Here is a 69,892-nt window from a genome sequence, read left to right on the forward strand (position 1 = left end):
GTTTGATTTTTATATATCCTTTCCCTTGCCCCATAACAAAGTAACTAGACTTAATGTCTTATGCAGAGTAAATCATCATTAAATCGTTACTAATATTTTTGCCCAAATCAAGAAAATGATAAACATTTCTTGAGCAAGCGTACCTAGCTTCACACTATGCTAACAGTGGTAGTGGAATAGCAGACAAAGTATTGTAGGTGAGAAATCCTGCCTTTAAAGAGTTAAACTTTAGGCTGAGCACATAGAAATGAAAGAAAGCTAACACTTCTAGGCTTTATAGTGGGAAAAACTTAGTGAGGTTAAATACATTCCCAAGGGCACGTAGCTGGAGAATGATGGGACCTGCAGGCCAGCCCTGTCTAAACATAAAAGCACTTAGCTACTGAAGGCAGCAGGGAAGGACTTCAGTGCCATTCATCAAGCTCCAGGCTCCAGCAAAAAGGTTTCTGAAAAATTAGTGTCAGAGCCTGAACTAGAATCTGGGCCTCTAACATTGAGCTCAAATTATTGTAAGGTCTGGAAATTATTTCCTCGCCCCCTCTCCAAAAAGAATGAAAGGTCAAAGATGTCTGAATAATAGGCCAGGGTCACTTTTCCTTGTTGCAAGCTAACTCTTTCTCAAACCTTAATGTGGTAACAGGTGTTCAATCTCTCATTCTTTCCAGCTGGCCCTTTTTAATGATCTGTGTAAGTCAACAGTTCAACTCTCTTCAGAATTATGAAGGAGGGCTGGGGGAGGCTTCTTCAGACCCTTCAGGAAGTTGGCAGTTTTCAATCAACTCTCCCTTTTTTGATTAGCCAGGGTTTTAACATGGTTTTTGCTTGTTGGTAATCCTATGACACCCCAATTTGAAGCTTCTTGGGCACCCCATGGCAACAAGGAAATTAGAACCAGAAATAACTTAAGGCCCAAGACTTGGTTTCATTAAGAAAGTCTCCCTGCACTATTTGCACTTTGTAGTAGACCTTTTCATCAATTTGCCAAACCTGCTCACACCTCCACCTTAGTGAAAGGAAGCAGACAGGCAGAGAGAAGCCGAGATATAAGATCACATGCCTGGTAGCAGCATGGGGCAGAAGGGCTGCCCTTATTCCTGGTGGCTCTCCAGTTCCTGGGGCCTGTGCCAGGGGTTTCTATTGCCTCACCTATATCAGTTCCCAGAGATCCCTGTGTATCCTTCTAACAAACACACCTTGTAGATTCGGGATCGGTTTAATGGCCCTGAACAAAGACACCCTTGCTGGCTCCTTCTCCATTTGTAACTGACCCATTGAAAGTACTGTGAGTTAGTTGACATCTTTGCCATGCCTCTCTAGTTTTAGGAGGTCACATACCTGTTTAAGGAAATAGTTATCTTGTTTGGCTTACCTTGCTTATTTGTATTTGTCTTACCTCAACAGAATATAACAGTAAGCCAAAGAGTAAACTGCAGATATTTGTGCTAGGAAAAGATATTCTTCACTTACAAATCTGAATTCTCGGGCCCTCCCTTGTGGCATAACAGGTTAAAGCACAGAACTATGAAGCTACCACCACCATTGCTTCATGAGTTTGATCCCAGCTAGGGAGGTGACCCACATGACATAGCAGACCTCTCCTGTCCTGCCCACTGCTCCCCTCAGCAGTGTATTTCAGTATATCTGCCTGTTTCTGGTGAATCCTCTCACTCCCTGTACCACTGGCCCGTACCCCAGTTGTGTATGCATAAATACATAAATCTTTAAAAAAAATAAATCTGAATTACCTTGGCCACAAAGTGAAGTCCAAATAGCTAAAAAATGTTACTTGTGGCCCTCCCTGGTGGTGCAGCGGGTTAAAGCACTGCACTAAGAAGCTGAAACCACTTCCGCATGAGTTCGCCTGCCCTGGAGGTGACCACATGGCGTGGCAGACCTTTCCTGACCCGCCCGCTGCTCTCCTCAGCAGTGTACTTCGTAGATCTGCCTGTTCTGCTCCCCACTCTGTCTCTGGTGAAGTCTTTCGCCACCCCTGAATCTCTGGCCTGCACCCCAGTTCTGTATGCACAAATAAATAAATCTTTAAAAAAAAGTTACTTGTTTCTTTTATTTATATATCACTATACTCTGTTACCTTAACACTTTAAAATATGAGCTGGGAAAATCTTACATACTAATTTGGCTAATTTTACAAGTCAGGAAACTGAGTCTCAGGTTAAATGTCCTATTCAGCTACTTGTCTAGAATAAGATATTTTAGTCCAGAATCACCACCCCTAGTCTTGACATCAGTGGAAAATACAGAGTTCCGCCTTTCTTCTTTTGGTAGGAATTTAATTGCCTTGGGTCAGGACCCCCATTTCTATATAAGTCCTAACAGACAGCCTAGGGTCCCTTCATTGCAACAACCCATCCCATATACAATGGGATATTGGAAGTATTGATTAAGCCTTTCCCACTGTTCCTGACTTTGTTTTATGTTGCAGAGATAATGCTCTATTGAGATATATAAGTTCTCACTCTATAGAGTGTTCCTCTAACCTCTAACCTCTCACCACCCCCATATTGTACAGAAGAGGCCTCCGGGATCCCCACAGGGAGGAAAAACTTAAAAGGGGACTGGAATCTGGAAAGAAAGGTTGCCTTTGGGGAAATGTCACTTTTAAAGAGAGGCTGTTCTTCCTGTAGGAACCAGCTAGTCCTGTCCTGGAGCTCTGGAAGTGGGGCCCAGGAGAACAGTCTTGTAGCTTATATTGGTGGTTTTCTGTACTGGTCTTGTAATCTGTGGTGATACTCTTATAACCTATGATGGACTCCCATCCCAATCTCTTTTTGAATGTCTGCTCAGCCTCAAGCTCTGATCCATTCTTGTAGAATCTGAGCCCTAAGAAGAGAGTGGATGAAGGTGAAAAAAGGAAGAATGAAGGGCATTACCCTCAAGTTATCCTTTCCCTAAAGGCACATTAAACGACAGTGTCTGTACCCATATTTTCCAAAGGAGCAGAGGAGGGAGGTCAAAGTCAGCTGCACATTGCTAAACACCACTACAGTGAAGGGCATAGAGATGCTTGCCCCCGATATGGGGTCCCACCTGGTAGAGGAAATGGGAGTTTTGTGAGGACCTACTAATGCCTGGGGGAGATGCCTGAGTCAGAATAACGACTCATTGGGTCTCCTTATTTCTACTACTTGTCCAACCATTGGAAAAGGTGCCAGATTCAGGAGAGAAACTTACCAGAGCAGTCTCATTCAGAGGTGTCCTCATGGGGACTTTCTTCTCTTTACTCCACAACCCAAGTCAAGAGTTCTGAGAAAATAGGGAATGGCAGATGGTTCTCCCACTGCACTCCTGACACCAGCAAGCCAGCATCCCTGGAGAAGCCTGAGCTGCAGGGCAGGGTTGAGAGGAAGAAGCTTGGCATTGAACACGGGATGGATGCTTTTAAAATAAATGAGTTTCAAGCACCTGGTGAGCCTCCTTGAATAACAATAAGAGATGGGAAAGTACAGAATTGAACTGTGATGTTCTTATCTGGCTGAGTGCCTATATGGTGTGCTCATGTCAAGTATTTTATATGCTACAGCAGTTATAGTGGGCTACAGATTGGTCAGCAAGGGGAAAAAATGCCTTCATACCCAGTATAGACCTCTGATGTGTGTCATTTATTTAGCCAAGGATCCAGAAGTTTGAGAAGCAGATAGCTTCATAGGGCAGAGCAGATGTGGTTTATATCAGACTTCATCCTGACCTCCAGGGCCCCTGAACTTCTGAAGACAGGATCCATTCCAAAGTTCTCAGAGGCTCACTGCTTGCTTTGCCATTGTCTTTCTGTCTGTGGGATCACGTTAGTGTTTTAAAAAAGCTTGCACTTACATGCACATGCTTATATTTAAGGGAATGTTTACAAATATTGAATTGTCCTGGTTCTTGAAGTAAATTTGCTGATAGCCAAGTCACATTCTCATCTGATGGGGAATAAATACACTGTGATTTTGTGATTTATGATAGGACTTACATATTTGGTTTTGTCCCAGTTCTTGGTACAGAGCTCCTAAAATCCTTGGAACTGCCTAAATAATAGGAGAAATAAAGGAGTCTTGATATTCTTAACAACTCCCTTACAACCACACCTGAGCATATGTTAATGAGATGACTTTTAGAAAACACAGAAGGATCAGGGCTGGTTGTCAGGGGGACTGAGCGTGATCAGAAACTCTGCTAAGCATTCTAGTAGGCCCCTGATGGAGATCTTATTTGATTTTTGCAGTACACTTTGACATAGATGCTATGGTTAAGTCTATTTTTTAGTTACTAGCCAGAAGCCTGGGGTAGCTTACTACTACAGCAATAATGAATTACTAGTAGAAATCCAGAAAAGAGAAGTCAGGGAAAGTATCGTGTGGACATGGGGCCCACCTATTAGTGACATTACAGGGGAGCAGGTGGGCAGAATGAGTTGTCCTTGGATGTTAGCCGGCTGCTCCTTTCATCCACTGTGGTACAGTAAGTCTGCATTTAGCACTGTTGAGTAGGTTTTATAAACTGCCATAAAGCTGTTAATTCATAGGACGTAGAAGAAAATCATGTGTACTGTTTATAGTTTGACTGGTCATAAAAATATCACCGAACTTCTAAATAAAGCCCCAGAACATTTCTAACATTAAACAATAATTTGTAGTCATTCACTCATTCATTTATTCATTTTCCAACCTGTTTATTCCAGTTCAGGGTTGAGGTGGCTCAGGGCACAAACTGGAACAAACCCTGGGCAGGACATGGCTGCCCATGGCTCACACAAGCACACACATGCACACACACTCAGTCTGGGACAATTAAGACACACCTCTGAACCTAACTGTTTGGGCTATGGAAGGAAACCGGAATACCTGGAGAAAACAACCCACCTGGACTTGGGGAGATCATGCCCTCTCTGGGAATCTTCTTTTCCTTATGGCCATCCTAACCAAGTACAGTTGGACAAGATGACTCATGAGCAATGGGTCCACAACTAACCACAGGGTTAGAGCCTCTTAAAGGGCCCAAGACTGTGCAATTTCTATCAGTGAGGCTTATTGCCACTCACCAATTTCCCATCCTGAGGCTGCCATTGGGCATTTATATAGAACGTTAGTTTGAAGAAACACACTAATCCTATGGAATCATTAGATCTGGGATCACTAGAATATCTGAAGGGGTTAGGTTGGGATCTTTCTACCCTGGACAAAGCAATGATTCATCTTTTCCACAACTAACACCTGCTTCCTCTGGGGAGAGTTTTGCCTTCTCTGTTTGCAGTAGTTTTTCTGTACCCCCTCCCTTGTGTTATAGAATGACTGATTTACTGACATGAACTTCCTACATAACTGCATCAGATTAATGGAACATTTTGCTATGAAGGCAGCAAATACTAGGTGATACTAGGCATCTAACTATGAAACTCATGTGTCATACTATGTACCAATTGACTGAAAGATGTCAACTTGAAAGAAAGATGGAATGTTCAATTAAAGATTCAGCCTTTGCGTCATCTCAGGAAACATAACTTGCAGAAATAGGGCACAATTCTCTAACATGCAGTATATGCATCAAACCCCCATTACTAGAATACGTGATTCTAGGAACCAATGAGCTAGAATTCAGATTGACCCTTCTCATCATAATTCCCAAGGACCCACTTGTAAAATTTATGCTACTTATTCCTAGAATCCTACAATTACATCATGATGGACTAGAATTCTTTTTTTTTTCTTCGATGGGTGGTAGGGAAGGATATTTTCATATGAGAATTCAATAAATGTCCCATTGAACCTGAAATCATTAGCATCCAATCATTTTGACTTTAAGCTAATTAGCCAAAAGACAGAGACAGGAATTACCATATTAATTCATTTCTCTGATAATCATGAGGACCTGTGGTTGCTGTTATAAAGCCAGAGCAGGGAGGACTATGCTTGGATCAGAGGTATTTCTTGGTGCTTCCATGCTCAGTGATATGTATAAGGGCAATTATGGGACTCGTGATTCAACAAGGATATAGCTACTAAGAATTCCAGTTCCTTAGAGATAAAGGTCTGGATCACCCCGCCAGGCATGTGGTCTGTATTGCTGACATACAGTCAAGGGTGAGTGACACACAGAAAGGATAGTGAGGTGTGAAACAGCCATCAGTCATCACCTGGGGCCAGTTGCAGCAAGCAGAGACTGTTACTTGCTCCACTTAATCCCCCTGAATCCAGTATTTAATTGGCCAGGAGCCTGGTCACCACCTGTCAGGGTCTTTGATGGACTGGATTTAACACACCACAAATGGTGTAAAGGGTGGACTGTACTGGTCCACACTTGATCCTTGCCTTCATCCTGTTAGCCTACCTTTTACTCAGTCATTGTAGCAGCAACCTACAAGTAGAAATATTGAAACCACTATCTGCCACTGTATTTGTTTCCTGTGCCTGCCTTAGCAAACTACTATACACTTAGTGGCTAAAAACAATAGTTTTACAGTTTTACAGTTCTAGACCCAAGAAATTTTAACTAAGCATTACAGGTCTAACTCAAGTTCCTGGAAAGACTATACTCCCTTTGGAGACTCCAGGGGAAAATCTTTTTCCTTTTCTTTTGCAGCTTCAGAGCCATGTTCCTTCCATTCTTTGGCTCATGGCTCCTTCCTCCATCTCCAAAACAAGCATATAGAATCTTCTCCCTGTGATTCTTCATTATTCACAGGGCTTTCTTTTTCAATGTGTAGTGAAGTCTCTCTGTCATAAGGACGCTGTGATTGCATTAAGGCTCCCCCTGACAAGAGGATGCTCACTCCATCTCAAGATCCTTAACTTAATAATATCTCTAAAGTCTCATTTTGCCATGTAAAGTAAAATGCAAAGGTTTCAGAGACTGGGCACTGGTAGGCAGCTATGCTCACCACAATTCCATCAACACGAGATCACGACCTGGGTGCCTACAGGTATCTACTTAGACATGCTGGTGCCTGCACAAATCTGGAAATGTGAGGGAGATAACACCCCATGTAACAACTCTTTATCTGTGAGGACTGAGAGCTAGTGACAATTCCTCTGCGACAATTCTGAAGCCTATTCTACATTGCTCATCAGAGTATCTCCAGCAGGGCTGGGGTCTGGTTAACTGGCATGGTACCCAATCAGTTAATGTGACCAATTTTATGACTTTAAGTGCCAGGACTACTCCCTCAAACACCAAACTCCTATTACTACACTACCTTCTTCTTCTTCTTCTTCTTTTTTTTTTTTTTAAAAAATTTATTTATTTATTCGTACAGAACTGGGGTACAGACCAGAGATGTGGAGGGTGAGAGGATTCACCAGAGACAGAGTGGGGAGCAGAACAGGCAGATCGACAAAGTACACTGCTGAGGGGAGCAGTGGGCGGGTCAGGAGAGGTCTGCCACGCCATGTGGTCACCTCCTGGGCCGGCGGGAATCGAACTCATGTGGAAGTGGCTTTAGCTTCTCAGTGCTGTGCCTCAACCCACTGCGCCATCAGAGAGGGCCCCTACACTACCTTCTTAACATGTTCCTGGTGGCTAATGGAAATTTCAGGCTCAAGATGTCAAAAAGACCTGATACCTGCTCCACCAAAACATGTTTCTCCTAGAGTTTTTCTATTTCAGTACAAGGAAGCTCCATTCCCCCAGTTACTCAGAGAAAAACCTTGATTCTTTTCCGTCAGAAAAACTTTGGTTGGTTCTCACTTCCAATAGTTACCCATTCTCTCACTGTTCATCAATCTACTTCTACCAGGCTATAATCAGCCCATTGCCACAGCCATCTAACTGGTCTCTCTGCTTCACCCTTGCCCCTTGTGACTGCTCCTCACTACAGATAGTGGCCAGTAAACCTTTTAAAATTACATCAAAAGTCTCTTCTCTTCTACTCAGTGCATCAGTGCTTTCTCATCTCATTCAAACTAATTCTGAGGACTGCCTGTGACTGACAGGGCCTGTGCGCTCAGGCCTCATTACCCCTCTACCTGTCTCCTGCTGCTGCAGCTGCATTACCTTGTTGCTGTTCCTTAACCTCACCCAGCATGCTCTTGCCTCGGGACTTTTCACACATACTTCTCTCTGCTGGGAGTGCACTTTCTGCACCTACTCCCTGGCCCCCACCTCCTTAGACCTCCACACAGCTGTCTCCCAGCACCCTGAACAACATAGCAACTTCTTCACCCTGCTTTATTTTTCTTTGTAGAAGTTCTCACCATGCAGTCTGCATTTCCCTTATTTTTTATGCTTATTATGTATTTCCTCCCAATGTGGAATTTTATTTTCTCCAAGAGGTGCTCCATGGGAGCAAGGATTGGGTCTTGTTTACTGCCCTATGTCTAGACTAAAACCTGGCACATTTACAAGGTTTGATAGGTGAATTTAGTTATTATTAGGTATTACTCAGTGTTCTTTTAGATACGATTAAGTATTGGTAGGCAACACGCTAGGTAGTATTATACTTAAGTGGACGAGTAAATGCCTTCTTGAGTATCCAAAAATCTCGATGTGGCTGAGTCTTTTTACTCTTAATTGTGATTCCCCCAACATCTTGTGGGAACTTGGCTGTATGGTCAAGGCAGGAACTCCATGTTAAGTGGGAATATTCAGCTCCAGGTTTTCTCAGATCCTGTGAGGCCCAGGTTTCATTGTTAGAGGCTGGAAATGGTACATTTTTGTGGTTATTATGACCGTGTGTCCTTCACTGGAAGTCAGTTAACCTGGCATTTCTCAGAAAACAAACTGACACACTTCTTCCCAGGCTCCTTTTGGAGCAGCTCAGTCCTCTACCAGCAATGGCAGAGGAAGGGTGGAGCTCGGCAGCTGTTTTTAGGCGTCCTTGTTGGATTCATATGCTGAATCATAAGACAACAAGAAATTCTGAAAATCGGGATTTAGTGGAAGTCCAATATAAATTGAGGCCAGTGACATAGTTTAGTGAAGATTTTTGGTTCTATTGATTATTTGCTCTTTAAATTGTTATAATTCAGATGTGTCTAATTTAATTACAATTATCTGAAAATTTACAATTGTGCACATAGCAAATTTGGGAAAGTTGGCTCAGATTACTGACATTGTAGAAATTTTTTTGGTTTTGTTTCTGCAAAAACAGACATGTTGTGCTTGGCTTCATATTGAAAATTATTTTTTGAGAAAGGCCAGATATTGATATTTTGGGCCCCAATGGCTACATGGTGTCTGTCAGAAGTATTCAAGTCTGTCACTAAAGTGCAAAAGTAACTACAGACAACTTGTCAACAAGTGAGTGTGGCATATTCCAATAAAACTTTATTTGTGGACTCTAAAAAATAGATTTCATGTAATTTTCATGTCACAAAAATAGTCTTCTTTTTGATGATTTCTACCACTGAAATGATTAGAACCAATATAGGCTATCCCAAAATAGTTGAACTAGAGCTGGTCCATGGGCTACGGTTTGCCAACCCCTAGTTTAAAAGATCTGGGATATTCTCATTCATAAGTCTGGCAGTTGGTGTTGGCTATTGTCTGGAGATTTCAAACCTTGACCGCCACTGCTATCATATTGTAGCCTTTCAAAACTGTGCACTGTCACCAATGTATTTCCCTTTTTATCACTGGGGAGAAGATGGCACAGTCAGCCTTTTCACGTTGTACAGAACAACAGTGTAGAGGTATGTTCAGTGAAGAGTATGGGTTTAGAAACTGAGAGGCCTGACTTCAAGCTCTGGCTTTGTCATTTGCTAGCTGAGTCAAGGTGGTCCAGTTGCATAATCTGTATGAGCCTCAGGATCCCCAACTGTAAATTGGGGATGACAAATACAAGTCTTATTACTGTACTCGGGAATTAGGTGCTCTCAATGTTAGTTGTCAGTGTTATTCATCAAAAACATATCATTCGGGCCCTCCCTAATGGCGCAGTGGGTTAAAGCACAGCACTAAGAAGCTAAAGCCACTTCCGCATGAGTTCCATTCCCGCCTGCCCCGGAGGTGTCCACATGGTGTGGCAGACCTTTCCTCGCCCACCTGCTGCTCCCCTCAGCAGTGTACTTCATCGATCTGCCTGTTCTGCTCCCCACTCTGTCTCTGGTGAATCCTCTCACCATCTGCATCTCTGGCCTGTACCCCAGTTCTGTATGAATAAATAAATAAATCTTTAAAAAAAAACAAAAAAACATATTACTCATGGAAAGTGCAGTTTATCCATTAAGCAATGGGGGGCAGGGCACTGAGCAGTGAGTGAGTGTTTTTCCCTTGATCACACTGTGCATATCCTACAGCACTTTTAGCCTGGAAATTGTTAGTGTGTTTTATCCTTGTTATCATTTAATGGGTAAAGTTCTCCTTTCTATTACTACTTTGGCTTCTAGGAAGATCACAACCAAATTGGTAGCTTAAGCAATTTGCAGGATTGGAAATCCTGAGTCTTTGATCTTATTTTTCTCTTGTCTTAAATTCATGTTCTACCCTATTTATTTTTTTTCTACCCTATTTATTTTTTTTCACATTCTACCCTATTTATTTTTTTCTTGAGCCTAGTTTTTATTTTCTATTGTAGTAAAAGCTGCTTATAAACTGTAGATCCTTGGTGGGACAATGGCAGGTCTTATGGTATTGTCATTAAGTCATTGAGGAGTTGCAACTCAGAGTACAAGCATGAGGAATTTTTCTTTCTTTCAATAGCTGGGCCAGTGTCCCGATTACACTCCATTAGCTCACTTCTTATGTTCTGACAGCATCTTAGGTATATTCCATAACCTTCTCTTCAAATTTAATCTGGCACAGCATAAAACTTCCATCCCCCATGTGGTTCCTCTTTACTCCTTTACTCTCCCCTCGTTGGGCTCTAGTTCCTTTACCATGTTGGGATGGTGCACTAGTCAGGGTTCTCCAGAGAAACTGAACCAACAGAATATTTTATTTACTGGCTGAGGAAACAATAAGGAAAGGGTTGTAATAGGGCTTCTGTTGGGCTAATTCTAACATCGCTTCCTGGTGGTGATGGTTTTGTCCCTAACTTTTCTAAAGTGTGAATTCTTTTCTTTGTGTTTGAGCTGTAGACTTTAGATACCAAATCTAGGACAAGAAGAAAAGTACCATGCAGTATCTTGTTATTGGTATAAATTAACAAAATTTACTGTATTGGTGATTTCTGAACATTAGGGATGTGAGATAGGAAGATCCTCTGTGTCTTCCTTCTCTTATTTCTATTTCATTTCAATATTATACACAATATTGTGTAATACATTGGTCACCAGGTCTAACCTTACTTTGGTTAGGTACATTTAGTTCAATTCAATTAAAATCAGTTCACTTCAGTCACTCAGGTCAATTCTACTTTGGTGGGAATCAACTCAATTCAAATGCTGAGAAGTTTCAGAATTCTGAGGTAGGGCCCAGAATGGTCTCCATGACATTTGAGATGAACTGAATAGAGCTGGGAGGGAGGACAGGCTCCCATCTGGGGCATTTATTGTCACAGGGCTCACAGCCAATTCTTTCTCTGTAGCTGGACTCTTAGGTGGCAAGTTGCATCTTGACGCAGGTATTTTAAAAATCAGACTGCAAGGTAAGCAGACCTGGGTTTAAAATCTGAGGTGTCTTTCTCTCTAACTGTAACTTTGAACAGATTGCTTTAATGCATTGAGCTCAGTCTTTTAAAATCTGTAAGTTAGGAAAAATAATATGTCTATATTAAAGGGTCACCGTGAGTTTAAATGAGCTAATTAAAAGTGATCCCAGGGCTTGGCATATGGCAAGTGCTCAATAAATGGTAATTAATAAATTGAGTTGAGGGGAAAATCCTGTTAACAGTTTTGAATTTGTCCCGGACGGCAAGTTTCACACCCTATATAGGTTTCACAGACTGAAACCTTTCTACTCAATTCAAGAGACATGAATTTAAGGGAATGACTATCCTGCTTTTCTGATTTAGACTCCCCTAAACCAAATCACAGAAAAGAAACAGAAAAACATCCATGCCCTTGACATTCTGCCCGGAATCCCATCCCCACTGTCCTCTGCTACTGCTCATCCACAGCTGAAGTTGGTACTGTCCCTTTTGAAGATTTTCTGCAGGAAACAGAAGAATTGAGTAAAAATGAATTCCCTAAAAAGTCATGAAGAAATACATGAACAAAGCTCTTTAGTAGTAATAATAATAATAATAAATTAAAAAAGTCATTTCCCTTGGGCTGGTTGAAAGCTTTTCAGCCTTTTGCTTTGGGAGTGCCTTGAAACACTACCTCTCAGGTGGGTTAACTCTCAGGCAAACAAAGTTTTATTCTTTATTATTTACTCTGAGGAGCAAGTAATTGCAGTGTTCTAGAAAGTTCCTGGGTTTAACCAACCCCGCAAGAAATGAGAGGAATTCTCAACATTTCAGAACTCTGATGTGGTAATTTCTTCAAACATTCTTTTAAAAAGAGGGTGGGTTTAAAAAACAAAAGATCTTTCAATAGTTTCATTGTTATACCTGAGCGCCTCTTAACCAGTGGGTTTACTCCATTATCTGCATGATTTTAAAGATGGTTTCCTCCCAAGTAGGGCACAGCTATGTGCTCTTGATGGAAACATGAATGCCAATTGCTGTGGAGTGGAAAATTGACTGAATTGTAATAAGTGGCCTTTGCTAAGGAGAGCTATTATAAACAGGAGACTGGCTTACTCCCTGTCTCCTCCTGATCTTAAGGGGCTGGGTAGAAGGTGGTTCCCTAGAGTGGGGGCCCTGAGTCTCCTGGGCACTGTGTAGGGTGCAAGCATTGCCAGCTACAGTGATCTCAACACTGGCTGAAGCCTGTTACCATATTTGGGCATTCTGAATGCTCACTCCATCCTTAGAAAATGCATCACAGCAGCGAGGGAAGCAGCCACAGTCAGAGCAAAGGCAGAAGTGAAGAAGCGAAGGAGACAGAGGGGAAAAGAGAAAGGCAGGCAGTGAGTGACCAGGAGAAATACACTGAGCCCTGGGGAGAGACATGTAAAAACAGAACCTACCTACTGGCAGACACACAGGAAATGAAACAGGCAGAGAGTTGAATCAGAGAAAGAGAAAAGAGAATGTGGGGAGTGGAGAAGAGAGAAAGAGGCCCAACATTAATAAATTTCTACTTATCACCTTATCTACATGTGTGTGTTTAACTCACACACACCAAAACCCTTGCTGATTAGTGACCTCGTGGAGTCTCCATTTACAATCCCCCAGAGTTTGAAGGTATTTCTTTGCTTTAGATGTAGATATAATATGCCAGTGAACTCAACTACATCAACTCTCCCATGTAGAGGAATGCTGTTGTAGTGCTCCTAACAGAGGATCAGAAAGATAAAGCCCTTTCCTCTTGGAAAGTTACCCAATGTTTCTAACCAACTGTTTAACTTGTCAGAATTAACTCTAGATCAGCACTTACCAGTTTTAGGTTTTCCTTTAATATAACTCTAATTTCATTCCTTGCAAAGATCTCATCTGGGAGCCTGCTTCCCAGGCCACAGAAAGCCTAGCCTCCCTCCTATCCCCTCCCAGCTCCCGCCCTGCTGGTGAAAAAGAGGTTTATTAAAGGATGGACATTCCTGAATTTGGCTAGGAATTCCATCCCAGCTGGGAGACAATTGCGTCCTCACTCTCTTGCCTAAAACATCGTAGATTTGAAGTTGAAATGAAGTAACTGCTCTTTATTCTGTCTTTACTTCCATTTGTAGCAGGAATGGGTTCAGTTTTCTGACACAAATTCCTTTCCTGGATTCATGCCCACAGTCCTGGAAGAGTTTAGCTATCAATCCTCTCAAGTTTGATTGATTTGTCATTTTCTGATGCTGGAATGAGTTTGTTAGGGGAAATTTATGAACACATTACCCTAACTGGCAAGAGTATGCAGGGCTTCAGGGTTTCCTGAGGAGACACTCCAAGAATCTTCTGCGGCTTTTTTGTTTTTCCTTAGGATGTGGTGCGATTTTCATGGTCTATTTGTTATAATGCTTCCCTGACGTAAAATTCTCATACAGTGTAAATAACCACTCCCTGAATACTTCAAATCGTTCCAATCTGGAAGTCTGGCTTAAGCTCCCTGCTTTAAATATACTGCAAATAAATGACCAGAAGCAGCAAGTTCCTATCAGGCTTTTTTTTTTTTTTCTATCTGGACCTGTTCTCAGCATGCCTCGGCACTCAACTTTTACTAGATGCTTTGATGCTAGACTAATAATGATGTGAAAAATTAGTCATTGGTAGAATTTCTCTTTGGATAACGTTTTCATCTGCTTTACCCCACATTGTGCTTTTTGCTTGAATTTATTTTTTCCAGTACTAACACTGCCCCTCCCGCACATCTAGGTAACATTTACATTGTGTTCCTTTGTCCACCCTTTTATATTCCACCCTTCAGGGTCATTCCTGTATTTGCCTACTTCTTATAAACAGCACATCACTAGGTTTGTATTGTTTTTACCTCAGATAGGAATACCTGTCTTTTAAAAAAGGTGTTTAACTCATTCATATTTATATCCTTGCCACTTTATTTCGTCTTTATATCCATTCATTTACTGATATGTTCAGCAAATCTTTTCTCTATTTTGCTGTTTCTCACAGAGTGTATAAATTGTATTTGAGTTGTGGTGGTAACCATGGTGATGGTGAATAATAAAAGTGTGCCTTTTGATACCATGCCTTGAAGAAAGAACACTTGTCTTGAAGTTAATGATGTCCAAGCTGGGTCTTGTCTTGAAAGTAATTGTCATCGACTGCCATCAGGGTCGTGCTTAGTTGTGATGGGATCCTCACTGCAATCAAGGTAGTCTGTACTTGAAATCAGCCTTGGGTCTGAATTTGCACCTCCCCCTCCCCCCACTATTGATTATATTTATTAACCTCTGCACCCAGTAATGTACTCATCTGTAAAAATCCCCCTGAATGATTGAGGGGATTCACTGGGGGGCAACATGGGAAAGTACTTCCCACAATTCAATTCTAGGTTTCTTGCAGTATTAACGATGTCTTTATAAAAGTAAAACCATCTCTTTTGGTTTGAGGCTGTTTCCTTTTTGGAATGGGGGTCTGGTTGGTATGCACGGACAGGGGAAGGCATGTGAGCTATGTTATCTGCTCGACATCACAAGAGGAGCCAAGTGGCAGGCCAGGGACTGAAGCACATCCGGAAGGAATATCAGGGTGGGCCCCTGGATTCCACAGTGAAAACTGGAGATAAGGAGGTGCCTGCCAGGGGGGGGCTGCTGCATGGCTCAGCCCCTGCTTCTGAGATGAGAGCTGTGGGGGTAGGTGGCAGCCAGAGCCACCAAATAAGGAAGGACATCAACTTTCCCTCTTCTGTCCAAGTGTAGATGTCAGCAACTCACCCCACACTGTCTCAGTGGCTCCTAAACATAATTTTAAAAGGACCTAGGACAAGCTCCAAGCTCAGTGGTGCAAGCAGGAAGCTTAGGTGTACAGACTAGACCTTCCTTTTATTTTTCCAAAAGATAGCTTTGGAAAGCTATCCTTTTCACTTTTCTTCCTCTTTCTTCTTTTGCCATACATAATTTACCTCGGAAAGAGGTCAATTGTTCTTTGAAAGTGGGAGTTGGTTTAAACATCACAAAGCTCCTGTGCCTCAGCCCCTTCCCCTGCTCAGCCCAACCCAGGGCAGCTGTTCCAAGTTGGTGGTTCTGATGGTCCCTAACCCAAACTGACTCCCCAGGGAGTCTTGGTGGTGTCTCCAGAGGTTACTTCCTTGCCAGACATTCCTTTTCAGTGAGAGGACGTTTTTTCACCCCCTGGTAAACAATCCCCAGACTGCACAAAACGGATAGGGTGCCGGTCCCTCTTCAAGCTGTGCACTTAGTCCTGAGCTGATTCCAACCCCAGAGGCAGAGGCGTCAGTCTGCTCTATAAATTCCTTTGTGAAACCTGAGAGCCAGGCTCTCGGAAGGAGAGCAAAGATCTTGGAGGGGTTACAGTTCCCTCCTCCCTAAAAGATCTGCTTGTGTTGGCAGCAAAAGAGTGTCATTTTTCCAAACAAGCAATTCCCTTTCTTATGTGAATTTAGTTCAGAAAGTACTGCCAGCCTGCTTCTAAGTGGGAGAGGTAAGATCACCTCCTTTGCAGGTCCACACAGGACAGAGATGACATGCCTGGGGGGGGTCCAAGTAAAAGGGTCTGAAGTTCTTTCTCAAGCTCAACTCTAGGAGGGGCACAGCTCTGCTCCCCAGGAGGCCGGGGAGCCCCAGTGCCAAAGTGGAGGCTGGGCTCATGGGCCTTAGGTTTCAATCAGTGTGGTGGTTTAATTGAAAAGACAAAGACAGGCCCTCCCTGGTGGTGCAATGGGTTAGGACGCAGCACTGCCAGCTAGCTGCAGCTGCCTGGGTGCAAGTTCGATCCCCGGCCCAGGTGACCCACATGGTGCGCCGGACCTCTCCTGTCTCACCCGCTGCACCCCTCAGCAGTGTGCTTCGTCACTCTGCCTGTTCTGCTCTCCACTCTGTCTCTGGTGAATCCTCTCACCACCACCCCCCATCTTGGCCTGTACCCCAGTTCCATATGCATAAATCTTTAAAAAGGCAAAGATAGAATAAAAGGGAAGAAAGGAGGGGAAGAATGAATAGGGAAAAGAAAAAATGGTGAATGAAGGGGGAAAAGAAAGAAGACAGCAATGAAGAATAGAAGAGAAGGAAAGAAAGGGGGACAAAAAAAAAAAATGACACTGCCAGCTGAGCAGTCTTGGGCTGTGCGGCACATTCCTCAGCTCCTCACCATCCTCCTTCACTGGCCTCTCCATATTCCTATTTAGCCAATTCAAATTTTCTCAACCCCAGAATTTGGACATAAAGTAGTAACTGACAGACTCTTAAAAAGGCTCATCCTGTTGCCCCCAGGGTACAGGGCGGAGAAAGAAGGCAGCCTGTACCTTACAGCTGGACTGTTGCCTTCACCACTCTCTGTCACAGTGTAAGTGGGGTCTACTGGATGTCAAGACCCCTGAGGTTTAAGAAACGTTTATGTTGGCCCCTGAATTCATGGGGCGGGTGAGCCAGCGTCTGTGCTGGTGGATGCCTTGGGTCGTCAGAAACCTCTCCCCGTCGAGGTCATTTTGTGGTGGAGGGTAGTGAGGAAGCAGGTCACCAGTAAGCCATTCTGGATGAGTGACTCTCCTCTCCTCAACCTTCTGCCCAGCTGGCAGTACCAAAAGCGGATGCAGCAGAGAGCACCGCCCACATGGGCCATCTTCCGGGCATTCCTGTGGCTCCAGGAGACCCAGAAATGCTGACAGGCAGGGCTCTGTGCCCTCAGGCTTCTGTCCCTCCCTCTGACCGACCCCAAACTGGAGTCAGAGGACAGACCAAAACGTCCCTGGCTTCATAAAATCTCTCTATTCTAGGGGTTTGATTTTATGAAGAGGTTTTATATATTTATCTTAAAAGTCTGAAACATACAGAAAAATGGAAAGAACTGGACAGTGAGCACCGATGTACATTTCAGCTGGTTTCCATTTTGATACTTCAGTTGTTCAGTTGTGTGCTCTTTTCCCTTCTCACCTTTCGTCCCCTTTCTTCATACCTCCTCTCCACACAGACGTTTTTTGGCCGAACCATTTGAAAGCAGACTTCATGACACTTCATCCCTGAGAAAGTTACCTCCAAGCTGTTACTACCCATAAGGAAGCTACAACGAAGTTAAAAATAGAGCCTGACACCCAGCATTCAAATTTCTTTAATTGTTCTGTCAGATTGTCCCACAGAAATGGATAAAATAAACATTTGGTGAATGAATAAATTATCTATATCTGATGCTTATATTTTCCCCTTGGTCTTAGGCAACGTCTTTAATAATCCAAATTCTTATTCTGTGATTAAAATGACTTAATTGTTTACTACAGCTACATATATCAAGAATATATATATATACAATGTATATATGTAGGTGCGTCATATACACATATAAGATATATTTTCAAAATGTTCATGTAAATGTAAACTCCAGGAGAATATGCTCAATTCTCAGTGGAAAGTAGCATCAGCTGGAAAGTTTTTGTAGAAATCTGATACCTTGGTCCTAGCTCTTCCTAGGTGCTGAGTTTGGTCACTGTGAAGATGGTGTTTGCTGCATCTCTCTGTTGAAACTGTGCTTTTTGCTTCTTAGCTTTTTTTTTTTTTTAAGATATATTTATTTATGTATTATGTATATAGAACTGGGGTACAGGCCAGAGATGCGGAGGGTGAGAGGATTCACCAGAGACACAGTGGCGAGCAGAACAGGCAGATCTATTGAAATACACTGCTAAGGGGAAGCAGTGGGCAGGTCAGGAGAGGTCTGCCACGCCATGTGGAACTCCTCCAGGGCAGGCAGGGATCGAACTCATGGGGAAGTGGCTTAAGCTTCTTAGTGCTGTGCTTTAACCCACTGCGCCATCAGGGAGGGCTCCAAGCTGGCATTCTTTTTAAAGAGCTTTGCCATTTCCCTTCTTTTCTCTGTGCATTTACTTGTTTACACATTTATTTATTGAACACCATAGAGAATTTAGAGATTGTTTCATTTAAAAATGACCAGTAAGGCCCTCCCTGGTGGCACAGTGGGTTAAAACACAACACTAAGAAGCTAAAGCCACTTCAGCATGAGTTTGATCCCTGCCCCTGAGGTGACCCACATGGCAGAGCTGACCTCTCTTAAGCCACCTGCTGATCCCCTCAGCAGTGTATTTGGTCAGTCTGCCTGTTCTGTTCTCCACTCTGTCACTGGTGAAGCCTCTCACTGCCCCTGCACCTCTGATCTGTACCCCAGTTTTGTAATGCAAAACAAATTTGCCATCGCATTCTTCTTGACATCTCCCATATCCCAATTTGAATAATAAGAACCCTTCACAGCTGCTCCTGTAGGCAAGTTTCCATTAGTCTACAAGTATCTCTCTGTTTTCCGGCACAGGATAGTCTAAGCCCATCTTGCACCATCTTTGTTCCAGGCCTGGGATCAAGTATTTATCCAAGAAATGGGAACCTATACATATTTTTAACAGTAGCCAAGCTACATATAACCTTTGTATAGAAGGAGATAAAACATCGACAATCGACATACATCAGTGAGTATTTACTTTGAAGGGAATGAAGCACTAGATACCAACCAGCAAAAATTTTCTCAATGTCTTTAAGTAGTGGACTGGGCTAGACAACATTGGAGCCTTTTCTCCAATCCAAAGCTTGAAGTTCTGAACAATGCAACAATGCCTAGTCATAAGAAGGATTTTGAGCCAGTGAAGAGTTAATTTCTGTAAGATTTCATGGCAGGGGCTTTATCTTTTAGCATTTCCTTGTCTTGATCTAGGAAACTCATTGTAAAAAATGTTCCATAAATGTGTTTGGTAGCTAAAATGAAGCAAATGAAACAACCAAGATTCTGGTAAGGCATAAGAATCTGTGCTGGAGTGAGACTGTAAGTATAGTAATGTTTACAAAGGAAGGTTAATTTAGCCTTTAAAGTTAAAAGGTCTGACCTGCTTGGCCCTGATCCTTCCTGATGGTCAGGGAATTGAGTCAGTGACCACTGGGTATTTTTACTGGTCTTAAAGTTCTCTTCTTCCCAGAAGACCCATACTTAGGATGCCTTTCAGCATTTTCTCTTTTATTAGGAAGCTCCAAACTACACCAAGAAAATGTTTTTCTCAATACTTCTTACTAAAATCAGAAATTGCAATTTAAAAATAATTCTCTCCTGCTTTAATAAATTGGCTAAAAAGGTTAAATGGATTTTCTTCCTATGTTTGCAGTCAGAGAAGCACTTATCTCTCACCCCAAGTGGATGTCCTATGTAATTGGATGTGAAGTAATTCCAAAGTTGCATCAAAATCTTTTCAGAGCGTTACTATGACAATCAGACTTCTTTTAAAAAACTCACTTCAGTGCAAACTCTCCATCATCCCACTGTCCTTTCAATGAAATTTAATCTCATGAAGTAAGTTTAGCTTTTCAGAAAGTTTAGGGGCAGGAGGGGGGAACATTATGCATTATGCATTCACATTAGCAGATTCTTCCACACACCCTTCTTCTCGAAGATGTGATATATACACCCGTAGTATGGGCTCAGAATATTGATTGTTAAAAGCTCCGCCTTACTAAGACTATGGGAATTAGTGCAGGGGCTCAAAAAGAACTTATTCTTTGCAGGAAATAAGAATTTTAGTATAAATTCATTGACAGCCCTTCCTGACTGTTTACACTATCTTTTCTAAGTAGACTCCAGCAAGGCCAAGGATGTGGGCAGAGATTCTCAGAAGGTGAAGAAAGAGAAAAGAAGCCTTATCAAAACTAAGGGTAGTTTAGGGAAAAACAAAAACAAAAACATTCTAAGTTACCATTGCTTTTACTTGACTTTGGCTTCAAGTTGATCTTGACATTTCTCTAGTCATGTTAACAGAAGGTATGCGATTTTCATTTGTATCAAGTGGGGGCATGCCTTTAAAGTGCTTTAGACACACTGGGCTAGTGAGGGTTTTATGGGCCACTTTCTGTGAGAGGCTTTGGAGATTCAACTCTGCTGTCTGTATGTGATGCTGCAGTCATGAATGTTTATTTCTGTCTTTTGCTTCAGTGGTTTTGAGACCTCAATATAATTTTAGGGTCTCAGCTCTCCTTTAAAGATCTTCTTTGATAAATGAGGATTTGAGATTCTAAAAGAGGGGGACTTGCTCAACTAGACATAGGGCAGAGCCAGGATCAAAAACTGTTTCCTGATTTCTTACCCCATGCTCTTTATACTTCAGAACTTTCTATATGCATAGCTATTGCCTTTCTATTGGCTTCCAACAGAAGGGGATATATGGGTTGCCATTTTCTTTAAATACTTCAGAAAGCTGTGAAAACCTTATGAGGGCAGAAAATTTGTCTTTTGTGAGTATTGGCATATCTCAGCTCTATAAAAATTCCTGAAGTATAGTAAAGCTAAATAAATATCGAATGAGTAAATTGTGTGTGTCTGTGTTCATTAGTCCACATAAAGGGTCTTTAAGGACAATAACTCTCAGTCTAGGATAAGGATGGCTTGACTGCCTACTACAAATTCAAGAATATGTATATGAATATATGTACATATTTACATACATATTTATCTATAGATTTGCTTAAATTCATCCTGTGGTAGTAATCTCAATTTTGGGTAAAAATTAGAATCAACTGGAAAAATTTTTTTAAATGCTGATAACTAGACCTTAGAGCAAAGATTTAGATTTCACTTGCAGTTTCAGATGAACCTGGGCATTAGCACCTGTTACATGCCTCATAGCAGATTCTAGGATGCACCAACCTGGAGAAACACTGAGGTCACATCTGAGGTGCCCTATCTGGGAGATAATGCTTGCTGTGGTTAGCTAAATGTTTGAAAGAACTGCTTAATCCAGAGGAAGTTTCTACTTTAATTAGTGATAACTATCTTTACCTCTAATTAGTGCTAAAGGGTAATTTGGTAATTTGCATTGGAGATGTTACAATCTATTTGTCACTCGAAGGAGGATTCAGAAATATATGCTTGACTAGAAAAGACTTCCATCCTGGGTGTCAGCTAAATATTTAGCTCTACTACATGTCAGGAATTTTCTTTTTTTAATGCTCTTTGAAGACCTAGGCCCTTACTGAGTGCTAAATCTTGTGTTGGGCCACACATGGAACGTCTTGTCATCTGATTAGACTGTCAAAGTAGCTGAAGTCTGTTACTAGAATGTCATTTTATTTGCCCCCCCTCCAAGTGAACCTTTGATGCCAGACACTATCCAAGGGCCTAGAAGGACACTAAGCTCACAGAACAGGCAGCGGTGCTGTGTGCTTGTTGGCCAACAATTGTCCATACATGTGGCAGCATTTGGGTGGAGATACATTATTTACTGTGACCAGGCACCTTCTCTAAGATGTCCTGGGAAAAACTAGTGCCTTTACTCAACTCTCATGTCAGAGGCTACACACACACACACACACACACACACACACACACACACACAAACACACACACAAACTCTTGCCCTGTGTTGCTTACAGCAGAATGTGTGTGCTTCTCTGGTGAGTCCTGGGGGGTAGAAGAGGATTTTGGTATTGTTTTCATCCTTTGAGAAGAGGTAAAGGAGATGTCACAACCCTGCTCAAAATATCCTCAGAACATTTGACTTTTCAAATACAGGTGATTGCATTCCTAGTTGGCAGGGAAGAGGCAATAACCTTGAACCTGATTTGCCTCACTTTTATGACCTCCCTTTGGCATTTTCGAGCGTGTAACTGAGCCATGGTCTGGCACTGAGGATACTTGGATTCCCCAACAGGCAAAGTCAGCCACTTCTCTGAGCCAAGGAAGGTGAGTAGCAGCTGGGTGCGGAAAGGCTATTAAGAGGGATGGCAAAATGAGCAATTTTAAGTGCAACAGTGGAACAAGGTGTCTTCCAAGTCAAAATCTGGCTTTAGTCCTTGGATTCCTTCCTTTTAGTACCATGGTGGGTGTCCTAAGGACAAGGAGTGTTAATAATGATAAACTTTTGTGTGCTATAAATTGCCTTTGATTGTAGCAAAATAAAAGTGACCATCCTAAATGTCTGTATATAGGAGAGCAGTTAAATAAGCATCATACATCCACCCACAGAAATCCATGCTGTTGTTTAAAATAATGAGGTATTTTTGAGCTTAGAAGTAAAAAAAAAATCAAGAATTAAATCAACACTCAGATTGCAATTAAACAACATTCTTTCTGTGCTATTTCAATTTTTAGCAATAATGCATTCCTTACATAGTTAAGAAACTATAATAAAAATTAAAAGTCTGAGTAGAAATACAATATCTTAAAATTTGGAAAGTAGAAATTGTCCTTGGAGCTCAACTATGGTGCAAGAACCAGGTGGTGTCTGGATACATCTTTCAAACCCTGGCGACATCGATAAGTGCTTCAAGTTCTCCTCCTCTGCCTCTCACTTTCTCCAATTGTAAACAGGGTTATAATTCTGGTCCCATTGAAATGCATAAATCCTGAGAGGAGCGAGGAAAGGCTCCTGAGGTTACACTGGCAAAGCTCAAGGACTCTTCCCTCCTCATTCTGGTCATAGCTTGTTGACATTGGGTTGCTAAATGATTGCAGGAATGACTTGGATTGTTATCGTTATAATTCATCTTGGTAAGAAAAGATTATGCTGAGTTTGAGGTTACGGTCGAGCCAAACATACAGCTTTCAGAATTTAACCTCACTAGGTAAACTTTAGTGGGATGGATACTTCTTAAAAACAAGGGACAAAGAACATCCCTCCATTTGGGAGCTTCTAGTCTCAATTTTGATGAATCAGAATGATTTGAAGATATAATTTTGTCTTAGGTGTTGTTAGGGAACTCAGTGTATCTAGAATCTCTTCAAAAAGTGAAGCCTCGTATGCTTTATAATGACAAACTAGGCATGAGAAAAGGACCAGTAGAGAGACCCAGTGCGATTTTCTGGGACTGAAGATACCTGAGGATCTGCCTAGCTCTACCCTTCCTTAAATTCAACCCCACCCATCAACCCATAGTTTTCTGCGAAGTTTTCTTTGACATTTCCCGGAGCCTCCTGTACAGAATCAGCCAGGTGTGAGGGGATCTTACATGACTAGAAGGACGTGGTGAGCCGCCTGCCTACCCTCACTTGCTTCTTCCAGGTGATTTGAACACTGACATGGTTTTTCATTGATTTTGGTTGGGTCCCAGTTGGATCTAGGTATGAACTGCCCTAGATAACCTTCTCCGGGCTTACTGTTTCTCTGCTTTTGTTGGCTGGAAGTGAAACTCTTCAACTTAGCATCCTCTGCAGCAAGTTACTTAATGTTTCTCAGCATCCTCTTGGTAAAATGCAAACCTTGATTTTGCTCAGATTTCAAAAGCTTTAAATTCTTTGTGATTCCATAGTCAAGGAATTTTATAGTCTATAATCCTAATAGTTATTGCCTAACATCCTTTTCTATATGGATCAGGTCTGGAACAAAAAAAGGCATAAGAAATGGTGGAACAGGTTTACATGTTCACTTTCCCTAGGTAAAATATGATAGTAATAGCTGACTGACTCCATCCCCAAAGAAAACACCAGGCAGTTTCCTTTAAGTAAAACTGTTTCTGGGATAGCTCATGAAAAGACCAAAAGAGATACAGGAGTTACTGGGAGCCTCCCTCTATGACTCATTTTGAAATTTCCAGAAAAGAAACACCCACAGGCAGATCTGTTCAAGGGGAGAAGAGAATAATAGTCATACCTGTTGAGGGAAAGGCAGATGCAGAAAGGTCAATGTAACATCCTAACACACAGTTTCCTCCACTAACGTATACTCCCAGCCTCTCACTCTAGCCTCCTTTCTTTAGTGATTAAAAAAAGAAAGAAATCAGATTTTAAATGGATTTGAAGATAGTAACCCCAGTTTCTCCTTGAACGAGAAAGAGACCTAAATATATTCTACATCCATCTCAGAGATGGGAAACCAGAAACAGGAATTCTTCACTTGTCCCCAATACAGAGAACTTTGCCCTCTGGCAATGCTTCTCAAACCTGGATACATCAGAATTATTTGGGTGCTTTGAAAAATACAGATATTAGAACTCACCACAAATTGACTCAAGATCTCTTGGCGGGTGGCCCTGGGACCTGCCTTTTGACAAGCTCTGATAGCTGAGGCTTTTACCCATAGCATTTGAAAAGTTTGACTCTGTGACCTAATGAAGGTCATATGATTGCTAATAACCGGTCTCATATAAAATATCTCTGGATCACTCGAATCCTTTTTGAATAAAAAGTGTTCCAGTAAGTATGCTGTTCTGGAAGACGGTGAGTATGTCATGTGCTAATTATGGCCAATGACACCATAAAATAAAAGTGCATTACTGAATGCTTTCTTATAGTAATGGGAAGGTGGCATGTCATTGAACCTTTTTAGTTCCAGACATCAGCCCAAAGAATTTCAAGCAGATACAGACAAGGGCCATTAGGACCCAGATCCTTCTTTCTCGAACTGTTTACCCCTGGGTATAGGATGTCCTGAAGCAACACTTCCCCCAAGTGAAGTGTTGATAAGCCTTGTTATCAGGAAGATATTATTGGGAGTGTGATTTGCAGGGCATTTATATTTTCTTGATATGGTTAGTCATATGAAAGCTGACAAAGAAGGAAAAAGAGCAGTGTTGTGGTGCAATATCAACAGACAGCTGTCCTCTGGCTTCTCGATAAATAGGATGACTTGCATTGCTGAGCGATGTGGTCACCACCAAAGGAATGGCCCTCTCACATTTCCTCCTGATTCACATATTGAGCTGGGTAACTTGTCATCCCCCACTTCTGCTTCCCAGACACTGAGTCTGGGATGAAAATTCACCTGCCTCTGAGTTGGCCACTGGTGGGGGGCGGGGTGTTACTTGGCTTCCCAGGTTGGAAGATTAGCTCACCAGTCCTAGCTATATAAGCTGGCTGGTGTGGAGGGGTTCAGCAAGGCCAACTTGAGGGACTCATTCCACACGAGAAAAACATACAGACTGACTTCAGGCCGACATGATGGTGCTGAAAGTAGAAGATCTGGTATGTAAGACATTATTTTTACACAGGCAAAACTGGTTCCATCGTGATTCTCACTTGGAAATTGAAATTCTCTTTCTTTCAGGTATAATGCACAGGTACTCTGAAAATGTCATATATGGGGAAGTGTCGGCTTATGTGATTTAATCAGTGAAGCTGGAAAAATGAAGCCGGGGCAGTAATGAATTCGCCAATAGTTCCTGTTTATTATCTTTTCTTTGGTTTTATTATTAAAGTGTGAAATCACATGTAGTTATCAAAATGCCTTCAGGAGAAAGTTCTAGTGCAGGAATTTATGCCTGGAAACTTCATAACTGAAGGTCAAGAGTCCTCAAGAATACCCAAAATGGAATAATTTTAAATAATCAGAGGGAAGACGTCTAGGAAGGATTTTCCTAGCTGAAATGTGTTTAAGCAGAGTGAAAGTAGATGTAACTATGCAACCTAACAAGTCTTGATTTACCCACGAGCACAGGACAGGCACCTGAACTTAACCCAGGTACTCTCAGTTGGGTTAACTTCAGTGTGACAGCCTGAGAATGTGCTGCAGAGATGTGGCTTCCACGTGGGCAGGATGGTTGAGGGCCACCTGCCACAGCCTTTCCCAAGAAGGACCTGGGACGGGCCCCTCTCTTTCTGATCCTGCCATCTTCTTCCCTCCTAGGTCACAGGGAGGAAGAACAGCAGTGGGGATGCCGGGGAGTTCCTTCCTGAAGATTTCAGAGATGGAGAGTATGAAGCTGCTGTTACTTTAGAGAAGCAAGAGGACCTGAAAACACTTCCAACCCACTTTGTGAACCTGGGGGAGCAACAGTGGAAAACTGAGAAACAACGAGAGGCAGAGGTAAGAGGCTTCCGTGGTAATCCAATAGCGGGAAGTTGGGATGGGGTAGGGGACTAAGGAAGAAGAAGAAAGGGGAAACAAAATAAACACAGTCATTCCAAAGCTGTTTTGTTACCACGTTCCAACCCCCCCACCCCCAAAGAGGCATCTCCTATGGGTCAATTTGTTGGAAAAAATTCTCTGGTAGAACAATGACCTTAGAATTTTGAAAGAATGATCAAATGTTATGGGGCCAGCTCTGATTGGAAGACTTGGAAAGACTAATATATGCAGGGAATTTCTGCTGTCATGCACTGTCTAGTAAATCCAAGCAATGGAGACCTCTTTTTCTTAATGACATGGTTTGTAGTCCATGGGTCATTGTTTAACTCTGGCCACCATCTGTGTTGACAAAATCTGTGTTGCCAGGTAAATTTCCATTACTTAGTAACCACAGATAAAACATGCATTAGTTAGCTGTAGCCACAGGACCGACTTTCATTGGCCTTACTTACTGGGCCACTTGAAAGAGATTGGTGTTAATATTTCAGAGCTTAATACTTACTATTGGATTATTGGGGTCACAAAAAATTCTCAAGCATGATAAAAGCATTGTACAGAAATCTCAAGGTTGTTTATGTCAGCAATTACAAAATCATCATTTAGAACTAGTTCCTTGCTCTAATTTTTCAAAACCTGATTCCATAATCCAGTGAAGTGAAAATGAAGACATTCAGCTGAAAAATTACACCCATCCAAATACTTGAATAAAAAATCATTAATTCAGAGTCAAAGACTTATTTTAAAATCTCTCTCTCTTTTTTTTAACTCAAACTGTTCACATCCTTATCACCTGCAGAATTTGGTTAGACCCACCAGAATGCTGGTCAGTAGACTATCATAGCTTGAAATGTGGCTTTCTTTTCTAGCTCAAGAAGAAAAAACTAGAACAAAGATCAAAGCTTGAAAATTTAGAAGACCTTGAATTAATCATTCAACTGAAGAAAAGGAAAAAATACAAGAAAACAAAAGTTCCAGTTGAGAAGAAACCTGAACCGGAAAGCATTGTAAGAGTTGTTGGCTGTGGAGTACTACATGCCTGGTGTGTGTGGTGCTACCCTGGATAAATATTTGCGGAGGGTTTGATTGACTGTTGGAAAGCTTGCAGTAACTCTCACACTATTTGCTTTTCTTTTTGACTTTAGACAGAACCTGTGGATGTGCCTAGGTTTCTGAAGGCTGCCCTGGAGAATAAACTGCCAGTAGTAGAAAAATTCTTGTCAGACAAGAACAATCCAGATGTCTGTGATGAGGTAAAGCCTATACAAAACACTGCAAAATCCAGCTCATTAATTTTGTGTTTCTTATGCTTTACTACAGCCTCGCTAATATGGTGCCAAAAATCAATCCACCTGAAACAATCTCCCCAGCTGCTGCCACATATGCCACTAGCATAGGAGCATGCAGTGGTCCAGAGAGAGAGAGAGCAGAATTAGTGCTGTGCATTGCATTGTTGTTTTTTTCCTAGCTATTTTTACTCTTTAACTTTTTGGATCCTTTGAGATAGACTTTTAACAAGGCAGGACCAACAAGTTTCCTTTGGAGAAATACACTTCGTATCCCCTTTGATTGGCCCCAAACACATCAGAGTTAGACAGGGAAACTGGAGGCTGGAATTCAAGTGCCAGCTCTATCATTACTTGAGTGTTTGATTTCTAGCACCTGATTTGCATTTTTTTTTTTTGAGTTCAGTTTCCTGACTTGTCAATAGAGGGCACCGAATGAAAGAATGCCTAAAATTGTTCCAACTCTAATATTCTATTAGTTGACCATATAAGGCCAACTTACCTGACATCACTAAGGTGTTTTTTTAAATTCTTCCCCCATTAGATGAAATGAGGAATTCTTTCTGAAATTGAACTAAAAATGAGTCTCCCATTTTCTTAAAAGTGAATTGAATTCTTTTTTATATTCAACCTAGCAATAGTCCCAGATGGAAGAAAACTGTCTGTTCTGCATGGCAAACATCATACAATGAAGGCACAAAATATAAGAAAGGGAAATGACAGCATTTAGGTAGTTTTCATCCTTTAAGTTCACTGCCCTCAATGTAGACCCCTGCACCCAGAGAAAAGAACATGCAGCAAGCTCCAATCTCAGCTGCAGGATCACTGTTCTAGTTCTGCAATATTAGTAAATCTGACATTTCTAATTCATGAGGGGCACATAAGTTTCTACCAATTAGGTCATCAGAATCCCCAGTTTCATACCCGTTAAAAGGTTGTATTTCATTTTTTATATTTACATATTTATTTTTTAGATGCATTGCTATGTCTTTCTTAAAAATCTCTCTTCTAACTAACAGTATAAACGGACAGCTCTTCACAGAGCATGCCTGGAAGGAAATTTGGCAATTGTGGAGAAGTTAATGGAAGCTGGAGCCCAGATCGAATTCCGTGATATGGTAAATATATTTTTTTGCTTGGAAATGAGCCACAATAAGTAGGTTATAGGAAGCTTGAGAAAGCCGACAACAAAAAACTGGGATGATTGGTTTGAAAATTGATCTGAGAGAATTAGGCAAAAGCTTATTTTTCCATAGGAAGGAAAGTTAGAAGAAGCCTTCGGGTCATGTGGAAAGTATTTTCCATATGTACTGAGGAGAGGACTATTGCAGGGAACAGAAGCGAAAGCTGCTGAACAGAACTGAATATCCTCATCAGAGAGTAGGGTCATTATCAAGTCAGCAGCATTACTGAGAAGTAATACAGTCGACAGTCGCTTCTCAACATCCCTGCTCTTCCATTATACCAGGCGGTTGACTCGGGCCCCCTTGACTGCCAGCGATGCTGTGGAATTCTCTAGCTGTACACTTTATATGATAGACACCAATTGCCACTGATGAGATTTGGGACTTAACTGCATATTAAATGAATTGCTTCTACAGAAAGTAGCTATTTACACCTCAATAATTCAATGTGACTTCTATAATGCCCAGTCTACAATGCATTTTATGAACTGAAGATTGAACTATCAAAATGCTTTTATTTATTAAAATGCAGCTCAATTTGATTTTATAGAAAGTAGAAAAGGATAATCAAAAATGTCCAAAGGAGTTGGCCAAAATTGAATCCCAAAATAAACACATTGGGAAACAACTAAGTAAACCAAAAATAAAGTTTGTGTGAAAGGACAATAGCTCTCATGTATCTGGGATTTTAAAGGCCAGCTATATACCAAATGGAATTGTGAAGAGGACCTGTGAGTAGGTGCCATATGCAATGTCCACAAGTGATGGGCAGATGCTTTACGTGCACAAATGACCACAGAGAACCAACCACTATGAGATGGGAATGAACAGGGGCTCAGGAAGCGGTGTCAGAACCAGATGAAAATCTTCTGGAAGGGACTATTATTCCACTAGAATTTTAAACTACATTTGTTTGGAATATTGAGTTTATCTGGCATAAGTGACTAAATGTCCCAGGCAGATGTGCGTTTGAATATCTGTTCTGATACTTACTAGCTGTGTTTCCTTGGGCAAGAAACTTGAATTTGTTTTAGCTTTGTTTTCCCCATCTGCAAAATGAACACAATAACAGCTACTCCCTAATGTTGCCGGGAAGATCCACACAACTAAAGCTTATGCACCAGGCTGGTACTAGGAGTTCTCAATAAATTGTAGTTCTTGTTCTTTAAAATAGAGATTTAGTAGATGTACTGTGTCTCTGAATGGTCCACACAGATACACAGTTACAGCCACACATAAAGTTTAGCTGAAACCTTTGACAAGAACCTCTGACTACAATAGTTAACAATAGTTAGGACTGGCAACCTAGTAGAGAAACCCAGTGTTACCACTGGTGCCCTAGCGAACAGTATTCCTGGACCTTGGAAATCAGGGTCTAATTTCTCTGACCACGTTCTCCTTTTCATTAAGTCATGCCCTTTTCCCTTTTGGTTATAGCTTGAATCCACAGCCCTTCACTGGGCAAGCCGTGGAGGAAACCTGGATGTCTTAAAATTGTTGCTGAACAAAGGAGCAAAAATCAACGCAAGAGATAAGGTATTTATCCCTTCACCCTCCTCTCTCTTCCCTCCCCCGGCTCCCCTTTCTCCCTCTCCTCCTTTACTTCCTGCTCCCCTCTCTCCTGTTCCTCTTCTTCTTCCTCTGCTACCACCTACTCTTTCTCCTCACGTCCTCTCTCCACCTCCCACTTGTTTTCCCTCCTACTCCCTTCCTTCTTCTACCTTCTACACACGCTCCTCCTCTTCCTCGTTCTCCGCTACCGCTGCTTTTCCTGCGGTTCTCCTCCCCGCTCCCTCTAGCCCCCCTCTCCATAACTTCCCTTGTCACCTCTTTCCCAGCCTCCTTCTCTCCCCCGCTCTGCCTGCTCCTCTTCACCTACCCCTCCTCTCCAACCTCGGCCTCCTGCATACCCTGCACTCCAGCCCCACCTCATCACCACGGTCAGGGGAAGCTCATGCTGCCCAGAAGCACCACAGTGGCCACTACCTGCCTCACATATATTTTGGGGTCTGGGGCCACTTCTGCACTCAGGCCCATGACTCAGCCCTGTTTCTCAAATTCCCAGCTGCTCAGCACAGCGCTGCACGTGGCAGTGAGGACTGGCCACTACGAGTGTGCAGAGCATCTCATTGCCTGCGAGGCGGACCTCAACGCCAAAGACCGAGTGAGTAGCAGCCACCTTCTTCCTAGGGATCTCCCCGAGTCAGGGACTGTGGGGGAAGGGAGCCGCTTCCCCGTCTCAGTCCTGTGGTCAGCGAGTCGCTCTGCCTTTCTAGGAAGGAGATACCCCGCTGCACGACGCCGTGAGAATGAATCGCTATAAGATGATCAGGCTCCTGATTATCCACGGCGCTGACCTCAACATCAAGAACTGTGTAAGTTGCTGTGCTGCGAACCAGACACTCAGCTTGGGTTACACTTTAGAACTAAATATCCCTCGGTGGTAGGATTTTGTGGAGTCTTCTCATGGTTTACATACCTCTGTCCACTGGGACAGGCTTAACCTTGGCGAGGACTCAGCTCATTTGGTCAGGGATGGGGACAGTGACTGGTATGACTTCAGGGCCTAATACAGTGTCTAGTGATTCTTTTAAAACTTGGTCTTGAGAATAAAAGATGTCAGTCAGATCGCTGAGCTCCGCAGCACAAGCTCCGTCATTGGCCTGGCGGTCCTTGGCTGAGCAAGGCCGGTATAGTCAGGATATAGACTCCTGCCATCGGAAATGGTCCTCAGTTCCAACCTTTCAGCGCATCCAGGGCCCAGTGAGGCACGTGGTGTTCAATCTGACTATCTGTAAATAAAGCCCGTCCTTCCTACAACGAGGCACCCTAGCGCCATCTTCCAGGGGTAACTGTGCCTTTGCCTGTAGTTTGGAAATCATTCTCTACACCCTGGCTTTTCATTCATCCACTTTGGTTTCTCTGCATATTCCTCAAAATAATTTCCTATATTTAGGCCCTGAAAATGCTTGTATAAGTCCTTCTACAAGTACATTTTAATTTAGCTTCATCTGTAAGCAGGGAATGTAACCAACTTTTCCTCATAGTCCCAATTCCCAGGCAAATATCATCTAATATAAGATTTAAAAATATCACCCAGAGATGGGTGTAAATTATTGAAAAAATAATTCAAAATAAGCTTTGGGAGAATCACTTCACAAAAGAAAAAGAATGCCCAGTTATCTTAGAATGTGAGTAATTTCTTCCCCTTATTATGTTACTATGAGATTGAGGAAATTCTTTTATTTTTTATAAAAAATCATAGCTTAGTGACAGGGACAAAGAATAAATGCAGTCAAGACTGCTTGAGGTGGGGAAGTGTTAACAGTAGGGTTCCCTCATCTTTAATAGTAGGATTGATATTATCTAAAACTTCAAATAAAATATCAGAAAAAGAGTAGCATCTATGAACTTTCTAATGCTGAAGAAAATGTGGTAATTTTGTTTAGGCAGTGAGATGTTACCAACAGAGATAAGTAGCATATAGATATAGGGAGACTGTGAGAAAATCAGTAAAATAAATTTCAATATGGAACAAGAAATTGATTGAAGAATAGCCTCAATTATATAAATAGGGATTGGGGTTTGTGACACTCAGGTAGACCCTGGTGCAAATATGTCATTGACTCAATGGGTAGATGTGCCCAGAAAAGACCAATAAGCTACTGGACACCTCTGTTGTTTTACAAGCCTGTAACAATATATTATTCTGTTATTGTCCCAAACCACCAAAATACCAGAATGAAAGTCACAGGGTGACAAGGCAGGCAGAGCTCACCAACAGCCCTTTCCCTAGCCCTGCCCAGCAGTGCTCTGTGGAAGTGCAGTTTCATCTTGCCAGTTTCTGATTTTTTCATGGAGACCATAAATTCAGTTGGCAACTCTCTTGATTTCCAACTGTTGCCAATTAATTCCAACCTAAAAAGAGAGAGAGAGAGAGAAAACTAAGCTCTGTTTGGGCCAAAACAGATTTACATCTCAAATCATAGGTTAAAGAGAGACTTCTGAATGAAGAGAGTTGGAGAAATTCAGGACTTCTCCTATCTAAAAACATATAGAGGTATACATAGTTTTAATTTTTGTGATAACTAGAATAAGATAAATGAAATTTTGGTCTTAGAAGTCATTTATTCATAAATGTCACTGATGTTACCTCCAAGAAAAATATTTCCTGGGAGAGCCCAATGTAAATTATGAGAAGTTGTGAAAGATCTCCCCCTGGGATCAATAGTAGTACTGAGCCAAGCATTAAGTACTTAAGCCACAGTGTTGAAAGTGGTCATTTGTCACAGTTCATATCCAAGTGGATAAAAACTGGTCATTGACTAAGAGGCCAAGACTCCCTCCCACATCCATTCTGCAAGATGCTGGAGGTAGATGGAGGCATTTCCTGAGTTTCAAAATGACTTAGTGTGCCCTAGCAATCTAGAGACTAGGGATAGTTACAATCTCTAGGATAATCCCATAGGGGGAAAAATTGCTGTTCTGAAATGCAAAAGCATTCCAGTGAGAAACAATGAAGGGCTGTTTTGAATATAAATTTTGAATCATTCATAGTGGAAACACTCTAATAACGTGCACCTGTCCCTGACCTCATTACACACGCACACAGAGGATGTGGCTCTGTGGATGCCTCCCAGCCTGGAATTCACATTTCCTCATCTATTTTACTTAGGCTGGGAAGACTCCCATGGATCTGGTGCTCCACTGGCAGAATGGCACCAAAGCAATATTCGACAGCCTCAAGGAGAACTCCTACAAAGCCTCCCGCATCACCACGTTCTGAGCAAATGACACATTGGCTGCTCTTCATCAGCATTTTGAAGGCACAGCCACAGAGAAGAGCATCTAGTCACACAATCCAGCTGTTAATCAACCTGTTGTAAAGCTGCACTTAATGAAGTTTGGAGAAAGCACAGAGATATAGATAATTGAAATTTGCCTTCATGAAACCTGCTCTATTTATTTCTATTTATTATGATTTATTTATTTCATTTACTTCAATAACTAGTGATCCTTATGCCATCCATTTGGTGAGCAAAATTTCATTTGTATATATCACATCAGAGCCTTCCCTAGAGTGTTCTTAAACCACGTTGACGAGCAATATGCTCCCAGTGCCTCCTGGCTGCTTAAGCTATTTCAAGGTGTTGGTAAAAGACAGAGGTGATTTTTGCAACTCTCTTTTCTCCTGAAATTTTAATGCTGAAGTTTGAGGCAATGAAAGACATGTAGTGGCAGGGAAGGGATGGGGTGAAATTGATGCTTCGGGAAGGACAGGAAAGCCAGCCGTTGTACAGCTGGGCTTGGTATTTGCCAAGTCACACCCTCAGCAAAGACCAGAGAATGCGCTGAGTGCGAAAAGAGCATAGAACAGGGAGTGGCATCCAGGCCATGCAGAATGGAATTCTCTCAAGAACATGAAAGTGACGATGGAATGTAAATGTGTAAATGTATATGATGTTGTATGTATATTTTATATTCATAATAAAAGCAAAACATATTCTAAGCCTCTGAGTATGTCTATAACTAGCATGGGGAAGAACCATGAGGAAAAGGCTATTTCCCTTTGTCTGCCAATGTTTTCAGTTTAGGGTGGTCCTGTAGAACAGCTTTCCTCAGTGTGGAATGTTATGTACAGGTCACCCGAACAAGTTGTTAAAATGCAGATTCTGATTCTGCTAGTCTGCAGGGGGGGTCTGAACTTCTGCATTGCCCACAAGCTCCCAGGTGATGCCGCAGCACTGGTAGCCCACTGCCCCCCACCCAGGAGCAGGAGGCTGTGAAAACCAAAGGTAGAATTCTTTAGGTCCCACTGGTGGGCACAAAGAGACCCCTGGTGGCCAAAATGATAATTGCATATTCAGTCAATTCTTCAAAAGTTCCCACCAGGGAAGCATTCAGCTTCTCAGAGGTTTAACAATTATTGTGGACACAGGCTGACTGTCAAAGTGAGAAAACACACCTGGCTGATGATCTCTGACCTCCAAGGAGAACTGTTTTATTGCTAGGTGCTGGATGGGGTGCTTAGAATGGATTTCCAAGATGAGAAAACCAGATTGTCCCTAGCCTGCCTTCTCAGAATAGATGAGTATTATACAGAAATCATCACAGAAATTAATATAAAGTAACCACCTTTGATGATGTCTGTGAAGGAATAAAGTCATGTACTGAGTGTCTATGATGTGAAGGCACATCAACAAAAACTTCTTTGAATTGGTGACCTTGCAAGGTATGCTGAAGAAGAAAGTGGAATTCCTCAAGCACAGCACACTCTGGGCAGTAGAGAGAACATAGAAATTGGCAAGATTACGAGGAAAGGGTGACATTTGAGGAAATGTAGGAAAGCCAGTGAAGACCCATGTGAAATACTGGCATTGGTCTCCCAGGCAACAAAACTAAACCACCTCACTCCAGACATGGTCACGCACGGCCTCTTGACTGTGCCGCTCATGTTTTGAGACAGCGCTCTAGGCACGGTCTTGACTAGGAGGTCTTCCAATTAGCTGTAGACCCATCAGGAGGATAGTTTGTAATATTTTTGCTTTTCCCCTCCTTTCCCACTCTCCTTTCCCACCCCTCCGCCCTCCCTTCAGCGTCCTGGCTTTAACACATCAGATCCTGAAGGTTCAGGATCCTCCTCTTCTTCTAAGTAAAGCACTGAAAACAGACATTTCTTCTACTACCGATGTCTCTTACAGGGTAACTTGGCAGTGTTATGAGGTAGGTGACCAGACGCACTCTGTGTGAAGTCTTTCACAAGTCTCCGTTCCCACAAGAGCTAGAACACTGAAGGAGGAAACTGAGTAAAAGGTTAAAAATACCTGTGTCCCCATGTAGAGATGTTTGCATTAGGAGCGAGAGAGTCATGAGGGACAACAGAGAGTAAGTCCTGACAGAATAAGGTCACCTCCTAGTTACCTCTGCTAGTGGAAAAGAGAAATACTTCAGGCAAAAATATCAAGTTTCTGTCACAGGTGTTGACTTTTACAAGTTTGTCATCTTCCCACCTGAGCCAACTCTGCCCATTTTGTCTTTTGTGTTCAATATCCCAGTGGCAAATGGTTTGGAAGTTGTTCTTGACATTCTCTTTTCTTCCTCTTCCACTCAACAACTCAGTCTTCTTACCAAACATAATGCTTAGTAGTTCTGCAATCTACTTCCCCCCCATCCCAGGGATCACTCCCCAGTTAAGGTCACAGTGCAGGTCCTTGATTACTCCAATGGCCCTCACTGGGCTCTTGGGCTCCCCCTTACTTGCTTCTAGTCTGTTCTTCGGCTAGAGCAGTTTCTCTAAAATGCAAATCTGGTCAAGTTATTCTCCTCTTGAAAATTCAAAGAACTTTTTATAAAATCTACTTTTAACTCTTTATTCTCATTACTTTCCAAGCTGAACTCTAAATGTCAGCTCTGATTTCTTAGAAAACCTAGACATTTGTTTTACTGTCTTGACAGACCATGTCATCCTTGAAGCCTGTTCATACCACCTCACCTGCTCTATTTTCCTCATCCTGCTTCTCCAGGTTAGCTGGATTTTCCCCAGCAAGCCACTCTTGACCTTTGGATTTTGCTAGTTTCTCCAGGGCGTGCTCCTGTTATACTTAATTTATTCCTGTTGTAACATCTTTTGTACTGTCTTACCCACCAACTACTACTTCCCCTGAACAAGTAGTATGTGTGCATTCAATATTAGGACATTTATAGAGTAATGGAAGGCAAATGTCTCCAGTAATACCAATTCACTGTACGCTCATTACTTCCCTTCACACTACATATGGACACTGTGAATTTAGTTTTAAAACTTTAAACAATTACTAGATATTGTTATAAATGATATTCTTGTTTCAGTGTATAGTGGATTATGTAACCCTATTAACACTGAGCATTTAGGTGGTTTCTATTTTTTTCATGATTTTAGAAATTGTGGTTAATGACTATCTTCACTGATACCCTTTATACCTAACCAGTTGTTTCTGAAAACATTTGTACAAGAACCTATAATGTTAGTATCAAATTATACTTCCCATTGTTACTTTCCCCCACAACCTTAAAAATAATCTTATTTTTTCTCTTTTCAACCTGATTAACAGAAGACACTTTGCTGTGATCGATAGAAAAGTTGAGTATTGTGTTTGTTGAGTGTTTGGGTCATCCAAGTTTGCCCAATTTTCTATCAAGTCAGATTCTGTGGAAGTAAGCAGCACTTGTGATGAGGAATCTTGCACCGGTGACTTCTTAAGTGATCTAGAAGGGAGTAACGGGAAGAAGACAAGGTAATAAAGTTGAATATGTAGCTTCAGAAGAAGTCTGTCTAATGCCTTGAGGGCCCAGAGGCATGAACTGTACCACCTGGGCCAGAGGCTGGGCTGAACACCCTGCTTCAACTCTGCTCAAATGCCAAGCATGCGGTAGGGGAGGGAAGCCATGAAACTTCCCAGTTACCTCTGGGTGACTCCCATCACCACAGGACAATGCTCTGGGTAATGGTGAAAATAATTACAACTGAGCATCGAAGCAGATGCCAGTCAGTAAAGAGGATCTGGTGAACATAACTGCATTTGTCAGGTCACAGATTTGATTTTTCAAAACAATTATTTAAAGTCAAGAATCTGAGCCTCTGGAACTGGGGCTGCAATTGTACTTACCTGTCTGTATTTTGCTAACAGGGATTTCTATAGTGATCAAGCTCTTTGTTTTGTATTTGATGACCATGTTTAAGTCTTTTCATACCCAAACTTGTAAAATTTACCTATATTTTTTGCTATTGTTTTACAAGTCTTTTTGTTGTTGCTTTTTAAAATGAAATGTCATTTGTTTACACCCTTATTAACAGGATTTCCCCCCCAGGTGTGGTCCACACATTATCTTACCTGCTCATGATATACTGTCTTAATGTTTTCTCTTCACCAATATTTTGTTAAATAGTAAAAGAGGCTGGTGTAAAACTTCCTCTTTTTAAAATGATCTCTCTCAGAACAATTATCTACTTCTCATTTAAATGGCTTTCTTTATGGCAATTGATCCTAAGTGCAGATATTTGCAAAAAGGGCTACCTCAACTTAATAGAATGAACCTGCTGTTTAAAATATTACTTCCAAAGTTAGTTGAGCTCAAAAGCTCTGGTATTTTTAACATAGTTACTAGTAAAGTCAACATCAGTTTTTCAATTCTATGGAGGGGTTCCCTATTTCAAGGATGGTCACAGTCAGCTGTGGAGAGGTGCGTGCAGGGCCTCCTTCGTGTGGCTTCCGGGCACTTTCCCTCCCTCCAAACATTTTACAATGATTTCTCTCATGAAGACTCTGACTTGATGAGCTCAATGTAAGTGGCTTTAAGAAAGATCAAACAAGAGCCACCCCCTTAATGTTTTTCTAGTCAACAATAGCAGTTTTTGAGCAGTAAACTGAAAAATTAAGCTTTGTGTTTCAAATAAAGCAGACAAGCTTGAATTTTTTAATGACGAAACATTATTAAAGTAAGTCTCCTGAAATACTGAAACATTTCTTTATTCACTTACACAAAAGATAAATAAGTTTTTTTCTTAAAGTATATATCTAAATTCATTAAGCTGCAGTCTTTTTTAAAATGCTTCACTATATTTTATTGACATGTTGTTATAATGGTTTGAACACTGGTGTCTAACTTTGAGCTCCAAAGGAAAAACAGTAAATCATGGAAAGGTTCCATTTCTGTTGAGGCTGATGGACAGTAACAGCAAGGGAGAGTGCTGATGGCAGCTGGGTCCCCTTCAGTCCTCACACTTGGCTTTCTTGCAAGCTGGAAGAGAATCATCCTCTCCTTCTGATGACCGAGCTTTCTTCACAGTAGAAATAATTCCAAAAGCAGTTTTTCTAGTTTCTGTGAAACAAGCAGGGGAACCATAGTGCTTGAAGTTAAGACATGACTGCAAAAGAGGTGATCCTGAGAAGGACCACCATGTTACTTTCACCTGCATCATCAGTGATGAGAAAATGCCAATGAACTGTTAGTATGAGCAGTGATGCAATTTACTATCCTTACCTTTTTATTCCCAACATCAATAGTGATACATCATTACTATTGTGTAACATCACAAATAGTGATGTACATTAATACAATTATTCCTGAAGATTGCCCCAAAGGTAAGATTGAGGGTAGGCTTTCTCTAACTATGTGCAGTCTGTGTCATGAATCCTTGTATCCCTCTAAAGCAGACAAAATATTGAAAGAACCTTCTAAGTGGTTATAAATCAACTGTTCTTTGGAGGAAAACTTGATAAATCTCTATAATCAACTTTGTCATTCCTAGAGTTATGTGATGGTATCTTGAGTCTCAGTTATGGAATATAGTAATCTCAAACATGTTAATAATAAAAGCAAAATCATCTTAATTTATGGTCAGCCAATGCAGTGACCTGTTTTCTCAAGTAGAAATCACATTATTAAAATCTAAACAGAATTATTAAAATCAACCTTCAACAACCTAAGTATTTCTATGTCTACAGACTCTCATTGTCTGTATGTAGCAACCTATACTGAAGTTTACAATTTTTCTGGTTGGTATCAAGTAAACTGATTCTGGGACACTTATCACTAGTGCTAAAAGTTAGGAAAAGAATGACAATAAAGCAGCAGATCACAAGTGTAATTTTTTCTTTTAAAAATCACTTTCAGGACCTCCCTGGTGGCGCAGCAGGTTAAAGCACAGCACTAAGAAGCTAAAGCCACTTCCGCATGAGTTCGATCCCTGCACTGGAGGTGACCACATGGCATGGCAGACCTCTCCTGCTCCCCTCAGCAGTGTGCTTTGTTGATCTGCCTGTTCTACTCCCCACTCTGTCTCTGGTGAATCCTCTTACCACTCCTGCACCTCTGGCCTGTACCCGAGCTCTATACACATAAATAAATCTTTTTCTTAAAAAAAAAAACAAAAAAAAAACAAACAAACAACAAAAAAAACACTTTCACTTTTCAAAGTCTTGGTATAACAAATATTTCAATTTTTAACATTTGATAAAAGAAAAATTCAGTGACTTTCAGTAGCATTAAGGCAAGGCGGTAACTATAGATAAATGCAATGTAAGCCAAAATGTCTAGTCTGTACAAACTTGAACATATAAACTAACAGAAAAGAACTAGTTTCAATGAAGGTGAAGTCACATCTGAATCAATTAATTGGGTTTTTAAAAATCGATTTTTGTATCTTGTCCCTGATAGCTTCCCACATGTTTTAAAAATTTCAGTTGTCTAAAACAGCCAGGAAAGCACCTCCTTCTGAAGAGGAAGTGGGAGAAAGGGAGATTAGAAGCCTATCAAAATGCAGGCAGATTCTCTCAGGCAGAGCTCAAAAGAATATATTCAATACATGTTTCTTTAATACAAACTATACTCACTCTACGAAAACAGAAAATAAAGCTTGAAGAGGATGAGAAAGCTTTGAAGGGTCTGGTGAAAACTGGTTGAAGAAACATGACCCCAAAAGAGCTGCACATGGGAGAACAATAAAAATAGATATGGCTTAGCTGTCTGATAAAAATGACTGGCTTCTTCTGTGACGATGTGGTGGAAGAACTTGCTCACCTCCGTGGAGAATTGCTGCTCGGCAGTTGGTGGACACGGCCGCCTTGGCATCACCTTCAGACAGTCCAAAGAGCAACCCTCTGTGGGCTCATTAAAGATCTCAACCAGAGGCAGCACAAACACAAGACAAACCACCACTAACAGTAAAAAAGCCATGGCAAGAATGGTTTTAATTCTATAACAATTGCTAGTCCAAATGGAACATGTTGTTGAGAGGGTTTATTTAACTCTAAGTTTTTACAAGACAGCATCACCTGCTCCCCTTTTTTCTATCTTGTCCTTAATCCAGAAGAGAGAATGATGAAGCCCTCTACAAGTTGGAGTAGTTTGTTTTTGAAGCTCTGAGTTAATATCAGTGAAGAAAAATATCTTTTGAAAATACAATAATATCATATTTCCTAAGAGAAAATTTCAACAGAAAGTTTTCATCAGAAAAGGATACAAGTTTGCCACATCATATGGGCCTCTGATTTCTAAAGGCTAAAATAAAATGAACAAAAAATAGACATGAGAGAAGTTATTCATAACATATTCATGATTTCATTTGCAATAAATTAATAGGATGGTTTAGGATCCAAAAATAAGGAAGTCAACTGCATAAAATTTAAGTTCCAATTTCAATAGGTTTACGTTTTTGAAAATACTATAAGATCCTTAAACAGCATTTTGTAACAGTTTAAGGGAAAGCTATTTATGTAAATAAAACTTGAAACTGAAAGGAATGGTATAAAATTTTATTTTATAAGCAATGACAGTAAGCAGATACAGTTAAAAGTGAAAACATGCAGGGAACTTAACATCTCTAGACATTTTCAAAAGTTTTATAATTTCAAAGTTGAAAACAAAGTACTTAATGCCAGACTTACCCTTTCTGCAGCACTAGATACAACTACATTCTACAAAATAGAAAGTAATCAATATTAATCTTAGATAAATGTAAAAAAAAATTGAAGACTTATAAATAACTGTAATCACATTTTAACACTGAAGGCTCTATATAAAACCAACTTCTTTTAAAGATAAGGTTAGTTAAAAAAACTAGTTGAAAAGGTCATATAACCTTAATTCAACTCACTGATGACAACTGTTATTCTAGACTGTTCTTTTCACAGTAGGTAAATTGCAAATTCCTTTCAGAAAGATAAAGGCTTCCAAAGTCCTTTGCTCCTTTACATGATTCATCCTCCAGTGCCTCCAGAACTTTAGATTTAAGAAAAGAATCAGTTTGACAATTCCAATGTACTAATAACAAACTGCTCGGTTTGAAAAACAACTGAAAATGATGGATCCATACCTTTCCTTTGCAGACCTGCATCAGGTTAAGGGCATTGGAAATCGTGTATCTTCTCATTGTGGAGTCTTTGATGGCGGGGCTATAGACAAGTTCAAAGCCCACTCCTCGGTCAATTGCCTTCATAGGAAATAAAGAAAATAAAGTGTCAAGGATAAACATACACTGCCTTGCTTTATTTTTACTGAAGTTCTCCCGTGCCCACTTCCTGCATGTAAGGTAGCCTTAAATAAGGACCGATTTTGCCTGAATAGCACCATCCACAGAAGAAGAAAACAGATCTGTGGTTCTACTTGGTCAACAGAGTTTAGTTTTACGTAAACAAGAATCCTGTAGCAGTTAAGGAGAGCAAAGTCCTAGGGGGAGGCAGAAGGTACAGAAGCCATGAACTACCCCAACAACCAGAGATGTGTTTTCCATACTTAGGACAAACTGTTTGCAAACATAGTACACCAAGCAATTTGACCTAAGAATAAGAAGACAGAGAAGTGAATAATTAACACATATCCAAAAGAGAGCTGAGGTGGTTTCTCAGATAAACCATTGCTTATGTGAAAGTCGAATGCAGCAGCAGTAGCAGCCATGGCTGAGTGCTGGGTGGGAAGTCAGGCACTGTGTTCAGGGCCTGTGTGCAATTCATTCTCACCATAGCTTTACAAGAAATGGGCTGAAGCTGCTATTTGCACCAAAATAGCTGTTTTCTTCCTGTAGCAACAGGAGTCCCTAATTTTTAGCTGAGCTCATGGATGCCCTGCAAAAAATGGCAAAACCTGGGCCCTTGCAGCTCCTGTCTTGCCTAGTTTACCAGAAAAGCATGCTTTTTTTTTTTTTACGTGCAAAAAACAATCTTCTTTCTTATGTAAGGCATTCTTCATAGAAGGCAGCCAGCGGTGAAAGCAGCCTGGAAGGGTTGGAAATGGGAAGGAAATCCATTTGTACATAGAGTGTAGTGACTCAGTATCATCATCCATTCATGACAGATATGTCTTAAGCCAACTATGTGTGGGAATGGTAGAGAACAGTTAATATGGCTCCTCCTAAGAGCTTACAGTTTAGGAGAGATAATCAAATAATCACACAAAGACAAACCTGGAACTATCATAGTCACTCTCAAGAATTCTAGGGTAGGTGAGGAAGGAATAAATAGCAGAGGGAGGAAGGGTATGTGGAAAAGCTCTGGGTTGGAGGAAGCAGGGTGGCATTCAGAGCAGGTAAAGGCTGGGAAGAGTGGGCGAGGGGGGAGAAATAAGTCATAACATGTTACTTTGGTGGGAGTGGAGGCTAAAGAGGATAAGAAGAGCCAGCTGTGAAGGGCTTAGAGCTAATGATAGGATTAATCTTAACCTCACTGAGAAGCAACTGAAGGACTTTAGCAGCGGTGAAGATAATAATCAGACTCACGATGGCAAAGTCACTTGGTTGCTTTTGAATCAGTGAAGGAAGGAAAGCATGCACAGACCAGACATTTTGGTCCAAGTGTCTGCCTGGCAAAAGAGTTGCATGTTGGGACGGGTCCAGCTATGACTGCTAGAAGTCTACTCCTGGGTGTTTACAGGAAATAGAAGACTTTCCCTCCGGAACAGGCTGCCCACCTTGACTAAGCTCAGGTATACGTGTCAGGCTTCCATTTCTGCACACAGATTTCCTCCCAAGCCTTACTCTTCCTTTACCTTAACTCTTCCTCCTGCCTCGAGGTTCCCAGAATATTCATTTTGGATTTCTCTATACTTCTGATAATAATAATTTAGCTGAAATTACATGCTATTTTCCACATTGCAATCTTCCCTTCTCCCCTTTTCTAACATACTTTTCCACCTTGAATTCTTTGGTTTGTGTTTATTTCTGGGGATGATGTCAGTTATGATATTCTCAATGCCATTGTAAAGTATCTTATTCTCCCCACCTACCTCATATATGAGAGCTGGTCTCAAGTTACTTCTAAGATACAACTGCCTTCTGTACACTATTGTTGCATATATGTGTATAAATGAATATATAAATGAATATATATGTGTATATATATATATATATGAGTTAATATATAGCTTATGTAGAAGAGGTCACTTGTTACTTCTGTTCATTATGGATTATCCATCCTAAAGGGAACTAGGGTGAACTTTGCTAAAAGAAATTCAAAGATAAACTAAAACAGCTCCTGTAGCCTTATCTCAACTACCACTCTCCACCCAGCTATTTCTATTACCAAAACTAGTAACTAGCCAAAAGGGCTGACATATTTCTCTTATCCTTTTAGTTCCTGAAGGAGAAATAAAAGATTGGATGATACATAGAACTGGGTGACCAGGTCCCAAAGTATAACTAATTGAACTTATAATCTTAGTGTCCTTGACCAGATCAAAATAGCACCCCCACCTTTTTTTGATGGGGTAGAGAGGGGAAGAAAAATGACATAATTATAGGCTTAATTATTTTGTAAGAAAAAAGTTCTGATTTTAATCTTGGTACGTTAATCAAGTTCACTTTAAAACTGTTAAGAAAACTCTGAGACAGGGAAATTAAAGATAATGTGCTCTGAAAGTTGTGAACATTTCTTTCATAACACCTTATCTGAAAATTTTAAAGATAAAATACAGACTCATTCATTACCTAAGCTCTTGCTTCTAAGATCATTTTAATGAAAATTGCCTTAAACTCATCAAATGATTGTTCATAAAAAGCCTTTTCATAAAGAATAACAGTGCCTGCCTGATTGCCTTTTGTTCGCATATCTGACCAAAAGTTCTGGAATAGGTGGATGATCAGATTTCTTTACTAATGAGAAATAAGTCTTAATGATGCTACAAACCATGGGCAGGTGTGCGGTACTTGAGTTAAGAGATATTGGTGGTGAAAATCAAAGCAGCAAGTAAAGCTTAAGACAAAGAGAAAGAGAATAGGGAGTTGATTACTCAGAGAATACATGGATTCTCTGTTCATTTCATAAAAAATTAGTTCTTTATTGAATTCAAAAGTATGTCACTTTTTTGGTGTGTCATTCTTGAAGATAATTTGTTCACATGACTCAGAAATCAAAGTAACTTAAGAAACCAGCAGTCTTACTTGTACTGCTGCTTCCATCTCCCAACCCCTATCTCTCATAATCACTTTCATTAACTTCTGTGTCTTCCTCCAGAGTTTCTTCATACAACTATAAGCAAATATAAGTATGTACTGTGTTTCCTTTTTTTACCCAAAAGGCAACCTGCTATAATCTTGTTCTTACTTTAAGGGTTTTCTTCAATCTGTTTTAAAGCTGCCTAATATTTCATTGCAGAGATATGTCAGATATTTAACTGAGACTACTGATCAACTTTGGATCATTTCAATGTATCTGGAGAATAAACTCTAAAGTGGGAATGATGGGTTTTAAGAGTTGAAATGTATTTACAATAAAAGGTCTGCTGATGTGTTAATTGGCACTACCTCAAAGTGTGATTCATTTGCAAACAGTCATTGCAAATCTAAATAGTTAAATGAGCTCCAACCAAAAGGGTGGGCCCTTATCTACTATGACTGAACCTTTTAAGAAGATGGCCCTGTGAAGACAGAGACACACAAAGAAAAGGCAGAGTGCAGACAAAGGCAGAGACTGAAGTTATGTAACTGTAACTGCAAGAGATGACCGCCAAAGAATCCTGGCAAACCACCAAAAGCTGGGAAGGGGTAAAGAAGGACTGCCCCACAGGTTCCGGAAGGAACATAACTCTACTAACACCTTGATTTTGGATTTCTAGCTTCCAGAACTGTGAGATAATAAATTTCTGTTGTTTTAAGCCACCCAGTTTGCAGGACTTTGTTATGGCAGCTCCAGGAAATGAACACACTAGGTCAGAGAGTAAAGCATTTATCATTTTGATGGCTGTTGCCAAATTACCCACTCCCCCACAGGGATTGTTCCAATTTACACTGCTACAAGCAATGTATAAGAATGCCTACTTTCCCACAGCCTTACAAAACAGGGTATAATCACATTTCTCGGTTTGGGCCCATCAGATAGGTGATTTTAATGTGATTTGCTCTTATTGTGAAGAATTTAAGCAACATGTTGTGCATGTTTATGGGTCATTTGTATTTCCTTTTCTGTGAAATGTCTTCTTTGTATTTTTTGGAAAGTTCACCTTTTTATTTTTAACTTCTCAACATCTTGGAGCTCTTTATGTATTAAGGAGGTTAGCCTTATGTCTATAGCATGAGTGAAAATATTTCTACCAGTCTACCATTATTAGTCTTTCTACTTTGCTTCTGGGTTTTGTTTTGTTTTTGCCACACAGAAATTTTTGATACTGGAAAATTTCTTGACAAATTTACTGATCAAAGCATTGACTCAATAAAGTACCTAACACATTTAATTCCCAAATGTAATTTAAAAAGCTTATCGAGCACTCACACTCAAATATATATGGCATGATTTGTGGAACAAACTTACTGCTTCAGACACTATTTCCTATACATCATTCTGTGGGGATGAATTTGACTATGAATACAGAAATGGATTAGAGTTAAGTGAAATGTTGAAGAGAAAAACATCAGAAAGAGTATAAAACATACAATCACTGGAAATAAATTCATAAAGTTGAAGTCATACCTGAATAACATTGCAAAAAAAAAAAAATCAAAGGGAAGGTAAAGATAGGTGCTGCTTAAAAAAAAAAAACTTTTCAAATCTTGAATTCATAGAAATCTCGTATTAAACTATGAAGTTATTCTTATGAAGCTAAACTATGACGTACTTAACAAAGAGCTCTGCTCTAAAGTAGCTTTAAATAGCATTTCCCAGTGGGGAAATGACAACAGATTTAGAATCAAAGCTTAAGCAGGTTGATAGAAGATGCAAAAGAAGCCAATAACATTTTTACAGGAGTTTATCTAGAGACACCAACTACGTATATATGTTGTTAATCAAGAGGACCTACCCATATATCTAAAAGGACAACAGGAGTCACTTGCAATGTGTTATTTTAATCTTTTAACTCTTCTCTGATTCTGTCTCATACTCACATTTTACCCAAAGGACAAAGAGATGGTATAAATTTTGAGAAACATGACTATAGAGTAAATACAAACAAACAAACCCCAACTTTTGGGACAGAAGCATTATCTTTGTTGTACTGTTATCGAGTCTCATTTCTGCAAAATTTCCACCATGTACATAATATCTACTCTCCTCTACCCTAAAGCTGCTGGGTCACAGCAGGTATGAAAGTGCAGATAAATGCTAAATAATCAGATGTCACTTGATTAACTAAGAGCTGAATTCAGTTTTTTAGAAACCCAAGTTTCACATGATAAAGTTCTGATTCCTGTCAAATTACTTACAAGATTCCAGAAGAGACTTATAGGAGACTTGAGAGGGAATTATGTAGCTGAAATTACGGTGCCCTAACATGTGGTGAAAATAACAAAAGGGACAAGGGCTTTCAGTCTCACAAGTGGAACGTGGGAGTGTGCTCTACTGCGGAGCCGTCTTCAACCCCAACCTTCTCAGCTAATTACTCTCATGTGGCTGGTGGCCTCTTAAATGAAAGACTAATGAATTACCTTCTTTAATGCTTCTTCTTTCATCACCAAAAACAGCACAAACAATATCCAAATTAAGATCTTGATTGTTTTCTCAAGTGCCCCTCTCAAAGCCAACCCCTTAACTTTTCATGGCCCAAACAAGTTTATCCTCTTAGCCAAAGTCTTGCACAAGGACCAAGACTTCAGACCCAATTGTTATCATACTCAGTACATGAGCTGAGCTTTCACGGTGGCTGTTTCCATACTTCAGTGTGAATGTTCTGCTCCGTATACTATTAGGTATGGACAGACAAATGATACTTCATACCTAGGGGATTATTATTTAACCCAATAAACAAATTGTTATATTATACCGTGGGCTGTAATTCATGTACTGTATTATGCTGTATTTTAGTGTAAGTTTCTAGCTTTCTCTCTTAAAAGAAAAACAGGTGAATAAATGAATAGGGACTTTTCTGCTTCCTGACCAACTCACACTGCAGCCTACTTCTACGCTAGATGAAGACTAAAAATAATCTTGCACAGCCTTCCCCTCCACTCCATCATCTAGTTTTTATTAAACAACATATGTAAAATGTTCACACCAGATTTTAAAAAAAGCAGACACTGTGTTAAATACTGCATCTCTCTCTCGCTTGTCAAATTTTTACTTTTCAGAATTCTTAAGTTGAAAAATGTGGGAACGAAGCCAAAAATATCCATCAAACAACAGCAGCTTTCCTGAATTTACAGATGGGATCAATGGCCAGGATGTCCTGGTGCTACTGTCTCAAGGCCTCACCCTCCTCCTTGGGCTGCCCTGGTGTCCCACTTACCTAATGACAAGCACCAGCGACTAACTAAGCACAAGCAGGGCTTGTCCCTATTCCCCAAGCTGGCCCTGACGTATTCATGCAGACATAACTTTCAACCTGACTGACACACTTTGCGGAGCATCCTTTACAGGCAAGCTACTGGGATAACTTCAAAAGGACCAGGGCATAGCTGGTGCTCTCTTGAACTAGCTCACTACCTGGGTTGAACAGTAGGGCATGTTCATAAGACACCAACTGAAAGCACTAACAACAGCCACAGGGAAGCCTACCCTTATGGACATCATGAGTTACGTGCTGTGTACTGCTGACCCAGCCAAGGACACAGTAACATATGTGTGTTTACGCGGGCAAAGCCAGCTAGAAAATGCCTTCTGAGTTCATTAAGGTGAAGAGAGAGGAAAAAACGTTGTTAAGTCTAAAAGCAATATATAAGGCACTGCAATGCCTAATTCCAGGAAAGGCCATTTACATAAAAACTGGGTTGGCAGTTTGTGGCTGGTAAAAAGCCTGGCAAACTAGGAGACAGAGACAGCTACCTATGGAGAGGAAAAATATGTGAAGCCAACAAAACTGTCGTAACCTTGGGTGATGTTTTAGTCTGTGCCTATTACAGAGATGGCTGGAGCATGTCAAGGTCTCAGGTGACAGGGAATCAATCAGAACTGGCCCACCCTGTGGCTGAAGGGCTGAAAGGTTGCCGAATCCAGCTTCCACTTTACCGTCCTTGATAAATAAGCTGTTGAACTGACATCTCCAGCTCTAAAATGTGATGACTTGGAGATTAAGGGTTTGCTTGTTAATTATAAGTATTGGCAAGAATGTGAGAACTTGAGTGACTTGAGCTTAACTAATATTGTGATAAGTTCAATATTTTTCAGAAAAGAGCCCTTTTCTCTTTAAATATGTGACTTTTAAATCTTGGGTACTTTTCAAATACAGTTTTAGTAGCTTATTTTGGGGGATCAGATGTTAAGTCAATTTAAATTTTTCCACACTGGATTCAATTTTCCCACACTATATAGATAAATTTTCTTCTCTTATTGTCATTCTTTACTCTTGGCATCAAGCCAATTTCTGCATAGCAGACACAGGTAAACAAAAGATTGAAGAAGCTGTGATGGTACAGAGAGGAAAAATAGAGAGTTATCATTCTTGCAAAAATACATTTTTCTTTTTAAAAGATTTATTTGTGCATACAGAACTGGGGTACAGGCCAGAGGCTCAGGGGCGGTGAGAGGCTTCACCAAAGACAGAGTGGGGAGCAGAACAGGCAGACCGATGAAGTACACTGCTGAGGGGAGCAGCGGGCAGGTCAGGAGAGGTCTGCCACGCCATGTGGTCACCTCTGGGGCAGGCGGGGATCGAACTCATGCGGAAGCAGCTTTAGCTTCTTAGTGCTGTGCTTTAACCGGCTGCACCACCAGGGAGGGCCACAAAAATACATTTTTCATTTTTCAATTCTGACAAGATTGGTGCCATCCGTTGTTCCCCTCAGCAGTGTAATTTGTTGATCTGCCTGTTCTGCTCCCCACTGTGTCTCTGGTGAATTCTTTTACTGCCCTTGCACCTCTGGCCTGTCCTCCAGTTCTGTATGCAAAAATAAATAAATCTTTAAAAAAAATTAAAAACAAAAAACCCCCCTTTCTCCTTCAACAGTAGTTTTTCAGAAGGAACTGTGGAAGCCACTATCTAAACTAGCACTTTAACCCTTCCTAGGATCTGACCATGAATGCAAATAGGCTGTTCCTGTAGTTACAAATATGAAATAAGAACACCTGGATGAAGAAATATGACTTTGAAGGTGTGATAGATGGAAGACAAAGGGTAGAGGAAACAAGAGGAACTAAACAGAAGGGTAACGAGAACAGTTCCGCAGCAGAGGGAGGAATGAACTGTTCCCGAACGCTCGGCCATGCTCTTGGCCTTTCCTGTGGGCCAATTTGTTCAATGAAGACTTTTAACTTTACAAGGCCCTCAGCCCCTGTGCAGTTCATTCCTGATCCCTTCTGCCCACTGGGAACCCTTCGCCACTGTTCCCCTTCCATTCTTTCTTGACTTCTGTCTCCTTAATGTTCAAAATTCAAACTATAAGCATCTATTGGTATTTACTTTCCTTTTAAGAAGTACCCTTCATAAATTTTGGTTTCTAAGGCCTTTCAAGAACATGTTGATGATTTCCTGTATGTGGTTTCTTTTTTTAAAGCTTTAATTACTTATTTATGCATACAAGAACTGGGGTACAGGCTAGAGGTACAGGGGGTGAGAGGATTCAGAGACAGAGTAGGGAGCAGAACAGGCTGACTGATGAAGTACATTGCTGAGGGGAGTAGTGGATGATACAGGAGAGGTCTGCTCTGTCATGTGGGTCAGCTCTCTGGTGGGGGATTGAACTTGTGCTGCTGTGGCTGTAGATAGCTCGACAGTGCTGTGTCTTTAACCCCTATTCTACCAGGGAGGCCCCTGAATATGTTTTATGTTTCCTTTCTTCCTTTAGTAGGTTTACAAAAATAAAATTCTCTTGTCTAAACTGTCTATTACCCAACCCTACTTTCTAAGAACACTGGCTTATTTCTTTGGCTCCTTTTCCAGTTTTTGAATGCAAGTTTCTACAGATTAAGTATAAAATAGAAAGTGCACTACTTACCACATTAATAGGGGGTCTTTTGAAGTAAAACGGTAGTTTCTCTGTTACAGTTATACAGACTAAATCCACATCTAAATGTGTACAAGCAACCTGTGAAGAAGAAAAACATGTAAAGATGAAAGCACAGGGAAACTGGCACTTCTTAACAATGGGAGATGCTAGGGTCAAACCTACTAGAAAGAAATATAAATACATAGGGTTTTTCCATAGGCATATGGTGGTTGTGTGTTGAAGACCACTGCCCTTTGCAAAGTCAGTGCTCAACCACTTCTTCAAGTTTGATTTGATTTCACTACAATCTAGTGGAAGCAGAGGGCTCTGTCCAGAAACCATCTCAACAGACAGGGCTTAGAGGCTCTAACTCATGTCTGTTAAATAAGGATGGGTTGCTAGGCAAGGCTCAGTTTCTGGAAAGTTATTTCAGATTGTTCCAGAAACAGGAAGCAGACTGTTCTGAAATCCAAGAAAAAAATAAGCCCCAAGGAATGTAGGCATAGTCCATTTATTCCACAAATTATTTGTTTTTGTGCCAAGAATTACCCCAGGCCTGTGGCTCTTATCAGTCCACTAAATGGCTATAGCTATAGCAATGTTAACAAGGTGCTACCAGTGGAATTTTGCTCAAACACAAATAGAAACAAATGGTCTATGTAGATTGTCAAGGCAGAGCTGCACAAATCAAATGATAGTGAAACAATTTTTTCAACTTTTAATTCCTGTTTTATTTTCTAATTTTTGCTATTACTTGTTGACCAATACTTTGAATTTACTTTCAAGAGAGGTTTGAATATGTATTATTAATTACTACATAAAGATAAAATAAATGGAGAAGGAAATGTGGAAAAACAAAACATCAGGGAATAAAAATAAAACCAAGCTGGGGAAAGGTTACTATCCCGAGACTACAGCTAAAAGACACTTCCAGAAGATACTAATCTGACTCTGATTTTGCCATTATTTGATTTATTGTGATAAAAAAAAAAGCTGTTTTATACTGCATTAAAAGTAAGCCAGGCTAACAATGCTGGTATTTACAGGCTTGGTAAACAAATTCAAACACCAGTGTAAGCCGCTTCAGGGGCACAGGCCAAGGGAAATCACTTCGATTCAAGGAGGACCAGTAAAGAGGGGATAATAAAGCTCAGAGGGTAAGCTTAAGTTTTAGTAGTGAAGGGAATTTCATATCTTCACCTTTTTTTTCCTGAATCCCTGCTTCAGTTACTCCAACCTTCACCCAGGGCTTTAGGAACTAAGTAGTGATCAGAGGCTACCTGGCTTTCAAGACCCTCACAGAGGCCCAGTAAGCCAGGGAAATAATTACATATTGGCAGAAACACTTGGTTCATGAACTATCTGTCGTATCCCAACTGCCCCAGATGTCCAATTCATGGAAAAGTTATTGGCACTCTGATAAAATGGGTGAAGAACAGTTTGGAACAGTAGATCAAACCAGCTCGCCTTGTGTTTGCCTTTGTTAAAATGATCACAATGGCAAAGATCAAAGATCTTTAATGCTGACATAATAATGAATAAATAGGTATTTGTGGGGTCTTACACAGCACTTTAGCAGTAGGTATCAAAATCCCAAAGGCACACACCGGCATTCACCTACCAGAATGTATCCAATGACTGTACAGATGTATTCTATATAGCTATATACCTCACCAGTGGCTCAAGGATGTCCAGGAGTGACAGTCACTACCAACATCAATCACAAAAAATAGGTCACAATTAAACATGTGCCAATTTTACTTAAAAGAATTATAGCTCCTTTACACAATGGAAAACACCAACTCCATATTATGGAACCATATTATGGAACCATCACCAAGATACATGGTTGGGCGAAAGCAGCATGGTGTTAGGTTAGAAAGAAGGAGGGAGGTATAGAGGGAGGTGAGGGATCAGATTATGACACGTCTAAAAAGAGACAAAGAACTGTTAGCAGGGGCAGCTCTGAAGAGAAGGGAGGGAGCTGTAGGTCGGAAAGGTGCTTTTTACTGCCTCCTCCTTGGTAGTGTTTGAATTTATTACCATGAACATAAGTTGATTTTCATTAAGGAAAGCTGATTCATTTTTTAAAAGCCTGTTACACAGTCTGCCCCAGAACAAAACTAAATTAAGTTACTTTTTCCCTTATGCCTGACTTCCTTTCCCCCTCTCCTGTACAATAGGGGCTAATTTAAAAATATACCTTAGGTTGATTTATGATAAATCTTCAGTTACAAAGGACAACTCTACATGGTTCTCTTTGGCACCTCAAACTTAAAATGTCTCAAACTGATTTCTTTTGTTATTTAATATTTAATCATTCCAAATGTTTGGTTGATACATTTAGAATAACTATAGCATAAGAGCTAATGGTCCCATTATAATGAAATGCTTTTAAATCTTTTAAAAGATTAAATTGTGCCGATTAAAGCTAGTAGTCAAGAATCTAAATATAAACAGTTTTGGCAAGTTGTGTATGAATTCATATCAATTGTGCTTAACCTTTTTTGACGAAGGTCTCCTATGAGGATTTAGGGGAAGCTGATTTCCACCAAAATGCACATACATGCTCATACATTCACCTTTGGCTTTATGGAACAGAAGGGCAGGGCTGTTTCCCCCAAGCCACCTTCATGAATGTCAGGTTAATATATTTGGCTATTTAAAAAAAAAAAAATGCAATGGAGAATCAGGCTTACGTGTGGGGGAAAAAGAAGTTCAGAAACAATGCCTATTTTGTGTATGTAAATTAAACTCCCCTGGAGAATTTACTACAAATAGAGACTACTAGGTCCCACTGCTAGTGATAAATTCAGTACGTAGGGTCTAATTCTCTGCATTTTAACAAATATCATTGGCAGTTGGTAGAACTTGATTACACCTTGAGAAATACTGCCTTGAAAGATACCCCTTTCCTGATGTCCCAGGTACTGGTAGTACCCTACAGTAGGGCACTTCAAAGAGTAAGTCATGATTTTGGAAGTAGAAAGAAAGTACTACTTCTATATCCATTTAATTTTTAATTCACTCTTCAATTTATTTTGTTTTGTGGATGTACATTATTCCATACTACAACTAGTCATAATGATTTATAAGAAGCATACATATGATAGAAAGGCAAGGACAATTTTATTTTTTGGTAGAATGTGCAAACTCACCAGTTTGGAGACTGCTGGACTAAGTAACCTTCAGTCCCATGAAGTCCTAAACAGGAAAAGCTGACTCAGTAGCTCCTGAAGGTGCTGTGCCACTCACTGCCACATTCTACCAACTGTCTCTTACCCAAGAGGCCACTGAGCTCCCTTTACAAACTTTCATTTTGCCTTCTCCCCTGGAGTAGCCTTGGAAAGGTATCTATGAGATACCTTTCAGATATTCTCAGTGAAAGATAGCATGCTAATGCCTATGGGAACTATTTAAGTGGTTAGGTTATTAAGTGGTTATTGAGTAATTGTCAACATGTAAGTGTGTTGACGATTTTTTGTAAAGATTTTTTTTATTTATGCATATAAAACTGTGATACAGGCCAGAGGTACTGGGGGTGAGAGGATTCACCAGAGGTAGAGCGGAGAGCAGAACAGGCAGGTGGACTTTAGTACACTGCTGAGAGGAGCAGCAGGCGGGTCAGGAGGAGAAGTCTGCCATGCCATTGGGGTCACCTCCCCGGCTGGGAATCAAACTCGTGCTGCAGTGGCTGCATTAGCTTCATAGTGCTGTGCTTTAACCCACTGTGCCATCGGGGAGGGCCCGTATGTTGACAATTTTATGATTCATCTCAGAGAGACAGCCCAGCAGTTTTTTAAATATCATATCTTCATGACTATCTGTTAAAATCCTACAATCACTTTACATATCAAATAAATAAAATCACTTATAAAACATGAGTTTTGCTAAACAACAAACCGCTTGCACTTGACCTGATTCCAAACCATGATTTACTAACAAAAGCTTTATTTAAAATGATTTCTATGAAGACAGAGCACACTAGTTTCAATAAAGTCTTGTAAGATTTAGCAAGATAAGAGGAAAACATTCCAATTTAAAAAACTGTTTTCACAGAACTCTTTGAATGAATCCAGAGTCAATTCCAAATAAATACTTTGTGAATTATTTATAGCTTTCTTCTATCTTCTAGACTATTTCTTATTATTTTGACTACACCAGCAAGCATATATTTGTACTTTTGAATTCAAGCTTTTGAATTGGCTGAGAAAAGCCAGTTAGAAGAGAAATAAGATAAAAATTACCATATGAAATTAACTGTATTCTAAAATCCAAATCTTAGTCTATATACTACCTGAAAATTACTCGTCTGTTCTTCTGAAATAAAATTGATATTACCATAGCTGAGCATTTTACAATGGGTGTCACCAAAATAAAGGCACTCGTGGATGATTTGTATTGTTTCTCTGTATTAATATAAACAGTTAAGAACTAACAATATGCCCTAAAAACTAACTTTACCACATATCAACCTCCTTAGACAACAGCTCCATCTACTGGATAAATTTAATGAAAAATTTCCTACCGTTTTAGAAGTGAATGCTTAAAAACAAACTAGCCTGGTGAAATTATAGCATCAGAGACCAGTATTTTTTCCCTTTTGGTAGGCACACACTTAGTAGATGGATGAAGGCAAACTCAGAACTTTCTGAAGTGTTTATACTCATTTTACATAGTAAAAACATACTGGATTCCAGTTGTTTCTTTTCCTTTTTTCATAATTATTGAAAACCCCCAGTGGGTTCTGCCTTTAAGCTGACAAAATGAGCATATATATTAAACTGATTTCTCTCCTAAAAAGTCAGTGTGATGGCAATTTTTAAAGCACAAAGTGAAGTCTATATTCACAAAGACTCTCAGAACACTAAGAGGGGTACTATCAGCAGGAGGTTGAATTTGAAGAATTTCCAGAAGACCAGAGGCTTCGCATCAGGCAGACATGTGGACCACACCTCAGAGCATGCAAAGAGAAAGCTGTAACAGGGATGGGAGCTGATGCAACACAGGAGACCCCTGTACCTCCCTTCCTTCCCAGGTAGCGGTGAAGAGGAAAGGCACAAACTGAAGTGGCTTGAGAGTTAGATAAAGATGAACAACATTTATATAAGACAAGTTTCAAATGGATGAATGAAGCAGAGGTCAAGAAACAGAAGAAAACCTGATGGGCGCTTCTAGACTGAGTCAATCAAGTGAATAAAACAAAACAAAAAATATACTCCACATGTAGACACCCTGGTGAAATTCCAGAACTCAGAATATTAATGAAAAATTCTAAAAGTGTCCAGATGGGGCAAAAAACAGGTCACCTACAAAAGCATAAATCAAACCTCTGTGAAGTAGTAAAAACTACTTCATTACCTGTTACTTACATGAAAAAGCTTCTCTGTCTTTGGGAAAACTGCAACAATGTCATACAGCCTAACTCTTGAAGAAGTTGCTCTCTGTGAATATAAAGAGAATATTACAGTAGCAAAAAACACACCCATGAGGTTCTGCCCACTAGCCCAGCTGCATTAATATATGAAGCACCTTATGCTTCGGATATGCCCGTGATATTTCTGCTTGGCTTTTGTGTTGGTGAAGAGACTTTCCAAGCACTGAGAATGTGGATACCAATACTAATAACACAAATCATCTCCCTCCCTCCACTGCTATGCTTAATGTGTACCAAACACTGTGTCTGTACCACACAAATCCAATCAGAGCCCTTGCTGTTACAGGCTGGTGGAGGTCCTCACCAGATATTTCCTAAGCACCTGCTGTGTGAGGGGCAATGAGGAATCAAATCATATGTCTGCCCTCAATGGAACTCCCCCTTTTTGTTCTTTTTGTTAAACATGACAAAGCATGATGTGATGAGGCTGACATTAAGAATACTGTTAAATACAAATTGGAATGTGAGACGTGCAGGAAAATATCTGACAGTCCAGGACAGAAGAATATATCAGTGTAAGTTACTGCTTACAAAAAGAAAATCTAAAACGTATACTATATGTGTTTGTATCTGAAGAGACTGGAAAATGTATATATTTAAATGTAACAACTTTGAATAATGAGACAATATGAGATACTTCATATTCACTTGTTGGTACCTTTTAAATTTTTGTTTCTTATTTTGCACAAAGAAAAAGGTACGATAAGTTGGAGATGTGATTAAGAGAAGCAAAAGGTGCTGTGTTTAAGCAGGTAAGAGGGCCTGCTGAGCAGACCTGTGCAGATGGAGTGTGGGTGCCCTGTCTTAGAAAAGCCAGGACCCAGGGTTTGCTCTCTCAGTTCCACACCTATTAACACTTCCTGTCACCCACCTTCAATCACCTAAATTCAATGAGTAATGAAAAGTTGGCAAAGGAGCACTATGCAAGTAAGTGTAAAGAGTGGAAGAGATATCTGTTGACTATATGAAATCTGAAGACCTGGATACAGGCAGGTGTTAAGTTAGGTAGGGGAGAGGTCATGTAAGAATGGAGCAAGGTGAAAAACAACACTGTTCAACATCAATCAATAGAAGCTGAAAGGCCAAAAAGAGAGAAGAAAAATAATCCACTTACCAAAACATTGCAGTGAGATGGATCCGAAACAATAATCGTCAGTCTAGTTAAAATCTTAATGGGTCTTGATTTTCCCTACAATCAAAAACATGCTATTAAAAAAGCACAAAGTGCAAATGATTGATTTTCTTCTTTGCTTATAGAAAGTATTCACTGAAACAGAACCAGCAATAAGGAGGGGACAGATCAGTAAACCCTCATCTTGATTCTCAATGCATTTATTGTACAGCGAGAGAAGATGTATGAATATTAAGTTATAGAAAGATAGTTTAGAGGCTGTAGGACTTCCAAGAAAGACCACCAAAGATGTACTGAATATATAGGAAAAGAATATTCCAAAGAAGAGCTGAGTCTTCATGGAAAGTAAAGACTGGCAGACAGAGGAAGAGGCAGTGGAGGTTAGAGAAATACATAAATAACTGGGCATGTTTGAATGAGTCAACAGGTATTTTGCTTCTCAAACAACAAAACACGTACCTGTACAATTGGCAAAGTTGTGAAGAGCTCAGAAACAGCTACTGGCTTCTCAATTTCCTTCAACACATAAAAAAAAAAAAATTACCCTAGGTTTTACATTAATGAGATGAAGCATAATGGATAAACCTACAAGGATTTTTTTAAAATGGTATTTCAAAAGACAGTTTCTTAAAAAAAAAAGAAACCTAATTTCTGGTATTCAGAAACACTAAGTAAGCTTTTTGTTGTGGTTTTTAAAGAAAAAAGCAAAGGGGCACAGAAATAGCTGAGAACATTAGTGACCAGGAGGGATGAAAAACAGTTTTTAGAGTGAAATGATCTGTAAGACATAGTTATTGACTTAGCAGAAAAACACATTTACAAGTAACTTTAAAATGGAAATAAATTAGTGAGGCCATGACAATAAAAGTATAGAACTGATTACCATTCTATCAATAACAAACTTTTAAAAAGCTTACATTAGAGTGACTTAACATCAAATTAATTTTAAGACTCCTAATATGATCCCATAGTACTTCACAAAAAACTTTCATTGTAGATACGTAACAGCTCAGTGTTAACATATAGAATAATGCATGTGCATATAAGAAATAAGTCATCTGTAACATCTACATTAGCAATATAAACACAAAAACAAGTAATCATAAATCTTAGTCATTATTAACTTCAGAAATGATATTTTACCTGTTTCTTTTCCTTAAATTCAACAACATGATTGATGGCAACAACTGAATAGCCAACTGTAAAGAAAAATTGAACATTTTTTGCAGACATGTAGAAAAAATTTTGCACACATCCAGAATCATTTGGAAGAGATGTGGGTGAGAGGGTGAGAGACACCTGGTGGTGGTGGTGGTGGGGGGGACTGACAATGACAGGCCTTATTTGATTTGCACTTTGATTTTGCTCCTTTCCTCCCAGACCTGTGTGGCTCCTTTTGCCTCCTTTGTATGGTGTCCTGCCAGAACTGTAGACCTGTGGCACACATTCAAGTCCGAGAAGCCTTGCTTTGGGCCAACCCTGTTTGGCTGGGCATTTACCACAAGAGGCTAGGAAACCTAGTATTTCATTGGGAAACTATCCTTTTTTTCCCCTTCTTTCTAAGCATACTGATCCTATTAAAGTTCTTTGGCACCAAGAGTATGCTTTGTCTTCATGTGTTAGATGGCAGAACCCCTCCAGGGTGAGGAAGTTTGGGGTCCTAGGAGACTCCTCAGCCGGACAAAAAGAAATGGTGTAATCAATTTATTTGGATTAAAAAGGACTCCTTTTTATCAGGCACCATTTCTGAAAACTATCAATATTGGTTCTCAGAGAACTAAGAACTGAGGAATGGATCTTCCTGCAGAAACCTCTTTATTTTTAAACCTTTCTATCCCCAGACTTTACAGTTTAAGGAAGAAGACAACAGTCTTGATGAGCTTCATTAGTGAAAGTGTAATCTCATCGCTCAGGGCTTTCTCTTGGATTCAAATATGAAAAACTTTCTAGCATCCGAGCCATGCTGCTCCCTTTCCTTCGGTATATAGGCCTATCTATAACTCTAAATATTATTACCTAAATATTATTCCAACCTAGCATCCCATAGACTCCCGCCCGACTTCCTAACCCCCCACAGATCTCCTAGTTTGTGTACTAGCCTCCTGCATTTGCACAAGAGGAAGGGTGGGGTTGATACTAAAAGCTTTGGTGGAGGAGACTGTACAATTGCAAGCCTTGGATTCTGCCATTTATCAGCTATAGGGCTCTAACCAAATCTCCACCTTCTAAGGGCCGCGGTTTCCTTAAGCTGTAGGAAGGAAGGAGCTGGAGAGGGTAACGTGTTCCCTGTGTCTGAGAGTTTCCTGCGCCCGAGATGAGAGCCACAATACTTCGGGCATCAGTTTCCTGGGACATCCCAGATACCTGAAGGAGGCCCCTTCATTTCAAGTCCCTCCCAAGCGTGGCATGGCGATCGGGAGAATAGAGAAACTGGACAGGCACCGGGAATCACGAAACCGTGGTAACTTACGATGAGCAGCGTTCTCCACCAGCCCTCGAAGTGCCTTCAGGTCGGAACCCGCCCGTAAATCCAAATCCGCAAACACCGCCATGCTGAAATCACATGATCTGCCAGCACGCGTCTGCTCAGCCTCTCCCTGGGCATGCTGGGAATTGTAGTTTGCTTGCGCTGCCCCTCTCTCCTTGTTGATGTTAGGTTTAAAACGATTTGTAAAATCAGGGTGCTGAAATCAAAATTACTTTGATCCTTTTTCTTCTTCTGAATGAGAATGTTTAGTTGCATTGGAGGAACTCAAATCTTCCACCAGTCCGCCAATAAAATAATGCAGAGAGCGATGTAGTGGAATAAGCACTTACACAGTATTTTATTGTCTTGCACGAACTAGACACAACTCAGGACTGGAGTGGAGAGACCTACAGAACTCGTTTTTATTGTCTTTCCCTAAAGTCCCTTCCGTTGTTTAAAATGTTTACCTGGAAGAGGGGAAACTGACCTGAAGATCCAGAAAGAAGATTGACGGAGAAAAGGGTTGTTTTGTCCAATCAGAGCTGGCAGTGTGGACGCCGGCGGTTCTCCGAGAATCGACATTTTCGGCCGCAAGATGGCAGGGCTGTCCCGAGGATGAGCAGTCAGCGCCACCACTGGTTCAGTCACGGGCTAGTTACAGGAGATAGAAAATTAAAACGTTTTGCACCTTTCCTCTGAGAACTGGACAAGGTGGTGTATATCCCACACCTTCGAGATTTCCACATTTTGGAGCTTCGTGTAAATGAACTCTCAGCGACTGATTACATCAATTATTCGACACATACACTTGCTCATTTTACTGCTTCTCAAATGTGTGACAACGGGCCGGTCCACTTCCCCCTTCCCTCACTTCTCCTAAGTCCAGTACTGGTCGTCCGTAGTTAATCATAGTTTAATTCAATCGATAACATCTATACTCGGCTGAATAAGGATTTCCTAACTAAAGGCTTGGATATACAGACAGGGACAAAGTTCTGTAAACATTTTAAATATTTTCCATTTCTGTACTCAATTATCACAAACAGTACTCTGCTCTACCGACCATGCCGTAATTAGTACCTCTTTATATGATTTCTTAATTAGTCTTAAACGTGAATTTTAAGAGAGGGTTCTTTGTAGCACCATGCAATTCTCTTCTTTTTAAAATTTTATGAGGAAAAAATATTTTTCTTTTCCCGATAAATGATATTTCCTAAGTATAAGCAGAAAAATTTACTTCTGAAAATAGCACAATCATATAAACTGAACCCTTTGCTTTTAATAAGAAATCTGATATTAAAATTTTTAAATTTTTAAAAGATTTTTTAATTTATTTATGAATACAGAAATGGGATACAAGCCAGAGGTGCAGGGGCGGTGAGAGAATTCACCAGAGACAGAGTGGGGAGCAGAACAGGGCCAACTAAGTACAAGAAGTACACTGCTGAGGGGAACAACGGGCGGGTCAGGAGAGGTCTGCTGAGCCAAGTGGATCACCTCCCCGGCTGGGATCGAATTCTTGGTTGAGGCAGCTGCTGCCAGCTTCACAGTGCTGCGCTTTAACTCATTGCACCACCAGGGAGGGCCCTAAAAGTATTTTTAAAAGAAAACCAAGTGTTGGCCCTCCCTGGTGGCACAGCGGGTTAAAGCACTGCACTGAGAAGCTAAAGTCACTTCCGCATGAGTTTGATCCCCGCCTGCCCTGGAGGTGACCACATGGCGTCTCAGACCTCTCCTGGCCCCCCCCCCCCCACTGCACCCCTCAGCAGTATACTTCCTAGATCTGCCTGTTCTGCTCCCCACTCTGTGGTGAAGCCTCTCACCACCCCTGAACCTCTAGCCTGTACCCCAGTTCTGTATGTATAAATAAAATAAATCTTAAAAAAAAAGAAAACCAAGTGTTAACTTTACAGGATCAGATTGTAAGCTTCACCTATGATTAGGAAATCTAGATTGGACTAATATGACCAATGTGCAGTGAACTGTGATTAAGATGACAACTTAATTATTTGATGTCCTTCCTCCAGGGCAACTTACATTTGCTCTCCCTATTCACCAAATTGGCTGGGAAGTTTGTACGGTGAAATACCCACCTAGCCTTACCCAGAGTATAAGAGAGGTGTTCATTGCTAATTTTAGATGTCTTACAGGACTTTACAGAATATCACCAATCTAGAGAGCTACTCTCAATAATTCCTCATCTTTGAAAATAAAGAAAAGTTCTTCCTAATTAGGATACAAAATATGACTGTGACAAAATAATGTAATTTAAGAAGACATTATGTATGAAATCAAAGGAAGAATTATAATTAGTGTATGACACAGATGCTTGATGATAAACTTAATGAGGATAAAGGGAAAGACTCAAAGATCTGCAGTTTTTGAAGTTACAGCCTCAAGAGAGCTGATGCTATAGTTTAAGTCTACAGGCAGATTCAAGATCTGGGAAGAGCTGCCATTTCAGTTTGAGGCCAATGACAGAGAGAAGCCATTGCCCCTGTTAGCAGGTTATCAGACAGGGGAATCCGCCCCTTATTGGAAGGAGGGTCTTTTCTTTTTATACCGCGTAGGATGTCAACTGATTGGATGAAGCCCACCCACATTTAGAAATGTTAATCTGCTTTACTTAACCTGCTATTCAAACACTAATCTCATTAAAAAAAAAAAAGCCGCATACACACACCCAGAACCATGTTTGATCAAATATCTGGGCATCGCACGACTCAGTTTGATTGGTAGATAAAATTCACCATCACACTGTTGTTACCTTGCAATTGTTACCAACTAAGTGGGGGGGGGGAGGGAAATTGCTCAAACAACATTTATTGAAAGCAAATTTTTGAAGAATGATTATTGAAGGCAAAAGAAAAAGTCCTAAACAAAAATAGCATTTGCAAACATAATAACTATACGTTCTCCTGTTCCTTATGTTAGAAATACAAGTTGGCAATTGCAGGATAAATTATGTGAACAACTAGGCTATTTCTGGCATTTCCTATTGCAGTTGATAAGCAAGTAGATTTGTGAAAGCTATTGTGTTGTTGAGAAATTTTGATATGACTAAATATATTTTGGAAATGGTGCCCCCAAAAGGCACACCATTAGGAAACAGCTTGTTTTTTTGTGGATGGAGAAGAATTTTGAGAATTTTAAAGTAGATTTGTCAGATTTGGTAACTATGACTACAGATGGAACTCCTGCAGAGGTCAGTGTTAACATCAGATTTATGAAAACACACTAGCACAATGTGACAAGATTTTGTCAAGACAAAATTTTAGTCAGTTTATTTTACTATTGACAGAAACCACTTTGAACTCTACATGTAAATACAACATAAATAACAGCCATGGTAACCAACCAGGGCCCACATATGCTTCATGCTCCCAGAAACTAAAATGGATGTAGAGGATTCTAATAAAATGTTGAAGTCCTGAAAGAAAAAAGAAGTTTATTCATGTAAAGGAGAAACTCTATCTCACTGCATCAGGGAATGCTGGACCAGATTTGGCTCTTTCATTTAATGATACAACCCCTTTAAATACTCTGGAATATTCCTATCCCATTTCAACATACACATTTCGCTTGAAAGATATAGACTTTTTTTTTTTTTTTTTTTTTTTGTGGGTGAAAAGAATGCTCAGGATGACATGACAAAACTGACTCCATCTTGTGGCTGAGACTAATGAACTTTTTAACTTGAAAAAGAATTTCAGCCCTCCCTGGTGGCACAGAGGGCTAAAGCACAGCACTGCAAGCTAGCTACAGCAGCTTCAGTGCAAGTTTGATCCCCAGCCCCGGAGGTGATCCACATGGTGCAGCAGACCTCTCCTGTCTCACCCACTGCTCCCCTCAGCAGTGTACTTCATCGATCTGCCTGTTCTGCTCCCCATTCCATCTCTGGTGAATCCTCTCGTATCATCACCTCTGGCCTGTACCCCAGTTCTGTATGCATAAATAAATAAATCTAAAAAAAAAAAAAAACAAACGCAGAGAAGTATTAAAAAAAAAAATTTCACCAACTGGTGAACTGGTTTCCAGCTAGGTATATCCTTCTCTGACAACTGTGTGTATATAAAAACTTGTCTGTCTCCATCTGTTCATCCACCTATCCATGCATCCATCCACCTATCCATTCATCCATCTATATCTATCTTTTAGTTCTCTTCATAGCTGACTAAAAACCAATGCACTGTAAGAAATGTAAACTACAATCCAACTTTATTTTTGCTATTCTATTCTTCTTATGCCAACTTCCCCCCTTAAAACTCTCTTTAAACAAAGACCCTAGTGAGAAGCAATTTGGGTTGATACAGGAGCCAGATTTCCCCCACCCCTGGGTTGAATATTTTTGTAAATTTCCTTTGTTTACCCCTCTCTCTTATAAACCCCTACCCCACCTGATTTATTCTCAACTTCATTTCCTAGAACCTTGAGAACTAATTGTGTTACACCTCTAACAAAATTCTCTGTTCCCTTCCAGCTTGATAAAACCAGGGCAAACATCTGCTGGGCTGTTAACCCCAAAGGAACACCCTACTGAGGAAGTTAAACACCAGCTCATGAACCCGCACTGCCCAGTGCCTCCTTAGACCTGAGAATGCCTAGTCCCCAACTCCCCTGGCAGCTTGTACCTCCTTACCTTCTGTCCTAGATAATCGTTGCCCCTCCCTGCATTTGCAGAGCCAGCTTCTTTTGTAGTATAAACCCCGCAGGCTAAATCCCTTGGTGGCCAACTCTTTATCTTCAACTCCTTTGTGCAAAGACATTCTTGTGGTTCAGAGTTGGGTTCTGGTAAGTGAGCAAAAGGGATGGTTTGGTTGCTTACAATAACTGTCTCTGCACCTAGACCTGCCATTGTAAGACTCCCCAGATAAACACCATTATTTTATTCTAATCTTGTGCTTTTCTCAGTCAATATCTTCATATTTAGTTGGCTCTTGAACAATATGGGTTGGAATTGCATGGGTCCATTTATATGTAAATTTCCTTATAAACAGACAATGTAAATTTATGATATGGAAAATACTGTACAGAGTGCTATACATGTATTTTCTTATGATTTTTCTAAATAACCTTTTTTCTAGCTTATTTTATTGTAAGAGTACAATATGTAATATACATAGCATACAAAATATGTTAAATAGCTTTATGTTAGTCTTTTCAATCAATAGCAGGCTGTTAATAGTTGTTTCAAAAAAAGTATTACTCAGATTTATAACTCTGCTGGGAGTCACTCCTCCCCCCAACACTGCTCAAGGTACTATTGCATACTAAAATTGTGTTTTGGGGAAACTCATCTGACTAAGAATACTCTAGTTGATTTTCTGAATGGATGCTAGTGTCTGGAAAAGAAAATCATAGTGTAATCTCATGTTGCAGCACCAAATCTCATAGCTGAAGGTAATGGTGCAAAAAAGGTACTCAGAACTGAACCCTCAAACATTATCACAGTACTGCTTACATTGCCTTTTTCAGTTACTAATATTATTCTGAATGAAACACAAAAAAGGAAACTCTTAATGGCAGCACCTTATATTGATGACTGAACAGGGAAATATATTGGAATTTTTGAGCTTTAAAAGTATATTGCATGTTGTTACCTTAAATCAGGAATGATCCCAAATCCAGTCTGCCACCTGATTTTGTATGTCTTACAAGGAATGACTCACATTTACATTTTTAAAATTTTGAAAAAAATGCAAATGTGTTATTGAACAAGTAGTGTCATCATGAACTTCATTCTTAGAATTTTTGTTAGAAACAGAAGCTGATGTCTGGATTTTTCCTACTATGCAGCTCAATGGCTGCTGTGATAGATTTTTGTGTGTGTGAGTTCTTAACTCAGGATGAAGATGAAAAAAATTTCCAAATAAGAAGCACCACTCTCAACCACAATTATCAATTATCATTGACTTTTGAAATAAATATTGCTGCAAACTTGGCAGTTACTTAGTAAATTCAACCTAAAATTATAAAGCAAAACAAAATATATATAATAAACAAGTACTTCAACCTAAAATTATAAAGCAAAACAAAATATACATAATAAACAAGTACTTCAGTAAACACATTCAGTGTTGTTTGAATCACAATAACATCAACTTACATTTCATGAATAAAAAGTATCAACAAACTATGGCCAGATAGGCCCTCCCTGGTGAGCAGCGGGTTAAAGCACAGCACTGAGAATCTAAAGCCGCTTCCCCATGAGTTCGATTCCTGCCTGCCCCAGAGGTGAGCACATGGTGTGGCAGACCTCTCCTGACTGCCCACTGCTCCCCTCAGCAGTGTACTTCGTCGATCTGCCTGTTCTGTTCCCCACTCTGTCTCTGGTGAAGCCTCTCACAGACCCTACACTTGCAGCCTCTACCCCAGTTCTGTATGCATAAATAAATAAATCTTTAAAAAAACAAAAACAAAACCAAAAAACTATGGCCAGATAAATTCAAAGAGCTACATTATAATCAAAGGATCAAAAACACAAGCAAAATCTTGAACGCCACAAGACAATGGTTCTTTTGCCATCTTTGCTAAATTTCAAAAACCAAAGCTCCATTCCTGGCCCAGCAGGCAAGTTTGGGAGGCTTGAATGGTAAAGAGAGTAGCTGGAACTGCCACAGGAGCTGGATGTCAAGCTGATGATCCTCTCTAGTAATTCAGATCCTGAGTGAGGACATACCCAAGACTAGTCACCCTGAATAGTCAATGACACCTGGAGTATAAGCAGGCCTTCACTCTTAGAAGTTTCATGTCCACAACTTCTCTTAGCAGTGGATTTCAATAAGTGTGACTATTCTGTTTTTCCACCCTATTTCTGGTGAATTCTGTCAACCCCGAGTCTATGGCTTAAACCCTGTTCTCCCCCATGACAGTAGTGATGCATCATGCACACGTGATTGTCAAGAAAGTTAACAGCTCATTTCCCAGGTGCTCACATAAAAAGACATTCTTTAAACATTTGGTAGAATTTAGTAGTGCAGACCTGGGCTCTTATTGTCACTGGGAGTTAGTTTTGACTACTGATTCAATACTAGTTATAGGTTAAATAACTAGTAGGTTATTAAAATTTCTAGGACTTTGTCTATTATAGGTTATTCAATTTATTGACATTTAATTGTTCATTGTACACTCTTATGACTTTGTATTTCTATAACACTAATTATAATGTCTTCTTTCATTTCTGACTTACTTATTTTAAGATTTTTTTCTTAGTCTAGCTAAATATTTGCTTAAAAAAAAACCCAACTCTTAAGTTTCATTTTTTTTCCTGTTGTTTTGCTATTTTCTTTTAAATTTATTCCTGCTTTAATCTTTGTTATAGCCTCATTTCTGCCAGCTCTGGGTTTAATTAGTTCTTTCCCTAGCTCCTTGAGATAAAAAGTTATATTGTTCACTTGAGAGCTTCTTTTTTTAATATAGGTGTTTATCACTATGAACTTCCTGCTTAGTATCGCTTTTACTGCATACCATCAAGTTTGGTTGTATAAATGTTTTGATTTTTTTTGTTTGCCTTGAGATCATCATAGCTTAGCCTAGTCTACGTTAAATATTCTTAGAACAGTGACATTAGTCTCCAGACAGAAGGTTTTGAATTGTGATCTTTTCCAGGGCTAGTGATATACAATATGAAACTTTCACTCCATCAAGACATTCCAGATTCTGTAGTGAACTATGTTGTCAGCAATTTGTATTTTGATATTCCATCATATCTACAAAAAGCATCGTAGTTTAGGTGTATTAAATGCATCTTTGACTTACAACATTTTCAACTTAATGAAGGCCTTACTGGCATGTAACTCCATGAAAAATCAAGGAAGAACATCCAGCAGATCCTCAAATATCACTGTTTTATTCAACACAGGTAGGATCTTCATTTTTCATCAATGTTATAACAAAAAAATTTACCTGGAATGAATGTTACTGGCTTGGGATTTTGGAGACATCTTTGGTTGTCATAACTGGAGGTTATGCTACTGGCGCCTAGTCAGTACAGCCCAGGACAACACCCCAGAATGTTCTAGGGATGTGACCATTGAAAAAACAGAAGGATGACTGTATTTTTCTTTGCTTGCTATCATCATTTCAGAAAATCTGGTAATTCTTATTTTATTTAATTTTTTTGGAGGGAAGTTCCAGAAAGTCAGAGGGAAGGAGAAAGCAATAAATTTCCCGATCACAAGAAAGGGGAAGATTGGCTTGGTTTTCCTCATGTGCAGCAATGTTCAGGAGAGTGGATAAACCTCATGGGGAATGGATGCTCCATGTCTGGGCCTTAGGCCCTCAATGTTCTGCTTTACGCAGGGTTCTTACAGCACTGAAAGACACAAGAGTGATAGTGCTGTTTTGTGGAATAAGTGGAGTTGGGCAGCAAGGAAAAATGGAGCACCCTTCGGGAATGTTCTTCAGGTGTAAAACTCTAGTCCATCATGCAACCTGGAGGTGGGAGATAGGACAAGGGAAGCCACAATAATGACTCAGTGGAATTTCCCATCAAATAAACAGGATGGTGGGACAGTCATATTTAACTTGGTTTTGGGAACATAACAGGACATTTTTTAATGCAGTAAAATTACACCTGTCTTGCAAAACACATGTTTCTTTATAATCTGCCTCCATCAAATCTTCCATTATCATTTTCCATCACAGAAATAGGGCCAGTGTTCTACATATTTATGGAATCCCATTAGCACGGCACTCCCTATTCTTCCAGTCTACTGATGAAATTTCTACTTCTGCTGAAATGTTAGCCCCGTGAATTTTTTGGTTTTCCCTAGGCAAAGCCAATGTCTCTTTCCTCTGGGCTCCAATATCCTTGACTAATACTTACATTATGAGACTTTTCATACTACACTTTAACTTCACTGCTTTCCAGTAAGTAAATATCTATGGAGTAGAGGACCTGCCTTATTTATCCATCGCTAGAACTTAGCATAGTATCTACTAAACATGCGGTAATTTATTGAATGACAGTGACTATTAATGGATGGAGTTATGAGATTAGGGATGTATTAATGAGATTAGAGAGTGGATCAGGCAATTTCAGCTGGAAATGAGGACACGGACAGTTTATATTTCAGATATTATGTTGACTAACATAAAAGTACACCAGAACATTAGAAAAGAGAAAATAAGATGCATCCAATCAACTTTCAGTGAATACCATGCTTCTTTCTAGTTTGATTATCTTTAAATATCATGCAGCCCTCAAGCTCCTCTCAGTTCTCTGTTAGACTTTTGAAAAGGTGTCTACCCTTCAAGTTGCCATTTTCTTTCTTCTCATCTCTTAAAATCAGTTACAAGTCACTTGTTTCTCCACTATTCCATTGATAGTTATTATCTTACTTGGCACCGTAATAAGCTGATCAGTCCTTTCTTTCGGAAACATTTTCTTCCCTTGAAGCATACAATCTCTCTCCCAACTGACTGACCTCTCCTGTCTTTGCTTGTTTCTCAGTTTGGTTCTCCTCCTCTCTCTCACCTCAAGACGTTGGAACATTCTACGTTTAATTCTTCAGAACTCTTGAGGGATTGTCCCCTGTATTCACATCTGCCTAGCTGATGTCTCCATGTGGATATTCAATAGGATTACAAATATAACATGTTCCTTTTAAAAGGAACTCCTAGAACAATACCTGGGTATCTATTACTCAGTAAGTGTCGACTTACAATGAATGAGTGTTGCTTTTTATCTGTCTTTCTTTATATTTAAGAAATTATTTTTTCTCTTACATTTGGACCATGGAACTGACAATGTGTAACTTGTCCCTTGATATCAAGTTTCTCATGAAGTTCTCTCCCGCGGAATTTGTGTTGAAAAGTAGATTCTCCACCAGGGTTCTCCACCAGGGGGTGCACAAGTACTATTTATATTTCAATCAAGTTTCTGGGAAAAGAAAAAATGTTATTAAAAAAATAAGGGTTCTTGGATGTATGTGTTTTCTAGTTTTTCTTTCATTTTTGGGGAAAAATTCTAAAGCCTACATTTATTTCATTAAAAGAATGAAAATTTTCTAGGAGTCAAAGAAAAAAACATATTTCTATGGTCAGCACTAAGGGGCAATGCAAATGTAAGTAGTTTAAGTAAAGGGCACATATCCTTTTTTTTTTTTTTTTAAAGATTTATTTATTTATCCATATAGAACTGGGGTACAGGCCAGAGATGCAGATGGTGAGAGGATTCACCAGAGACAGAGTGGGGAGCAGAGCAGG

At 40.2% G+C, this 69,892-nt stretch overlaps 2 protein-coding genes across 2 annotated transcripts; one reads left to right on the forward strand and one right to left on the reverse strand.

The window, feature by feature from the left end:
- Nucleotides 1-25,207: 25,207 nt before the first annotated feature.
- On the forward strand, nt 25,208-34,279 carry ANKRD1 (ankyrin repeat domain 1 (cardiac muscle)). Its single transcript, XM_004680634.2, has 9 exons — nt 25,208-25,477; nt 26,139-26,318; nt 27,227-27,364; nt 27,503-27,610; nt 28,663-28,761; nt 30,265-30,363; nt 30,893-30,991; nt 31,104-31,202; nt 33,503-34,279. Exons 1-9 carry the CDS (start codon nt 25,451-25,453, stop codon nt 33,611-33,613), a joined length of 960 nt encoding a protein of 319 aa, XP_004680691.1. The 5' UTR covers nt 25,208-25,450; the 3' UTR covers nt 33,614-34,279.
- A 4,224-nt stretch (nt 34,280-38,503) lies between these two features.
- Nucleotides 38,504-59,860, reverse strand: RPP30 (ribonuclease P/MRP 30kDa subunit). The gene is made up of 11 exons (XM_004680635.2): nt 59,687-59,860; nt 58,360-58,415; nt 57,676-57,732; nt 57,199-57,273; nt 56,020-56,091; nt 50,657-50,746; nt 41,681-41,797; nt 41,253-41,282; nt 40,829-40,866; nt 40,387-40,466; nt 38,504-38,685 (listed from the first exon to the last, which is right to left on the reverse strand). Exons 1-11 carry the CDS (start codon nt 59,766-59,768, stop codon nt 38,576-38,578), a joined length of 807 nt encoding a protein of 268 aa, XP_004680692.1. The 5' UTR covers nt 59,769-59,860; the 3' UTR covers nt 38,504-38,575.
- Nucleotides 59,861-69,892: the final 10,032 nt, after the last annotated feature.

Source organism: Condylura cristata, unplaced genomic scaffold, assembly GCF_000260355.1.
Source record: "Condylura cristata isolate star-nosed mole 26May11 unplaced genomic scaffold, ConCri1.0 scaffold00011, whole genome shotgun sequence".
Classification (NCBI taxonomy): domain Eukaryota; kingdom Metazoa; phylum Chordata; class Mammalia; order Eulipotyphla; family Talpidae; genus Condylura; species Condylura cristata.

Coding starts and splice junctions, on each gene's coding strand:
- ANKRD1 (XM_004680634.2), top strand. CDS start 25,451: ATGATGGTGCTGAAAGTAGAAGATCTG. Junction 25,478..26,138: donor TGCTGAAAGTAGAAGATCTG/GTATGTAAGACA, acceptor CTTCCCTCCTAG/GTCACAGGGAGGAAGAACAG. Junction 28,762..30,264: donor AGATCGAATTCCGTGATATG/GTAAATATATTT, acceptor TTTTGGTTATAG/CTTGAATCCACAGCCCTTCA.
- RPP30 (XM_004680635.2), bottom strand. CDS start 59,768: ATGGCGGTGTTTGCGGATTTGGATTTACGGGCGGGTTCCGACCTGAAG. Junction 58,416..59,686: donor GGTGGAGAACGCTGCTCATC/GTAAGTTACCAC, acceptor TTTTCTTTACAG/TTGGCTATTCAGTTGTTGCC. Junction 40,867..41,252: donor TATCTAGTGCTGCAGAAAGG/GTAAGTCTGGCA, acceptor ATTTTATTTTAG/CCTTTAGAAATCAGAGGCCC.